Source organism: Balaenoptera ricei, chromosome 16 (genome assembly GCF_028023285.1).
Source record: "Balaenoptera ricei isolate mBalRic1 chromosome 16, mBalRic1.hap2, whole genome shotgun sequence".
NCBI classification, from domain to species: domain Eukaryota; kingdom Metazoa; phylum Chordata; class Mammalia; order Artiodactyla; family Balaenopteridae; genus Balaenoptera; species Balaenoptera ricei.
Window position 1 is genome coordinate 47151039 of NC_082654.1, and position 70206 is coordinate 47221244.

The following is a 70206-nucleotide window of genomic DNA, read 5'->3' on the forward strand; positions in this document are numbered from 1 at the left end:
GTCATGTGACCACTTATAGCTTCAAAGGAAGCTGAGAAAGCCATGAAAAAGATTGTCAAGACTGACTTAGACACTAGCTTTCAACCTTTTTTGACTGTGGCCCACAGTGAGAAACACATTTTATATCACAGCCTAATACACATAAATGAAACATAGTGCAAACAAAAGTTTCATAAGACACAACTTATGTTTACTATGTGTGCTATACACTGATATTTTCTATTTTTTTTTAAATACTAGTCAAATCACCTACTAACTTAATTTCATGATACACTGTTGGATTGTAAGTACAGTATGAAAAATACAAGTTGTCTTGATCCTTCACCAGGGAGTGGCACATTGCTGCTCCAAACAAGTTGCTCACTCTTGCTCTCTCCCTCTCTGTCTCTCTCTCTTTCTCCCTCTCAACTTTTTTTTTTTTAAGTATTGTTGATTCACAATGTTGTGTTAGTTTCTGGTGTACAGCAAAGTGATTCAGTTATATATATATATATTATTTTTCATATTCTTTTCCATTAGGGTTTATCACAGGATATTGAATATAGTTCCCTGTGCTATACAATAGGACCTTGTTGTTTATCCATTCTATATATAATAGTTTACATCTGCTAATCCCAAACTCCCAGTCTATCCCTCCCCTATGCCCCCTTCCCCTTGGCAGCCACAAGTCTGTTCTCTATGTCTGTGAGTCTGTTTCTGTTTGGTAGATAAGTTCATTTGTGTCATATTTTAGATTTCACATGTTAGTAATATCATATGGTATTTGTCTTTCTCTTTCTGACTTACATCACTTAGTATGATAATCTCTAGGTCCATCCATGTAGCTACAAATGGCATTATTTCATTCTTCTTTAATGGCTGAGTAATATTCCATTGTATATATTTACCACATCTTCTTTATCCATTCATCTGTCCATGGACATTTAGGTTGTTTCCATGTCTTGGCTATTGTAAATAGTGTTGCCATGAACATTGGGTTCATGTATCTTTTTGAATTCTAGTTTTCTCCAAATTACTGGATCACATGGCAACTCTATTTTAAGTTTTTTGAGGAACCTCCATACTGTTCTCCATAGTGGCTGCAGCAACTTTCCTTTCTTTTCCTTTCTTTTCCTTCCTTTCTCTCTTTCTTTTTGCCAAAGAAGGGAATGGGTACTGGGTTGGCAACTAACCGTATACACAACACCCACCATAAGTGAGCTGTGGGTCAAATACAGTTCCATTGAATACTGAAGGAAAAGGTGATTCTCCTTCTGAAGGTACTTGACGATGGACACTCGTGGTCCATGTGAAATGCGGGTAGTAACACCCAGCTCCCCAGGAATGTTGAGGGAATTGTGTGGGATCCCTGCTGTAAAGCACCTAGCGGAGTGCCTGACACACAGTGGGAGTGCAGGACACATCAGGTTGCTCCCTCAAAGCCAATCATCACTCCAGGCTAGTCCTGGCCCTGATGATAACATCAGCTTGACCCACACTCTCAAGTGCTGGAGGGCGCCAGGGAAATTGTATCTTACCTGGGTGCTATGTTTACTTATCCTATTGGGCATGAATGAATGCTCAGAGGTTGAGGGCTATGTTGAATTTTACTTATTGTTAAAAAAAAAAGAAAAAAACTTTTTGAAGCACCCAATTTTTGTCCTCAGCTTTGAGGATCAGACCTTTGGGCTATGAAGGAGTGGAGGTCCCCAACCACTGGGATGCCCTGAGCTGGCAGAGGATGGGCCACTCTTCACAAATTCATGTAAAGGCAGAGCTGAAAGATCCCTACCTGGCCTGGTCATCTTTAGCTCCCTCATTTTTACAGGTAGGGAAACTGAGGCCAGAGCGATTGCAACATGGCAAGGTCATGCAGGAAGTAGATGGTAGAGACCAATCTCTTTACCCCAAATCCAGCAGCCCTAACAACAACGATTAGCCCAGCCTCTCTCAAGTGGGGTCCAGGGACTCAAAGACTCAAATCCCAGGCTGATTTTTGCCTATGTGGGCACCTGCATTTTTCTAAAAGGTCCGTATCTGATTCTAAAATGGCCATGTGACTCTAAAAAGATTAGGAACCACAGATTGAACGAAAGTAATATGATTCATGTTGGGGGAGGGAAGGGGAAGTCCCGAGGTCAGTACTGGGATGGTGATATAAAACAGAAATTGCAATTGTTTCCATCAACCCCTTCCCCTTCCCTGCCACCCCACACCCCAGAATCACTGAACTGTTCTGAGTTCCCCAAAAGGCCTGTGCTCTTCTGTCCCCTCTGCCTCTGCACAGGCAAATCCTCCTCCAGCAGGCGGTAACCGGCAGAGAAGTTTATCTCCTCTTAATCATCAGAGGATCTGATTTCTTTTTTTTTTTTTTACAAATGAGATTTTATTTTATTATTTATTTATTTCTTATTTATTTATTTATTTTTGGCTGCATTGGGTCTTTGTTGCTGTGCGTGGCCTTTCTCTAGTTGCGGCGAGCGGGGGCTACTCTTCGTCATGGTGTGCCGGCTTCTCATCGCAGTCGCTTCTCTTGTTGCCGCGCACGGGTTCTAGGGTGTGTGGGCTTCATAGCTGTAGCACGCGGGCTCAGTTGCTCCGCCGCATGTGGGATCTTCCCCGATCAGGGATCGAACCCGTGTCCCCCGCATTGGCAGGCAGATTCTTAACCACTGCGCCACCAGGGAAGTCCAGGGTCTGGCTTCTTAAATACAGTGGAGCTCTGAGAGGCCACAGCAAGCAAACAGCCGGACTGCACACAGGTGGTCCTTGAGCAAAAACTAACATCGCTCAGGTTCTACTGATAACCTCCTCTTTCGTGACAGGCACACTAGTAACTGCGGGGCCCGCACAGCGACCTTTGTTGGAAACCCAAGGGTGTCCTTTCCCCCAAGGTCCCTGGCCTTGGTCTGCATACCGGACCCTCCCGACCGAGTCGGGGCTGCTTCCTCCGCGAGTCTCCAGGTGCCCTCTGTGTAGTCCGGGGACTCCCCGCAAAGCAGACGCCCCAACCCTTCCCCGAGGCCCCTCAGACACCGCCTGGAGCGGACCCTCCCCGCGGTGCCCGGGGCTGGGCGGGCCGCACAAGGTGACGTGACGCCATTGGCCGGCGCGGGGCGAGGGGCGGGGAGGGGCGGGCCTGACGCTCCAAGCCCCGGAGCAGTAGGCGCTGCGGATGCGTCTCCGGCGACTGCGAGGGCAAGGCAGCAGCAGCGGCTTCTGGACAGCGCGATGAGTGGACGGTGAGTGATGCACGGGCGAGAGAGTTCGGGGCGTCCACGGAGCGCCGACCTCCGCCCACCGCCCGAGCCCAGGACCTTCCCCAGCCGGGGGCTCCGGAGTCTGGGCACTGGTGCCCTTGGCTGCCGCGTGCAAAGTCCCCTCCCTCTGCCAGCCTGGCGTATTGTGGGCCTCGGGCCCAAGGCTGAGAGTGAGCACTGCGCCAGGCACCTCCTCCAAGGAGAGGGCACTTTAGAAGCTAAAACCTGAGCACAGCAGGTGTGCGCGCGGCAGCAGGCTACATCTTTGCCCACCTTGTCTCTCATCTTGGCCAATATCCTAGAAGCATTGATCTTAGAATTGGGGGGAGAGGCTCGAAGTGCCTCTGGCACAATTCTCAGATTTCATGGATGGAAGACCATGAACACCAAGATAATAGCAGAAGCAGGGCCTCACAATTGCTATTTATAGAGGATTTGCCTTGTTCCCAGACCTGTGCTAAGAGCTTTAGCACAATATTTCAGATGAGAAAACTGAGGCTTTAAGAGTTATGGAATTGTCCAGTTTTACCCAGATGAGTCAGTGGTGGAGTCAGGATTTTAACCCAGGGCTTGTTGTGCCAGGTCTCATTCATTTCACCCACTGACTTCAGAGCTCACCCTGCCAGCCACTCTGCTCGCCCCCGTGCTCCTGACTGTGTCCTGCACTTCCCACTCCAGACAGATGCCTTTTTTTTTATTCATCTGGCACAGGCCTGGGGGAGTGAGGGCCTTCTCTCACACCAGGATCAGTGCCAGGCCAGTGCCAGTGTTTTCTTGAAACACTGAAAAGAGAGCTGTGAGTAATCCCACTTCACAGAGGAATTAAATAGGGTCACAACAGGTGAGGGCTGGGATTCTGGAATTTTAGCCCAAGCAGGTTGGACTCCAAAGCCATGTACTTGCACTTGCAGGAAGCATCCTCACTGGCTTCTCTCTAGTTTAACTGCTCACAGCACAATCAAGATTTGTTGCCAGAAGCCATGAGTAAATATTAACTACAACTAAAATGCCGATCTGCCTGCCCGCCTCCCGGCTCCCCTGAGTAATTCCTGAGCTGCTGCCATCAGAGTGGGAGGTGCTGGGGGGGGGCAGGGGGGGTACTGGGGAGGGAGAGGAGAGGAAGGGGAAGGGAGAGGAGAGAAGATGAATGCCTTAAACCTAGGTCAAAAAATTGCTGGCTAAGAAGTTGTAATGGGGTGTGTTTCAACACTGTCGGTACGTTTTCATTAGTTTTTGTCATTATTCCCTTTGTGTGTAGTGCCTGTGGTTCCAGGCTTTACAGGGAAAGTGAGATTGCGGCCACAGATTAAAGTGTCAGTGTGAAAGCCGGGAGGTGGGACCATATTTCCACCATGAGACTCCAGCAAGTGGCCTGGAGGTCGAGAACAGAGTGAAGTCCAGGGTCCCCCCGGGTGAGGGTCAGCTGGACAATGACCCATAACAACAGAACATGAACAGAACTCAGGCGTGTGTTATAGCTCAGGTCCTGTAAATGCAAAGGCTCAAAGGGGAGACTCTGATTACCAGAAAGCACTCTGGACTTGACCCTGGTTTTGAGAGTGAACTCAGCCAGTTGTTGTGGCTCACAGACACTCCTGCTGAGGACTGTCATCCTCTCTGAGTCCCAGGTTCCCATCTCCAGAGCCTCACTGTCTCTCTGGAGACCCTGACTCCCACTGTGACCTCTATTGGGAACTTCTGTTTATCATGGGTGAACCCCATACAGGCCCATCTTACCTGTTTCCTCATTCACCTTCACAGCAGTTAGTGATTCAGCTAATGAGGAACCTGAGGTTCAGAGAGGGAAAGGGACTTGCCTAAGGTCACACAGCTAAAGAATCTCAGAGCAGAGCTTTAAACCCAGATCCTTGCAAAGGCTGGTGGTTATTCTCTCACAGAGTGCACTGAAGAAAATATTTTCAAATTGTTTTAAAGTAAATCAAAATCAAATAGGAAGTGGCTGCACTTCCCGAAGCTTCTGCAGTTTTGTCACTCTTGTTAAAGGGGAACTTGCCGTTTGCTCAGTCTCCTTTTCTGGCTGTCTGACCTCCTTCCCCAGGATGCACTGCTTAGAGAGATTTGGAACCCCCTTCCCTTGCCTTGCCTGACCTTGGGGGGTGGAGTCGAGGGTGTCATACAGCCCCATAGCCAAAGAGCTAGGAAGAGACCTAAAGACACTCTGGTCCAGCTGCCAGGACAATCCTGGCTAAACTGAGGCCCGAGAGATGTCACAACACGTTGAAGTCACGTGCCAAGCTGATACCCCAGCGAAGCTCATACCCAGACTTCTCTCTAGTATGCCCCTTTGCCTCCTCTCCCTTGATGTGACACATTTCAGCAGAAGTTCTTAACCTGGGACCTGCAGATCCAGGAGCACATGAGCAGGGGCTTACTGATCCTCCTGCAATGGTGTGCAAATTCAGTGTGTGTATGTGTGCACACTCATGCACACACGGGCATTTTTCTGGAGATAGTGTGTTAAGCTTTCAAGAGACTCCAGAGGGCTCCATGACCCAGAATATTCTGAGCCAAACCGTGTCTCACAGGAAACCACCTCCAGCAGCTGCATGCAGCACACAGGTCTGGTGCAGTGGGTGGCACGGGCTGGGGGAATGGGAGGACGTGGGGGACGAGGAGGGGCAGCCATTTTGAGCACCCAGTGCAGCCCTGCAGCAGCTGGCACTTGGCACTCGGAGGGCCTGCACCTCTGGCTCCAGGCCATTGGGATATTAACCAGTGGTCATTCTGAGTACCTGTTTGGCCCAAAAAGCATAGCTGAGGGGATTCCTTTTTTCCTAGATCTCTTCTTCCATAGGCAAGAGCTAAGCTCAGTCTGGGGAGGGAGAATCCCACGGGGCCAGGGAATATGTATGTAAGGGGGAGCCGTAGGATTGGAAATGCTTTCTTGCCCCAGGGTGCCAGGCCTCGAAAGCAAGGGCAGAAGCCAGAGACCTGGCTGCAGGGGTCTGGGTGCAGCACCGCCTCTAGGTGGCGACTGTCAGAAAGCTGTGAGGAGGGCCAACCTGCCTGGGTGCAGAGGGCCGGGCTCTTCAGAGGAAGAGCAATGGTGTCAGGGAGCCTGGTGCTGGGATAGGCTCAGGGGGAGCGTTGGTGGAAGCCCAGGACCTCGGGGGTGGGGAGGATACAGTAAAGGTGAGCTGGGGCCAGGGGGTAGACCGAGGGGAAGGCGGCGAGTGGAGGTGCTGGGTGGCTCTGCAGCTGCCATTCCTGCTCTCCCTCGACTCCAACTGGACTGTGCACAACGTCCCTCTGGGCTTCCAGCCACCAGGGCTGGGGCAGGGACGGTGTGGCCAAGCCCAGGGGGTGAAGGCAGAGGAGAGAGGAAGGGCAAGGACAGCAGTGTGGAAGGGGATGGAAGCTGCAGCTGCTGCGTCCCTGCCCGCCATCCGCATCCCAACAGCTGGCTTTCTCGGCACAGATCCATTGCCAGGGGGTGGCCTGTGTCTGGCCAGACCCCCTCTCAGAGGCAGCTGGTACCAGCAGGCACTACAGCTTCTTCCCTGGCCAACCTCCTGCCATTTGCCGGTTAACAGGTGCTAGCTAGGGAGGGCCCGTTTAAAGGTTCATTGTTTTCTGCGCCACCTTCCTGCTGGCCCTGGCTGGCATTTGAAAGTTGCAGCCACGGGCTGCAGAGCAGGAGACTCAGGCTTCACAGGAATGCATGACAGTGTCACCAGCACCTGCCCTTTCCCTAGGGACCTCCTACCTCCTTCTGGTCTGAGCAGCCTGGGCTGAGAGGCTCCCAGCTGTGCCCCACATGCTCCGTCCTCTTTCTTTGACTCGCCATGTCACGGTCTTTACACATTTGATTTTAATCCTGCCTAAAGAAGGACTTCAGAGTCATAATTTTATAAGATGTTAGAACAGAGGTTACCAGGCACTCAGATTTCACAGACATCCTCGGAACATTTTAATTTGGATGCCGATACATTTTCCATTTTGCCAAGTTAGAACAACAACGACCATCTATCACTGCCACTGTTTTATGGAAGAGAGGGCATCGTAGGACTAAAAAGTAGGCAGCACATCGTCTTGAAATAAAAGGCTTTCGAATGCAGTGGATTTAGCTTCATGAAAACGCCACCGCGTTAGCTTTCTTTTTCTGCTTCTGCCGTTAGCCAGTAGGAAGTGGGCTGTAGTGATGGCCTGAGGAGCCGCAGAGCTGCCTTCTCCCATAATAACCAGCTCCATGACCCCAAAAGAGGAAAGATGGGCCGCAGCTTTAAAGGCTTCATTGTCCTTTGTCCCAAACCAAAGGCCAGGGACAATAGCGAGGGCAGGCAGCGGGCCCACTGTCCTCAGCAGCCCCTCCTCACGGCTGGCAGAGCAGCTGCTGAAGTGGAAAGCGAAAACAATCCACTGCCTGTTCACTGGGACAGGTAACCGTGGCTGGCTTGCTGCCCTGGGGCCCCTCCTCCGGGGGACAGGGAGCCCTGGCGCAGCCTGAGTCCTCGGGTTGGGGACAGAGCCTCCTCCAGCCAGGGGAGCAAGTGTGGAGGCCTGAGCTCTGTGCCCTGGGGCCTGGGGGAGGGGAGTGGGCTGAGACAAGGAAGACTGGACTTCCCAGAGCCACAGGGCTTGGCCTGCCCAGCTGCACCTGTCACTTTGTGCTTTGCAGCCTGCGCCTGGGTGGGGGGCCAGCCCGTCCTCTCCCTGACTCCTGCTTCAACCAAAGCAGCCCCACGTTAATCCATTTGTGTGTTAAGCTTCTCCTAGAGCTTTATTTAAAGATAAGATTGTCCTTTTTTAAAAGGTAGAAAAACACTCCACTGAAGATTCATTAAGTCCTTTCCAATGCATGAGGACAGTGAGTGTTTAAGGGGCGGTTTCAGGAACACGCTCCAAATGGAGAGAAATCTCAGTTGGCTTTCTTCCTGGGGTGTGTGTGCCCGCTGTCCCTCAAAGCTCTCTCATTCAGGTTATCCCTAGGATGCCTCTTAGGTACACATGCAGCTCACTTGAGAACCGGACAAGACACTGGGAGGATCAAAATCAATGAAAACCGCCTCAACCTCCAGTCGGGTAAAGGAGGCACAAATGCAGTGTTGGCATTTGGAGAGGAATTCTGAGCGTGACCCCAGAGCTGAGGTCTGGAACACAAGGAGATGGAGGTGTTGCTGAGTTGGGGTGGGGGGATGGGACACGTGAGAACCAGAGACCACGAGACTGGCTTCGGGCCACACACATGATGGATGTCAGAGGACACAGCAGTATGTGGTTCTCTCAAAGAAGAGATTGTTTTTCTATAGAGCAAAGTTTCCCCCCCTGTAAGACTCAGGCCCCGCCCGGCAATTTGAAAGAGCCCTCGTTCGTTGCCTCCCCCCAGCCTTGCTCACTTATCTCCTTTCCTCACCTGGGATGGTGTACCCCATTCTCTGTCCCTGCCACATAAGCTGTTTACCCTACGAGCCACCTTCTCCTTTCGCTTTGCTCTCTGCAATCCAGGACCCTTCTGCACTTTCCTCCTGATTCCCTCTGAGCTGTCTCCCCCAGCTGATGTCACCCAACTCCAGCTGGAGACACTCGGCCCGTTGGTCGTGTCCTTTAAATAAGCAGGCTCTTGAGGGTAAAGCATTCCAGAAGGCCATTGCGGGGAGCATCTCCTGTGTTACTCAGCACAGTATTATCCAGAGCCCTAGGCAAAGCCGCGGATGGGGCGCCCCGCCACGCACCTCACCTTCAACCAGAGCAGCCCCTTTAATCTGATTTGCGTAACTGTTGCATTTGAACAAAGAGTTCTACAGTTGAGAAAATTTCTAACTCATTGGAGATCAATATTCTCATTGTACAGATGGGAAAATCAAGGCCCAGAGAGGAAAAAGCATGCAACTGAAGCTACACGGGTCTTTAGCAGCTCCCAGCCCAAAGCACTTTAAGAAGCATCTTCTATTAATAACTAATCACTGCTTGATATAGAGAATTCCACTTGTAAGTGTCCCTACTAAATAGAGCAAAATGGGCATATTCCCCACATGCTTTGGGAGAAAGACAGTGTTATAAATGGAGTCATGTCATGCGCCAGCAGTTACACACACACACACACAAACACACACACACACACACACACATATACATACATATATATATTCATTTTAACATTATTATTTACTGAATTAGTCAGAATAGCCTAGGTTATGCTGCAGTAACAAATCCCTGAAACACAGCAGAGGTTTATTTCTCTTTCCCAGTCCATATTCGTTGTGGATTGGCAGAGGCGTCCGGTCCGCAGAAGCACTTTGGGTCCCAGGCTGACCATCAAGAAGCTGTACTTACTGGGACATGTGGCTTTCTGGGTCACCACGACAGGGAACAGGAGAGCCGCAGGGTCATGCACTGGCTCAGATGCACTGGCCTGGGAGTGACAACAACACTTCTGTTTGCAGAGCTAGTCACGTGGCCCCATAGCTGTGGGGGGCTGGGGGACGGGAGCTATCCCGTGGTCATTCCAGGGGCAGTAATTGTCTCTACCCCAGTCACCCAACTTTAAACAATAAAATGTAGCCCATAAAAATCCAGATTTCTGGCTTCTCGTGAAACACCAGAAGATCTACCCCTCTGGAAGGGGAATGTGTCCCCAAGTCCCCTGATCAGTGTCCCTCAGCTGAGTCACTTCCCTGGCCCCTGGAGACTTTTGCATGATTTGTTCCAGCTGTGTATGCACAACTCTGGAAAGTTGACTTTGGGGGACCCCATGAGGCTTTCTGTATTCGTCCAATAATTTAACAGCCATTTGCGGACGTCCTGCAGCATCCCAGGCTTGCACTCCGTGCTGGAAACAAGTGGTGAGACAGAAAAGCAACATCCCAGGCACACCACCCTCCTCATCTCCTGGAAGAGTCAAAACAAGAGTCCGGCCCTGCAGGGGAGAGCCGGGAGCAGGAGCTAGGCCAGAGAGAAGCAGCTGCTGCTGCTGGAGGAGGGTCTGCTCCGGCGCGGGCTTCCTGGCGAGCTACGGTTAGGCTACAGGACGAGGACGGCGCTGGGTTCTGAGCAGAGAATGGCTGTAAAAGCCCAAACGGGAGCAAAAGCATAGAACCCATTAGGGGAACCGTGAGCAGCTCCGGAAGGCTGGAGCTCAGACAGAGCAGGCAGTGGCGAGGAGTGGAAGAGAAGCTGGCTACAGAGCAAGGCGAGAGAAAAAACCATCTCTTGTTATTTCTGGGTAAATCCAGCCCTTCCCATTATGCGCTTGCTTAAAGCAAGACAGTTGTGTCATGGACCCACAGAAACAGTGTTGACTGAGAAACCCAGCCTTGCCCGGAGCTGAAGCCAGCTTCTGCATCAGAAGCATTTGAGGAAGGATCCAGAGAGCGAGCCTGGCAGATCACTTTTTCCACAGGGTATCTGAGGTGCTGAGGAACCGAAACCCTATTTTGAAATAGGCCAAGAAGAAGGCAGCTGGAGGTCCCCAGCTCCAGGCCCCCACGGTGCCAATGCCCTGTGCCCTACAGAGGTAGGGTTGGCTGCTGGCCACAGCTGGGGGCCTGCCCTTTCTGCAGGCCACAGTTTGCCTCACTGTAGACTCAGGCAGAGGGGAGGAATTTAGGGGATGATTCTGATGTCACTGGGAAGCCCACCTCTCTCAAACCATTCAGCTTCTCTGTCCCAGCCGTGTGTCCCCTGCCTCCAGAATCAAATGCTCATTCAGGGCTCATGTGGCCACAAGAAGGCTGGCACATCTTGTTTGTGGGTGGATCAAGCCAGCAGGGAAGAGTGTGTGCTGGGCTAGTCAGAGTCAGCGCCCCTCTGCAGCGACGGGCTCTGCTCTGAGGTCACCGATACCACAGCAGTTGGACCTGACCTTGACCACCTCCCGCCCACCCCCAGTAGCACTGGCACACACACAGCTCAGGAAGACGTGATTGAGCCAGGTTTGTGTGAACAGATGTTGGAGTTTTTTGTGAAGGAGCCAAGCAAGCTCCATGGTGTGAAAGACACACTGTGTGCCCTGTCAGTGCCACCTCCCAGGGTAACTAAACCCCTCTGATTCCTAGCTGCAACTTGGGAGAAGGGGGTTGGAGGCAGGGTCAAGGTTAGAGTATGCATGTGTGTGTGAAGCTGTGGCTCAGTGCCCGACACGTAGGGGGCCTTGATAAGAGAGTGCTCGGCCAGAATAATGCAGAGACAGAGAGAAGTAAGAATCGGTACGGAGGGTGCCAACAGGATAGAGAAAGCCCTAGTGGATTTACCCTCCGTGAAAGAAACCCAGGAGGGCTTGGGAAGCTCCACAAACTTTTCCAGGTTGTGAATGAGAAGAGACAGAGACAGTTTCATGGGTGAGTCCACGAACAATCCTATAGGATAGAGGTTACTCCATTGTACAGATGAGAAAATGAAGGGTCCGGGGGTTTAAGTTACTGTCCGATATCAGTATAGAGAAGGGGCTAAGAGACCAGCATCTGGAGTCTAGATGCTTGTGTTCGGTGACTTTGCCATTTACTCACTGGGAATCTTGGGCCAAGTACTTAACTTCTGTCCCTGTTTTCTCATCTGTGAAATGGGAATAGGATGATACTTACCTCATAATGGTGTTGTAAGGAATAAATAAGATAATTCATAGAATATGCTCAACAGTCTCCAGCATGTAGTGAACATGGTACCGATTAGCCCATCACTAGGAGAGCTGGTCCAGGTGTGCTGACTCCAAAGGCAGTGATGGGGGAACCGCCTCAGGCTCCGTGGAAACGGAGGTGAAAGGCCAGGGGTGACTTAGAGGTTTGAGGGAGCAATCAAGGTAGGAACCATCATTCAGGGTGTCCATCAAGAAAAAAAAGGGTATAATCTGAAATATTGAGGAGATTGATCTGACTCCTAGGGATCATGAAGAGGTTTCGGGAAGGGGGCTGATAGGGCAGTTCTGACCTTGCCCTGCCAGGGCTGACACTTGTGGGTGTGGGGTCCCATGAAGTCCTCTAGGTCTGGCCCTGTACCTGGGGGCAGGGGTAGGGTGGGAGTGAAGTAGGGGTCGGGGCGTGGGGACGTGAGAGGGTGGGGAGGTGGGAGGTGAGGCAGAAGCTCCGGCCTCTGCACCAAGGCTCCGGCGCCACACTGGCCATCACTCCTCCCAGCTTAGGTGTCTGTGGGCCCTCCTTTGTCTACCAGCAGGTAACTTCCGAGTCTGCAGACAACAGCAAAAGATGAAGGAAGATTGTCCGCCCAGTTCTCACGTGCCCATCAGCGACAGCAAGTCCATTCTGAAGTAAGCCATTGTGAGCAAAGAGGGGTCTCCATGCCTGCCTTCCCCCCGTGGCCACTCCCCTGCCATGGCAGCCTGTGGGTGGAGGAATTCTGGGTGCTTTTTGTAGACACGATGATGTGCCTGCCCCAGGGACAGTGATGAGAGCACTTCTCTTTGAAACCTTTCTCTCTGGAGATCAAGGATCAAGGCATGAGTTTGACCCCCGCCTCCTTGGGCAGACAAAAGCAGGAAAGTGTGACAGTGCCTGCTGTGAATCTGCAGAGATGGCATTTAATTTATATAAAAACTAGAGCAATACTAACATCTTATTGCATTAAACAGTTCAGGGAAAAAAAAACCCTCAAAACTAGTTTTGAGTTTTTATTGAAAAAGTATATTTTTCTCAGCTTATTTTTATTTATTTTATTTTGTTTATGATGAGACTTCTGGTCTCATCATAAAAAAACTGTTTGGGATACTTTTCTAAGTTCATTGCTGAACTAAAGAAAAGTGTATTTTTTCATTTTATCTTGCTTTTCAAGTCCTGAGTCCAAGTATTTTCTAAATTTGTGCAGCTCCTATCTGCCATCCTGAAGACAAACCAAGCCTCCTTGAAATGGACTAGCTTTTGCTGAGGACCTGCCCCCTGGGGTCCTCCTACTAAAGACCCTGAGAAAACAGACAGTACTCCCATACCATTATTTTCCTTATTTAGATCTGATAATAAGAACAATGTAACAATATTAAATATCATTTTGAAAAAAGTCATAATAACAACCATACATGATTAATTAAATATGTTATACATGTATGTATCCTAACAGTTTTATATTCAGCGTTTGCACACTTATAAGCACAGTGAACATGCAGTATTGAATCCTGCATTGTTAATGCCATTAAGTTGTAAATGGGTTCCCTTGTCAGTTGCCATCACCCCACATCACCCAGGGCTGCACAACAGAGCACCAGAGCGTGTTTTTCTCATCCAGGCCCTGGGTTGCTCGAGTGTGGGTGAAAGCATTACCTGAGAGGTTCAAGAGCATCTCTGTCCAGTAGGGGAGCCACCAGCTGCATGTGGCTGCTGAGCACGGGACCTGTGGCTGGAGAGATGTAGTGAATATAAAAGATGCTCCAGCTAGCGAACATTTCTTACAAAATAAAATAATGAGCCAGAATCTCATTAATAATTTTTACATAGATTTCACGTTGACATGATAATATTTTAGATACACTGGATTCAATAAAATGTGTTATTAAAACTAATTTCCCCTGTTTTATTTTTCTTGGTAATATAGCTACTAGAAGATCTAAAATGATGTGTGTAGCTTGCATTGCACGTCTGTTGGACTGCACTGCCCTGCAGAGCCCAGCTTGGGTATAGGGAACTGTCCTCATTTTCTCTCTGCCACACCTCAGCCAAGGCACAAGCTGTGGCTTTCCCTTTATTCTGGGGAGACAGCATTTGGACAGAGTAGCCATCCTAGGGCCTTCAGGATCTTACTCTCAGGGCTGTCACCTTCATCCCTTGATCACACGTCCAGGAAGTCAGGATGGGGAAGAGGCATCCTGGTGGTACCTTCATAGCAGCCACCCCAGACCCTTTAAGAAGGGTAAGAAGTAATATGGGAAGAAAAAGCAAGCCTTTAAAATGCCAATTATCCAAGCCCAAGTGACTTATTCTGAGAAGGTGACTCAGAAGTGAGGCACAGGGAGATTGTCAGGAACTCTTATATATAATAGTGACATTGTGCAAATACCCTAGAAGTACAACAACGTGACCTGGGCCCCTCTGTGAGTTTTGCTTCCTTCACAGCCACACCCTGGGCTTTCCAGGAGCACTGATCTGCGAAACTCCCTAGAAGACTAAAGGGTGTGTGTCTGATGGCAAAGTCTAGTCTCTCAATGGATTATATGTTGTTGGCAAAACGTGTACATTATGCCCATTTTACAAATGAGGAAACTGAGCCCAGCGAAGCCAAATGCTTTATCCAAGGCCCCACCACATTCCAAGAGCATATGTGTGTCTTTACCTTTTTAGGTCGGAGCTCTTAAGCCTGCTGAAAACCTACAACTGCTACCATGAGGGCAGAAGCTTTCAGCTGAGACACAGAGAGGTAAGGCCCATTTCATTTCTTTTTCATAGGGTCACTATTTATCCTGGCTTGCCAAAAATAGTCCTGCTTTATACCTGTTAATCAAGGGTAATTCTTAAGACCCTTTCCTTCACTCTTAGTGTCCAGTTTAGATAGTAAATTGTAAGGTCACCCATCCCCTGAGTTGGGGACCGGGTTATCTCCTTTGAGATCCCTGCAAGGGGTACTGAGGGTCGGACCATCCCCGTGAGAATGCAGAGCCTATGGAAATCCCCTTGTGGGCCTTCTCCTTCCACCTGGGACTCTTGTCTTCGTGAAGGCCGGGACATTGGAGTCTGAAATCTTTGAGACCGCACGGTCCAGTCCTTCCCCTGCTCATCCCACAGCACAGATGAGGAATTCAGCACAAGGCCCTGGCTTGCCCAAGTTCACGGGGCAACACAGGAGTGAAAGCAGAGTCTCTGTGCTTGTCAACCAAGAGGAAAGCCTTGCGATAGAGGAGAGCTCCCCAGAAGATGCTTACAGGGCCAGGAAGGTCTGCACATGAGAGGCAGGGTGGGCGTGGGGAGTGGAGGACATGGGAGAGCACGGGTCAGATCAAACCCAGGGCAGCTGTGCAGGGATGTGGGCTTGGTACACCCAGACCCTTCCTGATTTTTCAAAGGAAGCTAGATATCTGGAATTTCATGTGGAATTCCCAAACCTCGAAGCACTGTGTGGCCTAAACAAAACAAGCCAAATACAAGCACGTGGGCACCAGCTGGACTCCAGGGAGTGGCCACCAGGGCCCAGGCTCGGGGCCTCTGCTCACCGGGCAGATCAAGTGAAGGCCTGGTCTTGCCACCCACCATCCAGAACTTCCAGATCTTTCACATGGGAACCCTGGTGGGGATATCGGGGCATTTGAAAAGCCAAAATGGGGTGTCTTATCGTGATCGTGATTAGGCTTTATTTTGGGAGGTTTCCACGGTTGAGATCGGGTTGACTCTTGGATTTTCTCTAGCCCATCAGCGTCTGGCAAGGGCCAGTGGCCTCTGAGTTCCCCTTCTGTTGTTGAACATGGGAACGGACAGTTCAAGCCCTGGCAACCCACAGAGACCTCATGCAGGTGGAAGCCACTCGGCTCACGAATCACGCTTCCATTAGTTCTTCAAACAACCACACATCCCCTTCTGTAATTACTAGAACAGAGGGTGAGCCCCAAGGTTCAGGCAGCTCTGGGCAGCAGGGGGATCGCCAGTCAGTGGCAGGGAGGTGACCTCCATCAGCCAGGCCAGGCCAGTGTCACACAGTTCAGGAGCCTGGACGGGAGGGAGGCTGCTGGCTCCTGGCTCAGGCAGTGCTAGGCTGCCTGGGACAACCTGGAATGACACAGACCTCACACTCTGCCTCCCCTTGATCCACCCACCCTGCGTGGGGGCTTGGGACCAGCCCTGACAACTTGCTCCCCACCCCTCAGAATTTCTGCATGCTTCTTTGCTCGCGCTCCTCTGCAAAGCAGCCTCTGACACCTGTCTCAGCAGCCCGCCCTGGCCCAGCTCCTTACTGCTGCCCGCAGGGCTCTGATCCTAGCATCCTGCTATCTCTGCTTTCGCTGTCTCTTACTTGAGTGATAAGCCCCTAGACCTGGGCCAAGTGCGCTCCTAGTCCTGCATCCCCTCAGCTAGGCATGGTGCGGTACCTGTGCATAGGTGTTAGATAACTAGCCAGCAGATGCAGGCCTGGAGCAAGTTGGGATGAGTCCTGAGCCCCAGCGTGCTGGGCAGTTTTGATCTGTGCTGCTGAGTGAGGAGTTGGGCTCACTTCGGTTCTTGTGCTGAAGGCATGGGGTGGGGTCTTCTGACTGGACCCTGTTCCTCAGCTCTGGGCCATCCAGGGATTGCTCTAAGATCATGATGGTTCTCAACATGTGGTCCCCACACCAGCAGCTTCCGCATCACCGGGGAACTGGTTAGAACTGCAAATTCTTATCACCCTCCTTCCCGCAGGCCTGCTGAATCAGAAACTCTTCACCCTCCCAGCTGTGTTTTGACAAGTCCTCCAGGGGATTCTGATGAAGGCCAAGTCTGAGAACAGCTAGTCTAAGAGCTTGACCTTGGCACTTGGGATTCCCCAAAACAATCCCCTCTGTAGGAACAGCTGAGTGGGGAGAGGAACTGGGAAGCCCCAAACCTGTTTGTGTGATGGGACAGTCCACATGGAGGAGTATAGGACCCTGCGGTGGGGAAGAGGTGCTCCTGCTGGCCCCAAAGGCAGGAACTTAACATCCCACAGGCAGGGATTTTCATATTCCTAACCCTAAAGAAGGTGTGAGGGTCTGACCTGACCTCATTGGAGCCGGAAAGTACCTTTCAGGAACCTTCTGCAGCTTTAACAGCCAAGGTGTGCCGGCCTGAGGGAGTGTGTGTCTTTGGGAGGTGACCGCCACCATAGAGACAGGCTACCGGCTTGGGAGTCGGGAGTTCTAATGCTGAAATGCGTGACTGGTTCCTGGGGCACCACGTCTCTGGGTGACTCACCCACCACCCAGCGTCCGGGGCTCTGCGGTTCCTCAGGTTGCTGACCTGGGACCTTCTGGGCCTCAGAGACTCATAGCTCCTAGAACTTGCTGCCGGGCCACCTGAGACTTGGCTCTCCCGGCACTGCAGACTCTGAGGGCAGGGCAGACAAGAGGAGCTTTGCCTCTATTGTATTTATTGTAGTACAAGAGCTTTGTGAGGGAGGAGTGACCATTTTCCAAACAAAGAAACTGAGACTCTTAGAGTCTCTGGCCCAATATGACCCTGAAGGAAGTCAAAGATTCTGGCGTGGCTCCAAGGCCTGAGCAGAGAAGTGTATAATACAGCGATACCATCGCCAGCATTAAGCTCTGGAGGTCTGTGGAGGTCTTGATTGAGTATGACTCACCACGCCTCAGGGACTCGGAAAGCGGTTCGTCACCCCTGATCCCCAAGCTCGATCCCCAAGCTAAGCGTGGGGAGCTCAGCATCGGGTATGCCCTCCCAGCACCGCAAGGGGCTCTGCAAGAGACCCCCCACCCAACTTGTTGTCTCTGGGCCTGCCCCGGAGCAACCTCAGGCTGGCTGCTACAGTTTGGGGCACTTTCTTGTCCACTGTCTCATCTGGGGCCCACAGAACTCGGAGAGATGAAATGTGTCACTGGCAGGGGCCACACCCTGGGGCAGGCATTTCCCTGTGAACTTTCCCCCAGCTTCTACAGAACTAGGAACAAACGATTCCAGCTCAGGAGGCCGAAGCGCTAGCTTCCTTCATTGTAAACCTTGCCTTTGGGATCATTGTGCTTGTTTTACAATGAAAAGTGTGATCAACTGGGAGCAATTGTGCCTTTTGAAGATAGCAAAGCATTTTAACCAGGCTGGTTGGTGCTTCTAGAGAATAATGGACCACCCCGGAAATGCCAGTGGGCAAATATGTCACTGCTGACTGTGTGAGCTAGAGGCAGTAGGGCCCTGGTGTCCTGGTGTGTGGTGTGGCCGCTGCCAAAGCCAGCCTCCCACCCAGCCCCGCGCTCAGCTCTGAGTAGGCTCAAAGCGCCCCCTGGTGGCTTGAGCGCACACTACACCCAGTGTAGGACCTCAGCCCCTGGCCCGCTGCATGAGTGCAAGAAAGGGAAGGACCTTCCCTCAGTCAGGGGTCCCCTTCCCTCTTATAATGATTCCCCTTCTTCTAAGGCCTGAAGGCAGGAATGACAGGGTTGACAGACAGACCACCGGTTCCTGGTGAGTGCTAGGCCCGTGGGGGTTCCTGAGTGCTTTCCAGTCTGTCCCTCCAGGTGGGAGGGGCATTTGTGTTCCTTCCCTGTCTCAGTGGTGGGTGGGAGGAGAATGAGACTGCTCCACAGGGCCCCACCACAAGGACTTTCTGTTCGGCTGTTCTGTCTTCAGGAGCTTGGGACACTGCCAGAAGCCCTTTCCCCCAGCCCTTTATTCATCTTTTTTTTTTTTTTTTTGGCAACTTCTGAAGGTGCCATTAGCTCCTTTTACGTCGGGGGTATTAGCAGAGGAGCCCAGAGCCCAGGAATCTCCTTGGCCCTATCTGATCTCTGCAAATGCAGCAGTGTGATTTCTGAGCTTGGGGGGATTAGCCAGCGTCATCCTAGTTTCACACCGCTTTGCTATGAGGCTGGCCCAGTAAGCCTGACCCATCCAGTCACCAGCCAGGCACTCGCTCAGCAGGTCCGCCCTCCTCACCACCTCCTTAGGACGTTCTGGCCAAAGCCTGCCCCACACATATTTGCTGGAGAAAGTCAGGGACCCAAAGGTTGGAGTCAACCAGAGACACAGCGGTTGTGACAGTTGGAAAATTTGTATACAGTGCTTATAACTCCATCTCCAAGTTCATTTGTACCGTTTCCCCAACCACTGTAGGGTATGAAGGACAGGCGTTGCTGTCCCCATTTTACAGATCAGGAAACTAAGTGAACTGCTTGTCTGAAACTTTTTCTTTTAAATTCATGGTTTACATTTTGCCTCCCCACAAAACACACATAAAAGAGGACAGATAAATATTGTAAATGTCCAAAGCAATTTTTAAAATATTTTAAAATCAGAAAGAAAGAAAGGAAAAAGGGGGGAAGGGAGGGATGGAGGGAGGGAGGGAGAGAGAGAAAAGGAAGGCAAAGTAGTTTGCTAGTCCACAGGGCAAGGAGGTGGAGGAAACTGAACCTGGACATGAGCTTGCCCGTGGCCCCAGCTCCATCCTCCTCCTCTCCTCTGTCCCTCCCACGCTGACCAGGGCAGCCAGCTCTGACTTGGCCCAAGAGAACAGGGCAATGGGTCTTAAGCCTGTCTCTTTTGAGTTCTCTGATGCCTCACCTGTCTCCCTGAGGAAAGCAATCTGCCCCCTCCCCTATCCCTCACCCTCACCTCCTTGCTTGCCAGATGCCTCTGGGAACTGGGATTTGCCAGGATGTAGGGACCCAGGGCTGTGGGGGAACCATGGACATGTGGGGTGAGGCCCTGGTCCCTGAACTTGCCCAACAGCAGGGCACCTGGACAACACCCTGCACTTTGCCCCACGGATAAGTGGCCCCTGGGTGGAGGCAGGTAAGGGTGGGGATGGGTGGGCACAGGGCCACCTGGTCCAGTCGTTTGGTGCCCTGCAGGCTGAGCTGGTGCAGGTTCTGTCTTGGCCGTCAGCGTGGGGGAAACGCTGCCCACGACACAACAGGACCTGTGAGGTGGAGCCACGGAGGTACCCGCGGGTGGCCCAGTGACAAGTCCCCCGAAACACAGCAGGTGCATTTGCTGAGACCCCCTGTTTGCTCATGGGCCTCTTGGGGGGAGCAGGGGTGTGGGGAGCCAAGGGGCTGACTTGTGAGTGCCCAGGGCCTGGCTCTGAAACCACCGGGGCTGCGGCCTTTGCTTCTCCTCTCCCCCCACCTACTCATTTCCCCACCTGTGAGGCAACCACGTAAACGACAGCTACTCCATGTGTGGGCTTGTGACACGCGCGCCAGGGTGTGTGCGCGTTTTAGCCCATTTACTCATCAGCACAACCTAGGAGGCAGGTCCCATTAATTACCCCCATTTTACTGGTGAGAAAACCAAGGAAGAGATGTTAAAATAACTTGCCCGAGGTGATCAGCCAGTTAGGAGCAGTGCAAACAGGATGCGTATCGATTGCCACAGCATGTGAGATAGGCTCTTATTCGGAGCAGGGGTCTCACTATGAGTTGCCAAAGCAGGGAGCCTGTACAGAGAGGCACTTCCCTCCCAGAGACCTGCCAGGGGCGGTGCCCACCCGGGGTGGGGGGAGGGAGAGGGTGGAGAGGCGACGCAGACCTGTATGTTATTTGCAGAAGTCTTTATTGGGGAGGAGTCAGAGTTCATGGATCACGGGGAGGTGCAAATAGAGAGTTCTAAGGACGCTGCTGGGACGGGGGCTTGTTGGGGAAACTGCATCCTGGCCAGGTAGCCCAGAAGCCTGGGAGCACTGGTGCCAGTCCCTCTGCAGTCTCAGCAGAGAGTGCCCCGGAGCCCTGACATCACTCAGCCTCCCTCTGGGGGCCCCCCGGGCCTTGCCACTGTCCGTCTGTCTGCATGAAGCCCAGGGGTCAGCAGAGGATCCAGTCCTCCTTGGCATGTCCCTCCCACTTGGCCGATTTTCCTGAGACTCCCCAAAGAGCCAGTCCAGGGGGTCCACAGTGCTGGCCCCGGGCAGTGTGGGCTGCTGGCCACTGAAGCGGGTGGTGATGTCCTGTAGGGACCCAGGGGTGCAGCTCTTCTCACGGGAACGGGCTGGCCGGTGGGGTCTCCTGGGTCGGACCCTGGCTGCAGCCTCATCCGGCACTGAGGTGGGCTGCGCCAGCTGACAGATGGACTTCACGTAGTCATCCAGGCTAGGGGAGGCGGGGGGGTCCTCTCCAGACCCACCGGGCAGCATCTCCTCCAAGGTCTCCCGAATTGTGGGCAGGTGGGCCACGGAAAGCAAAAGCCGGGACCTCATGGCTGCCGGCCACAAGGAAGCAGCAACCTGTTGGTTGACAGAGGACTGGGGTGAGGGACTAGTGTGCCATCCTGACACCCTTCCTGTGTCCCCTCCCCACCTGAGGCTGCCTGGGTGAATCACATGCCTGAGAGCAGTTTAAAGTCTGCAGATCCAAGACCAGGCTCGAACTCCTGGGCTCTTCGTGCTAACATTACTTAAGATCCTATCATTACTGTTGTTCAAGAACCCGTACAAATCAGAGAACCCAGCCTCACGGACTGGAGTCAGAGGAAACCTGGGTTTAAAACCAAACTTAGCAGTTCCTGACACGGAGTCCTTTGGCACAGTCACCTCTCCAAGCTTCCACTTACTCATCCATAAAATGGGGTTAAAAATACACCTCTCAGGGGCATTGGGAAAAACTTGTGGAATGACACCTCGTGGGAAATTCCATTATGAATATAAAGCCCTCCGCAGCTGTTGTTACAGCAGTTAGCTGCGTCCTGGTCTCTAACCCGCAGTGAGGCTGTGCCCGTCCCAGGCTGAGAACTGCTTCAAAGATACCCAACGCCTTTTTGCTTTACCGCAGACCAGAGGGCAGTTGCTCTCTCTTACCTGTAGCTGAGGAGGTCTGGGGGTAGCAGGGGAGCTGGATGAGCAAGGAAGTCCACAGAAAGCCCCCAGGAAGCTCAGGGCAGAGGGATCGGGGTCCAGCAGTTGGAGCCCTGTGTCCGGCGTCAGATTGCTGGGAGGAGGGCGACGAGGAAGATGTGCTACGGCCTCTGTACAATGTGCCACTGTCCAGAGTGGAATCCTCCCTGAGCTGTCTGGCGAACCTCGGGGCCTGGCAGCTGCTTTTATACCTTTCCACCAGCAATCAATTACTGTTACACGGGCCAAAAATAGCAGTTCTCAGGAAGGCTCTCAGAGGAAAACAGCTTGGCGGGCGGGGCCTGGCCCAGCTGCCAGCTTGGAGCAAGCGTTTGCGCCTGTGGGGCATTCTGGGAATGTTTACTCTGCAGGGCAGGGGTGGGGTGGCCACTGGGAGAGGCAGGGGGCTCCACTGGGCTCCCACAAGCAGCCCTAGGGTCTGCCACCTCCGCCTAGAAGTGTTCCCCACTACACCTTACACTAGTACCCTGCAACCCCAGGACACTCTGGCCCGGTGCTAGCTCTTGCAGAGCCCTGGGCCTGCACTTGTGAGGGACCCTGCCAGACACAGCGACGCAGGGCTCAGCCTGGAGGCGGCTAAGGCCAGGCTCCCTGGGCCTGCTGGGAGTTGGGATGTGCCCACCTTCTTCTGGGACCAGGGGCAGCCTGCAGGGTCCTGGTCTTGCTGCTTCCCAGATGTGGTGCTTACAAATGATAATTGGTTTATTTCTTTGTTCCCCAGGTATCTAATTAGTACTCCTGTGCACCAGTGACTGTTCTAGGTACAGAGAACGTAAGCAGTGAACAAATCATTGCGTCCTAGAGCTTAGCTGTTAGTGAGGGAAAGAATTAAGTACTCAGTGGATGGGTGCTGTGATGTTGGGTACTGATTACAGCTGCAAAGAAAAGGCCAGCTGCACTGTGGTCGAGGGGTCAGGAGGGTCCTCTCTTAAGAGGGGACATTGAGCAGAGAGCTGAACAAATGAGGGTCGTGTGTTCCCAGTGGAGGAGCAGCATGTGCAAAGCCACTGTGACAAGAGCCTGCTGGGCAGGGGACAGCCAGGGGCCCATATGACTGGCCCAGGTGGGGAGAAGTCACTGGGTTTGGCATGGACACTGGGTTTCCCTCCGAAGGCGATGGACAGACACTGCAGGATTTGAACAAGGGTGCAAGAGTCTGGCTTCTGCTTTGAAGGATTGACTTTGCCACTGTGCGTGGGCTAAAGGGCAGCTAACAGGGAGACCGAGGAGCATCTGGCCAGTGTTGGGAGGCCTCTGCTAGTGTCCAGGGGTGAGTGTGTCAGCACAGGAGGCAGCTGAGGGAGAGGCAGGTGACCCTGGGAAAGCTCTTGTAGAGAGCCAGCACCATACCCTTCTCAGACCTCACGTCATCCACCTAGCCGTGGGCCCACCTGGAAGGTACCTGTCTTGTTCCCACAGGCAGGGGATGGAAAGCAAGTCACTGAGACAGAAGCTCAGGCCGGAAGTCTGATTGTTGGACAGACCCTAGATGCCGAGGCAAGCGGGAGGAGCTGGCAGTCCCAAGTTCATGCATTCTGGCTAGAGTATTTCTCGTGGGCCAAGGCATGGGGCCAACCCGTGATCAGGATGTCAGTTAAACATAGCAATTCCCACCTCGATGGCTCTTCCATCTGGATGCTTCTGTAGAGCCTTTGTCTGTTTCTCTGGCTCTCTTTGAATTCATTAGCAATTAGCAAATAAGCCAATAGGCTGAACTGAGGAGGGAAGTGTTGACTGGGATAGAATTAGAAGGCCCAGGTTGATTTCCCAACCTGTAGAAAGTCCAGGCCCCGGGACCTGTGTTCTCGTCCTGTTACTTCCCCACCTGCGTGGTGAGGGCTGCCCTGGAGGTCCCTCTTCTCTACTTTGGGCTTCTCTGATTTGATCAGAGAAAGCTGCAGGCTGACAGGGTCTCCCCTCCATTCTGATGGGTCCAGGCTGGGGGGCAGTAGAGCAGTGGTAGGGGGCTCAGATTGGGTACACCCATGCCGCTTGTGCAGGGACACCAGGCCTGAGTCACATCAGGCCAGCTGGTCCCCAGCATAGCTTAACCCTGATCTCAGAGGCAGCAGCTCTGCCTCAGCCCCTCGCTTCCCCAGAGCAAGTCCCCCTGCCTCCTTCTTCATGGCAAGGTCCCCAGAGCCTTCATACAGCAACTTTGGAGGTCTGGCCTCAGTATGTCCAGCCTTGCTGCCCCTGCCCCAGCGGTGCCCCCAGGGCATCAAAGGGTCTGGGGCTGTGTCTGCTTCATCTCCTCCACCCAGAGTCCATCGTGGGGCTGGTGTCCATGAATAAACATGTCCACGAATGAACACACCGAGATGTGTTCCTGGTGGGGCAGAGGCTCTCTCCAGCGACCCGTCAACATCTGACAGAGGCATCTGAAGCTAAGTCTGAAAACAAAGACCTGAACCCCACTTTGGGTTTTCTTACTATCCCCACAGGACCTTTAACTCCAGTGGATCAATCTAGTCTTTCCTTTACAGTTACATATCTGTTACATATTACATACATACAGTTACATATCTTTAGTTACATATCTGTGCCTGTGTAGCATCAGTGGTTATCAAAACTAGCTCTGGGTTTTTTTGTTGTTGTTGTTTGTTTTCTTTTTTAGCAAATAGTGCAAGGCCATTCCAGAAAGCTATGTGTATTTTTGATAAACTTGAACAGAGGAGAAATATTTTCTCTGTGTATGGCAGGGTGTTTTAAACTATCACTAACTAACCATGAAATCGGCACTGCAGGACACCTCTGTGAGCACTGCCAGGGCTATGACATTTCCCACAAGGTCCCTCTTCTCACAGGGCTTTTGATGTCAGCAAGGAGAAAGAAATGGCATTTGTGAATCTAAAATGGTGCTTGAGATGGCTTTGGGAGAATGACGATTTAAGTTCATTGCCAAAAGACCAGTATCAAAGCAGATTAGGAGCACATAGCTGGGAAGACCTAGACTCTGTGGAAGCGCGAAGCTGAGAAGGTTTCTGGCAGGTGCTCTGAGGGTGCAGACAAAGCAGCCTGGCCAGGCACACGTGCGGGAGTGATGAGGCTGGACACAGGGAGCCTGGAGGTGGTAGCGCTTATACAGGAGCCGGAACTAGGTCAGAGGAACAGAATCAAGGCCTTGAGGGGAGCACGTGGGAGCTGGCTGAGGCTGCCTCTGGAGGACTCTGTCGATTAGGACCTCAGGGTTGGTGGCAGGGGAGTGGCCATGCCATCTGCAGACCTTGGGAAATGAAGGCTGGTCGGGGACGCGGGCTGGGAGCTGTTGTAGATATTCCGAGCGTGTGTGCCAGTGGTGGGACGTGGGACTGTCCATATCCCAGGTGGTGAGGAAAGCAAGACTGGCCCTCAGGAAAGAAGGCAGCTTGGAAATCTGGGGGTGGGTTCAGGCCACTAATGGGAACAGTGTGGGGACTGTCCTAGTCCACCTCTGCTCTCGTGGGCATGGGATCCAGTGCCCTCGGCACATGCCCAGGAGGGCCAGCTGACCGTGGGTCCCCTGCCCAGGTGCAGCAGTGGGTGGAGAGGTGCCCTGTGTTGCACTGGTGTCTGCACAGCCGCGCTTCCCTGGAACGTGTTTCCTTGCCGCTCTGTGGACGTGCCTGCCAGACAGCGGCCGCGTTCCTGTGGGACACCTGACTCAGCCGCCCTGTCCCAGACCCTGCACCCGGGCGGTGGAAGGGCACGCCTCAGGCTTCCTCTCGGCCCTGGGCCGCGTGCCTTGGAGCACATAGAAGTTCGTGGGCCTTCCCCCAAAGGAGGACAGGACGCCAGGGAGGAGAGGGCGTGTCTGGGGAGGCCTGAGTGCACGGTGAGTCCCGTGGGCAGGGGCTGAGTCCTGAGCGGGGGTGGGGAGGGTGGGCAGTGACCCCTGAGTGCGGCTGCTCTGGGGGAAGAGGCTGACCCGTGTGGATCCCCACAGGAAGAAGGGGCTCTGATCATCGAGGGGCTCCTCAACATCTCCTGGGGACTGAGGCGGCCCATCCGGCTCCAGATACAGGATGACAGGGAGCGCATGCACCTCTCCTCTGCCTCCTGGGCACCAGGATGCCCGTGAGTACCAGGCCGGGTGGGGCTGGGCCAGGTGGTCTCCGTGACACCTGTTCAACCCAAAAGTATCGTTTGGGGTGTCGGGGGCGGGGGAAGTTGATCTCAGCCTAGCCCCATTCCCATTTGGGGCAGGAGCATGGCAGGATAACCCAAACTCATCCCTGTCACCCCGTGACGGCCTCAGCCCATGACCTCACCTGCCAACCTGCAGCCTCACCCCCAGATGGTCCTTCTCCATGACAACCAAGTCACCTCCCTCTTGGAGAACGTTCCAGGCTCCCCTCACCTCTGGCTGTACTTCTCAAACTTTCCTTGCCTGTAAGAGAGAGAGGGCTCTAGGTGGGGGGCTTCCGACACCCTCTGCAAGCTAAGCATCTCAGCATCTCCTGTTCTATGTTAAAAACGCACACAATTGTAGCCTCCTACTGCTCTGCTTTTATTTCAATATCAGAATTTATTTTTATAAATTTATCAGAATTTAATATCAGAGTTATTTAAATATCAGAAGAATGTTTTGATCAGGATGAAATGGTTTTCTACCTGCCTTATCGTTTTAATGGACGTTTGCCTCTTCCCACCCCGCCCCGTAGACAGGCAGTTTGCTGCTGCGTTTTGCTTGCTTCTGCATGTAATAAATCCTTCTAAGAGTCAGAAATTCAAAACATTTTCCCCTTCAGAAATTTAAAGTTGCTTCTCTGAGAGCCCTTAACACACTGATGCCCCTGGGGCGTCCCCAGGTATCCCTGGTCACTCATAGCAAATTTTGAGCTGCACAGACTTAGAGCTTCGAGTTTGGATGGGCTCCTTAGAGAGGAGGGTAGAAGTGGTCCCACGAGCAGTCTCGGACAAGGGCCCTCAGAGGCCTCTCAGCATTGGGCGGGACGCTCTGTCTGCTCCTTGCAGGCTCCTGCTCACCGTGTGGCTACTTCCCATCACGCCCATTCCTTCTCCAGCCCAGCACCAGCTGCCCTGGCTTGGAGACCACGCTGCTCAGAGGCCTGGAGGTTGGCCCCCTCGAGGTTGCTGCTGCCCGACCCCCGCAGGCCTGAGGGCAGCCCAGAGAGCCCCCTCGGCACGTGGCCGCAGATGCCAGCTGCCTCAGCCCGGCACCCAGCAGCGCCTGGGCACTGTGTATGTCCCTGTGTCCAGGCAACGGCGCCCAGCACAGGACACCGGGTCTTCAGGACAGACTCCGTCTCCTTCCAGCAGACACTGGGGCGATCCTTTGCTTTTCTTTTAATCTCTTACGTTGACTTAACATGAAATCCTGGCCTCAGCTCTGCCTGCCCTGATTCTTGCCTGTGTCCTGTCCACAAAGGCAGCCAGCCTCTTCTCTTTGACCTGAGCTACTTTTCTCTGCCTGCAGCCCTCTGAGCACCACGATTGTCTCTTTTCAGAAAGGAGCCACCTCTTCAGGATGGCAGAGTCACTGCCCAGGAACCAAGTGCTCAGGCCGGACCCAGGGAGGAGAGTTCCAGAGACAGCTCAGGTCAGTGGGGCCTCGAGCTGCCCAGGACCCTGTCCTGCTCATCTGGGGTGGGAAGGAAGGGAGGGGTTAGCTCATGACCACCGTCTCTGAATATCAGCTTTGTGGAGTAGCAAAGAATGGCTTGTTACCCTTCAGGAGCAGCCCCTGCTAGATCCCTCCTCAACCCGGGAGAGGCTTTCTTATCGACTCCTCACCTAGGGAAAAGGAATCAGAGGCTTGCAGAGGTGATGTAGTTTGCTTGAGTCCCTGCAACGTGCACCCTTATAGAAAGGAGAGAACACCAGCAGAGGGTGCGGCTCCCCCCTGGCCTTGCAGGCATCTGGGACCTCTTCCCCACACGCCGGGATCCGTACCTGTGTGTCTGTCCTCTCTGCGCCCTCCCCTTGCACTCAGTGAAGGGCTTGTCCCAGAGGACAGGGCTGGGGCTGTCAAAGTCCTGCTCTGGATCCCTGGAGACGGAGGCCCAGAGGCTTATGGCCATGCGGCACGGTGACACAGGTTATCCTGTCTGGGGGTCACCTTTCCCGTCTGTAAAGTGGGCATCACCCAGGCTGGACCCCAGCCTCCGTCACAGGGACAGTGGTCACATCGCCGTCTGCTGTAGCCCAGTGCAACAGGGAGCCACGCTCCACACTCGGGACCACCACGGGAGCGGTTCTGTCACCACCGCCCTCACCCCAGCCTGACCCCCTCATCCACTTCTCACCACAGAGCCCATGGAGGAGGACGAGGAGACCCCACAGCTTATGAGGACCAAGAGCGATGCAGCCTGTGTGATCCAGAGGCGGCCCGGGTGCCGCGCCCCCGGTGAGGCCCAGAGGATCCGGCGACATCGGTTCTCTATCAACGGGCACTTTTACAACCACAAGGTGATGTCCCAGCCTGGCCTCTCTCCCGGGCCCTGAGGCTGAGGCCACAGGGAACAGCCCCAAGCACGGGTGTAACCACTGGGCCTTCTGTAGGCCGGCCTCCGTGGTGGTCATGCCAGAATTCACCTTCACCATGGCCCTGTGTGCAGATGTGGTCATGCCCCTGTCCTGATGGAGAAACGGGCTCAGGAGGAGAACTATCTTGCCCAAAGCCACATCAAAATATCACTCCACTTCATGGCCCCAAAGCCTGTATTTTTTCCATCACACACTCACTGTCAATTCATTCTCAAAAGTTGCATGGATATTTGGAAAGTGATGCCAAATTCACTTTTAATAAGGCAATTTTCTATGAGGTTTCCACCCAAGCTCAGTTGATATGGGAACGTCATGTCCCCTACTGTCATTTTCACTTGGTAGATTAAGGCACCTAGGTTGAGGTGTGCCCAGGAGCACGTGTGTCTGTGTCCCAGAGAACCCACACTGCTCCTGATTCCCAGCACTTAGCCTTTTGTCCAAGTATGTATTGTACTGACCTCAGGAAAAAGAGCTCCTTCCCCAGATGACATCATTCCGTAAACAAACCAAACTGTAAAAGGAGAAGTTGATTGTTACTATAAATGGCACGAGTGGCAGTTTGGGTGAGGCCCTAGATGGGGAGTGTCCTGGTAACACAGCCACATCCTGCAGCACTGGGAAATTGGAAGCCAAGGTTTTTAGGTTAAGCAGCTGCCTTCTTGATAGGTGATGACTCATGGGAGGGGGAGGGGAGCCTGGGCAAAGGGAGGTCTCAGGGTCAGATCTGAAGAACAGTCCCCCAGGTGAGGTCTGCTGGGAGCCATTCAAGCCACTCTTGGGGTGCCCTGCACTTTGGGATGAAGAATTCAGCAAGGCAGGCTGAAAGGACCCTGCTTCACCATCAGGACCTCCCTCCACTCCCTGCTAGGTTTGCAGTGAGTGTTAATGAGGGACAATAGGTTATCTTTACTAAATCCAGGAAAACCCACGACTATTTGAGAGTAGTTTCCTGAGAGAGGGAGGGGGAGGCAGGGCTGAAGTTAAACAGAGATTAAGAATGTCTAGATTAGCCAAAGAACCCACCATCTGACTTGGGTATTCTTTAAATCTTGTTCCAAAGAGGTTTTGTCCTTAAAGTGTCAAGTACCATTTGCTAATATTTGAATATATATTGATATGCTATTTTAAGGGATTACTCAAAAATTTAGAAAGACTATTTGTATGGGTTTAGGCTCTTTCTAGTTCTACATTCCTAAAAAGGAGCTTTTTGCTCCATGACTCGAGGTACCAAATAGCGGGGTTTATCTTCAGTACATTCACCTCTACTCTAAGGGAGTCATCTCTAAGAGGTGTGTTGGGCACATTAAATCTTACGTTAGTCATTGCAAATGTCACAGGGACACGGAGATGTCTGAGCACTCTGTAGCCTTTGAAATGAACAAATGAACAGTGCGGGCTTTCATCACAGCCTTTCATGTCCATTGGAGCCATCCTGCCAAGAAGGGCTTCTTAGCCAGCCAGCCCAACACTCGATACACTACCCATTCAGGCCCCAGTAAGGGCAGATTTTCCCCCAGTCACAGATTTACCTGTGCCGAAATGTAGACCCATTCTTCCAGGCAAATTGAGTACCTTCCAGGACAGGAACTAGTGTCTTAGGCATGTTGGACAGTTGATTCACATCTCCTGGATGAGTAAGGGGCTCCCTCTTTTTCGCCCTGCCCTACGTGCATTCAGAATCTGTCCCTAGAAATCAGGCAACAAAGTACTTGAGTCACAGGCAACAATTAAAAAAAAAAAAAAATTCCTAGAATTAACTTCCTGGGGTTGTTATTCCAGGTTTTATTTCTTAGAACTGTGCACTATTGCTTCACTCAATTATTTTCCAAAAGTGTTCTTATTCACAGTAATGTTGGCTTGATTTCCAGACTGGGTAAAACTTAGTACTTGTTTTCACTGCTTTGCCCTGGCCTGTTAGATTCAAATGTGTTCTGTGAAGGGAAAACCATTGTGGTTAGAGATGGGAAAACAGCCACGGTACCCTCGTTCCTACTTGGAGTTGGTTGGTATCTTCTTGAGAAAAGACTTCAGGCAGAAGAAACACTAACAATGTCTTATTGACATGACCTTTCTTCTCCTAGAAATAGCCTGACTTCTGTATTCCATATTTCTTAGAAACTGAAAACCTAGGCTGGCTTTCTGTATCACCCAGAGGCATTCTACATTTCAGCTGTGCAGAAGGCAGGTCCAAGTCTGAGTCTGGCTCTGGTACTCGGGGACCAGCTGCGGACACTGAACAAGTCCCTCACACACCCCGAGACCCTACTGGGAAAAGCAGAGCTAGGGCCATACAGGAGGAATGTGTGAATTGGAATTTGGAAAGCAAGGAGGAGGTTACCCACACGGAAGTCGGACACGCAGGGAGGCCCCTGTGGCACAGTGGTGAAGCATGGGGTTTGGGGCAGCTCTGCCCTTTCTAGATGGGTGATGCTGACAAGCCACTTAACCTGTCCAAGCTTCCATGTCTTTCCTAAGAAAAGGGGACTAGTGACAGGTACTTCTAAGGGCTGTTGTGAGAATTAAATCAAAGATTATATATAAAGTGTTTAGCAGGTTTACTACCTAGCTAGTGATCATTGAGGACTTAATAGCCTCAGGCAATGCCCTGGTTGACTTTCATGGATGGTGTCTCATAAACAAAGGCAAGATACCTATGAGAATGTCACGGGCCCCCATAACTGTGCAGAAGCCATGTGGCTAGAGCACAGGGTACTTGGGAGGGAACCATGTATCACATGTGCATAACATGAGAGGAGCCACGGATGGCACTGTCTAGGCTGTGGGACATGCTGTAAGACAGTACTTCTCAAAGTGTACCCTACAGATAGCATCACGGGACATTTTCCTCAAATGCAGATTTTGATCCAGGAGTCTGGACTGGGGGGGCCTGAGACTGTATGCTGACACAGCTGGTCCAGAACACACTTTGAGTTGCAGAATTTCTGAAAGGTTGTTCCGCTGGCCAACAGTGTGGGTAATGGATTGGAAGGGCGGAGACTGGAAGGGGAGAGTTGAGAAGCTGATGCAGTATGAACAGAGGGCCTCACCTCAGGCACCGCTGGGAGAATGGAGAGGAGTGGACAGATTTGAGAACGTTCAGCCTTAGGATGAGCAGACACTTAGTGATTTGATCGACAGAAAGAGTGAAGGAGAGACTGGTTCCCCCAACCCCTTGTGAGTTACTTCTACGGCCCTGGTTCCTGGAATCCAGAGAGCTGAACCTTAAAGCTTTGTAGGCATCTTTCTTAGAGGCCTCTGTAAGATGTGGGTTGTTACAGCTTCCCTGCGCGTGCCCAGATGTGGGCACAGCTTGTGTGTGGATCTTTGTAGATGGATAGACGCAGGTGTTCCTGAAGCCCAGGTTTGCCTGCTGCTGAAGCCTGCTCAGCACCATCTGGCCGACAGTATGCCCAGACCCTGCGTGATGTCAGCCCCGTGTCCCCTCTGGACTTGCCCTGAACTGCCTCCCCCTTCCCGTACAGACCTCCGTGTTTACTCCCGCCTATGGGTCCATGACCAACGTGAGAGTCAACAGCACCATGACCACCCTGCAGGTGCTCACCCTGCTGCTGAACAAGTTCCGAGTAAGTCTGCCCACAGACGGCCCTGCCCCAGTTGCTGGTGGTTTGCTGTCTCGTTGCGGGAGGGGGCTGGGGAAAGCCATGGCTCCTGGCTAGAAGGATGACCCAGGTTTCCTCAGCTGAGCTGGCATCTCTGGGAATTTAAGCAGAGAGAGGGGAGGGTGCCTGGGGATTTGTGTGTGTGGCACTGAGGATGTGGTTACCACCAGGGGTCCCTTTCTGTCTCTCCTGTCTGGAAGAGCTGTGGTCTGACTTCCTGTTACTACCTGTGCAGGTGGAAAATGGTCCCAGTGAGTTTGCACTCTACATCGTTCACGAGTCTGGGGGTAAGTGTCTGCCTTTGCTTCCCGATCATAAAAACAAAAGTCCCTGTCCATTTGGCAAGCTCACCAGCTGTGCTCCTTCTCCGAGGGCTGGGCTGGCTTGTGCAGCGGGCACGGGGCAGGTGCCCTCCTGGCCTTGGGACATGCTATGCCCCCACCACGAGCACCCCTCCCGGGCCCAAATCCAGGCACACTGTCATCCCTTTCAGAATCCCACCAAAACCACATGGTAAGCCGCTCTCTCCAGTAGGTTCAGCAGGGAGCGGGGAGGAATGCGCATCTGTGTCTTCAAGATGGATCAGAAGCCCCTCGCCCACTGAGAACTGCTGTTGCAGAACTTGTACTGCATGGCCCTATGTCCAGTGCTGCACAGCCCAGGTCTGATAACTGAGCAGGCCTGGCCTCCCCAAGTCCACTTCCCCATCCCCCGCTCCTTCAGCCACTGTCCCTCTCTGAGCTGGGCCTTCACCAAAGGACATGATCACACATCATCAGGGCAATGTCCATCACACAACACCTGGCAGTGTTGCCAGGCCCCCTGGACATCTGTCTTCCATTACGTTCCTATCCTGGAACAAAGAGACGCAGAGATGCCATGAATTTTGTCCACCACCTTCTTTTTCAGAGAGGACAAAATTAAAAGACTCTGAGTACCCGCTGATTTCCAGAATCCTGCACGGGCCCTGTGAGAAGATCGCCAGGATATTCCTGATGGAAGCTGACTTGGGCGAGGAAGTCCCCCACGATGTGAGTGAGGGCTGAGGCTCGGGGATGCCTGCTCCTGAGTTAGGGGCTGGGGGACAGCATGGCGGACTCCCAAGGGCTCTTAAGGTGACCTTGGGCAGAGCCCTCTTGGGCGATGCTTCCAGGGCCCCACGCCGTTCTGGAGGGCCGGTACAGGATTGCTTTCAGCCCTTCTTCTTCCTGTCAGCCACCGCCAGATGCGTCAGCTGGCTCAGGGGAGATAAGAAGTTGGGTCTTAGAAAACCATGGCCTGGCCTTTCCCCCTCAGACAGATAAAATCTTTTCCTTCATTGGAGCGTGTTTTGTTGTCATTGCATTAAAGACCCACAACAAGGGCTCCTTAACTAGGGCCTAACTAGGGCTTATGGAAGGGACCCTATGGAGGTCTGTGTCTCAGGACAGCCTGAGTCCTGGCTGGGCAATGGGCACATTTCCAAACTCCCTGCCCAGAAAAGGCCTATAGGGTGTGGACCCCAAGGAGAAGGCCCAGTGACCCTGTATCCCTTGAGCCATTCACAGACGAGTGTAGTTTCACTCCATTGTTAAAAACAATGGCATTCCCACCGTCTCCACCCCACCCCCAGAGAACACCCAGTGTGACTCCACTCACTATTGAATGCTCTTCCTAAAATTCAGCTTAATCTTTCCTCCCAGGGATCATAGTTGCCTTTGAGGTAAGAATGGGCTACATCCTCCCATCCTGGTACACACAGAGCAGTGTTGGGGGTGGGAGGAAAACAGGACAGCCTCTTCCTTGGATTTAAGACCTTGCTGAATCGGCCGCTATGGAAGCCACGAGGAAAAGAAAACACACTTTTGGCTTCTAATTTAAAACACGTTAAAATGTTCTTGGATTTTCTAGGTCGCTCAGTACATTAAGTTTGAAATGCCGGTGCTGGACAGTTTTGTTGAAAAATTAAAAGAAGAGGAGGAAAGAGAAATAATCAAACTGACCATGAAGTAAGCAGCACTTAAAGAGCCAGTCGTGGGTACTGAACGTCAGGGCAAGTCTGCAGGGCCGAGCACGCAGGCCCGGGGCTGGGAGACCTCTGTCCTCCAGGTGCGCCAGGTGTCCTCACGCAGCTCGGGGACACCTGCTAACCCTGGCTCGCCAGCACCGCCCTCTGGCCCCTTGCTCGACAGTGACACCAAGCTGGGGTGACAGCCTGCCAAAATAGGGGGATGCAGCCCAGACCACTCATCTAGCCTTGGCAATCTCACCAGCACAGGACAGGCACAAGCTGCTGAAAAGTGCCCAGGAGAGTCAGGCAGGAGCACGGGTGGGCCCTGGACCAGGGTTGTGTGTTCTGCTGGTGACATTGCTCTGGAGGAGCAACCGAGAGGGGGCCTCCTTGTGCACCTTCAGCCTCGTCTGGGCCCTTCACGCTAGCCGGAATTCTAGGCCTGCCCCAAAGCAGCAGTTATTGGAACTGCCTGCACCAGCTGATGTTTGCAGGTGCAGGGGACCAGTTCAATGGAAAGGTGAGCAGGTGTTACCTGCTGGCCCCTGGGGAAGCTACATCAGGGCCCGGCTGTGTGAGGTCAGCCAGGTTGCACATCCCAGTGATCTGTCTCTCCCTCTGCAGGGGAAGCTCAGTCCCAGAGTCCCTCTTAGGAAGGGAAGGAGAGAGGCTGCTGTGAGGGCCCGCGGTCAGGGGACTGGTTCCGATTCTGGCATCTGGCTGAGTGATTCTTAGAAAGGCTTCTATGTGTGCAGTCAGGGCCCATTCAGGCAGTCAGCAGAGACCTCGATCAGAGGAAACAGTCTACATGCAGTCAGCAGTGTCACCGTGGCTAGAAGGGACTTGAGGGTCACCTGGTCAGCCTGTTCAATGTACAGAGAGGAAACAGTGGCCTGAGATAAGGAAGGAGGCAGCATCACGTGACTGCAGAGCCGGGGCTTGAACGCAGGCTTCCTGATCCCTACTTTGCCGCCCTGTATACTCCAGCACACTCCTGTCTGTACTGGAGAATCTTTTTTTTTTTTTTTTTTTTAACATCTTTATTGGAGTATAATTGCTTTACAGTGGTGTGTTAGTTTCTGCTTTATAACAAAGTGAATCAGCTATACATATACATATATCCCCATATCCTGTACTGGAGAATCTTTGGAATAGAAAGATCATTCTGCTTTGAAGCTTGACAGGGTCTGCAGCCCTGTTTGACTACTCCTCGAAGCCAGTGGTCTTGTGGGATGTGGGCCTGGCTTTTCCCTCTCCTGACAGAGGAGAGATAGTGGCCACTAATCAGCCGGTCAGGAGCCGTGGGTCTCCGGGCCCAGCATCTATGTGCTCCCTTGCTCCCCGCCTCCCTGTCCCCTCCAGTATCAGTGAGTCCTCTTGGCTGTGTCTCCCTCCAGGTTCCAAGCCCTGCGTCTGACGATGCTACAGCGCCTGGAGCAGCTGGTGGAGGCCAAGTAGCCCACCAGCACCTGCCTCCTCCGAAGCCCCCAGCAGCCAGCGCACTCTGAGCACTGGCGGCCGGGCCCTGATTGTCACACAGATTGGTCACACTGGCTGAGGAATCCGGCACCCGTGTTTCCACCTGTCCACCTGCCCAGGTAGCATGAATCCCACGTCCCTGGCTCTTGGCTCCAAGCTGAGCACTCACAGTGCCCAGACCTAAGCCTGAGGAGCCAGGAACTTGCTGGGTGGGGTCTGCGTGTGAGACTGGCCTGGGCCGTGAGCAGCCCTGAAGCTGTGACGTGGGCCACTTATGTAGCTGGACAGCATGGCCAGTCCTGTTCACGCCACACCTCTCCTGCTCAGGAGAGCAGAATATGACCTTGTTTCCAGGGCGTGGGCTCCGTCTGCTCTCCCAGTGTCCAGCCCAGAACCACAAGCCCTTATCCTCGTCAAACACGTGAACCACTAGACCCCCGGCTGCCCTTGTCTCATGCTGCCGCTCAGAAACTCCGCTGGGTAAAGCAAGGGCTGCCAGCGGGTATGGGATGTGCGATGCTCCCAGCCAGCACTTCACCATGGCGTCCCTGGCCCTCAAGCCTCTGATGTCACTCCATGAGCCTCACATAGCCCCGTGCCCCGGCAGCAGAGGTCAGACTGGGAGTAAGACCACCAGCAGCCCACCTTCTCTCTGCAGCACTCACTCTGAGCTTCCTCAGCAAGACCTGAAGGGATTCTTATAAGGAGCTCGCTGCAAGAAACATGTCAATTTGATCACATTGAGGAGGTGACCCGCGTGGCATTGAAAGGACGCTGCCAGGGTGCGTGCGAGTCCGGGAGCTGTCCAGGGACTGCTGGCAGTGGCTTGGGAAGGCCGCGCTCTGCCCCGTTGCTGCTCTCCTCGGACACCTGTGTGCCTCCTGCCCTCTCTGGGTGTACATTCCTCCCCTCTCAATACTTCCCATCAAAGGGCCACCAAGGGAAAAATGTCTGTTTGAGGAGAAAGGGCTTTGAATTCCCTGGGGCCAGATACAGAACAATTTGGGTTTGTCAGCTGATGGAAAACTTCTGGAATGAACAAGAAGGCATTTGCAAAAATTATGTAACAGTTTACATTGGTCATGTGAGGTGTTTGTCCAAAACAGAGCAAACTGGAGACCACATTCTCCCACTGGGGCCCATGGATAGTGGATTTAAAGGGAAAAACTATAAAGTCTCCCAAATATAGAAATTCAATATTAGGGAGATTCCCTCGGTGCCTTGTGCAGCTCCCATAAAGAACAGAGCCTGGGAGCAGCCGTGCCAATAGAACCCACTGTTCAGGGTGAACTTCACAACAGGATTGCCCCAGCCTGGCGCCATCTGCACAGAGGCAGGCGCAGAGATGCCCAGGGGAGGTCCGCTGTAGTTTCTGCTGTCTCTGCTTGCCTTTGGCAGCACAGTTTCCTGGGTACTCAATAAAGGTGTGCTGTATTGAACTGAAGGAGTTAGGTCCAAGCTTCTTTTTTTTGCTTGTGTGTGTCCACCCTGACCCTCTGCTCTAACCTCTGACACTCCTGTCCCACAGTACGCGTGGCCAAGTTTGGCAGAAGAGCCAAAGCTGAGCCACAGCCCACGGCTCATGACACTGGCATGACTCCTTCCTTTCCGGGCACATTCTTGGGCCTGGTGTGGGGCCTGAGGACAGAGGCAGCTGCAGGGCACAGAGGAGTCATTGGTGGGGGTCTGTGGACAGCCTGGACAACATGCAAAAGGGTCACCCCGAATCGCAGAGTCCCAGCATCAGAAGGACCTCGGGATCTTGCAGGGCTGGGGGCGGGGCACAGTGACGGGGTCTAGGGGAGGGCAGAGAACGACTCAAACAGGGCTCCTCAGTAAAACAGTGAAATAGCTCCCAGACCCTATTTATAAGCTCAGGTCAAGGACAACTGTTGTCCATTGTTCAGCAGTAATTGAGGGACCGCCTTGTGCCAGACCTGTGCTCAGCCCTAGAAGGACAAAGACAGAGCCATGCTGTGCCCTGTGTTCAGGGGTCTCAGACAAGACCTGGGAGAAGCAGGCCACACACCCTGGATGGTCAGGGGACCGGCAGGGCAGAGAGATGGTGAAGGTCCCTGGAAGGAGGCCCAAGGCTGAGCCCGACTTGCCTAAGAGAGTGTGTGTGACATTCTAGCCTGAAGAGGCCTGCCAGCCCTGGAGCAGACAAGGCTTGGCACATGGGAAGCCGTCAGATGAAGAAACCCTCTGTAAACATCCCCAGTTTTGCTTTTGGGGTTTTTTGTTTTGTTTTGTTTTCTTTCAGTTGTTACAATGTTACTTCATTTAAGGCCTGTCTTGATACGTGTCACTTGTGAAATAGAATTACCAAAACTAACTTCTGAATAACATAGCTAAGAAATCACTAACAAGTTGTACAAAAAAAGGGAAAATGTACAGACATACCTCAGAGATGTTGCAGGGTTGGTTCCAGGCCACTGCAATAAAGCAAATACCACAATAAAGTGAGTCACACAAATTGGTTTCCCAGTGCATATAAAAGTTACGTTTATGCCCTACTATAGTCTATTAAGTGTACAATAGCATTATGTCTAAAAAAACAATGTACGTACCTTAATTTTAAAATACTTTATTGCTAAAAAACGCTAACAATCATCTGAGCCAAGTCGTAATCTTTTTGCAAGAGTAACATCAAAGATTATTGATCATAGATCACCATAACAAATATAATAATAATGAAAGGCTTGCAAATTGTGATGTCAACTGAAAAAAACACACACAACCTAAAATTTGTGAGTTATGTTTTATTTGGGGACCTTACTGAGAACTATATCCCATGACACAGCCTGTCAGACAGCTCTGAGGAACTGTTCCAAAGAGGTAAGGGAGGAATCAAGATATGCAGGAGTTTTTGCTTAAAAAAAAAAAAAAAAGCCAAACATGTAGTTGAACACCGAAAGATGACTGCTGATCACAAAAAGCAGAAGTCTCACGTTAATGATTTTAGTGCCTTTTGGTGTATGGGAAGATGCAAGAGTCTGGGTTCATTAAAATTATTCCTTAGATATGCATCTTAACTATCTAGGGCCAGTATCCTGTTTTTCTCCATCCTAAATTGCCCTCAGGGTGCACCCCTTGGAGTGACTGCAGTGGCTGATGTCTTGATAGCACCATCATTTCTTGTTTACTTAAATGGCTGGCTACATTTTTTTTGTCCACAGTGAGAATTACCAAAATGTGACACAGAGACACAAAGTGAGCAAAGGTTATTGGGAAAATGGCACCAATAGATTTATTCAATGCAGGGTTGCCACAAACCTTCAATTAAAAAAAAAAAAAATGCAATACCTGTGAAGCACTATAAAGCAAAGCACAATAAAACAAGGTATGCCTGTGCACTTCTGCAATCATCTGAGGGATTACAAAACTTTTTATCAACACTACTTGCTTTTCAGAGGCAATTTGAAAAGCTGCTAATTCAGCTCACCCTGACACCACAATTTCAGACTTTCGCTGTTTGGCTCTGCAGTTTCCTGATGGTTTGTATGGGAGTTCCATGTGCCTCTCTCCACAGAGCTTAGATTATTTGTCATATGTTGCTTAACTCACTGGTATCGCAGGTAGTAAATGTATCCAAAGAAAAAGTGAAGATTCCTGTGATGAGCGTCCTCTCTTAAAACAGGACGGTCTTCCCAGGTCAGGCCTCCGGAACCAGGGAAAATAATAAACACAGGATAAAATCAACATGATTGCAAAAGAAGATCTGAACTCAGGAAAAACAGGGTGATTTGCCCAGAGCAAATTACCAGAAGGAATCAAAAAACAGCTTGTTTTTCCCATGGTGATAACCATATGCTACCTGTTTTCCAGAAAATGGATTAAAGACCTTCCCACTGTTAAAATAAAGCCGTTCGTTCACCCAGGATACATCTGGCCCCTTAATCCTAGGGAAACAAAGCACGAGGCTTATCCTGTCTGATCAGGTGATCTGCGGAGAAGCTGGCAATACACAATGTGCCCATGTGGGCAGGATACAGGTGCCCTGCAGCTGCAAAGCAGCAGTGGGATATTTTTGTCAGGTGCCCTGCTGGGCAGCAGCCTCCCTGCCCCTCAGTCCCTCAGCCATGATCGGGCAGGAAAGGCAGTCAGACTCAAGCCTTTCCAAATGTAAAAACAGCAAGTGCACGTGCTGTATTTAGCCCCCATGATCTGTGATTGTCTGGGAGAAAGCCAGCTGCTGACCTGCCCTTGGACTTCCAGCATTCGGGTGGGGCTCTGCTCCCTCCTGGCTGGACTTTTAACAGAGATGTTTTCTGCAAACTCAGGAATGGGAATTCCCAGAGTTTCCTTTCCCAGAGAACCCAAAGGAAACAAAAAGCAAAGTCTCAGGCTTGGTGGACAGAACCCTTGTTCAGGGGCCCTTCATGGGAGATAGACCGCTCCTTACTGCACTTGGCCCTTGGGCCACACATGTGACCGGCTTCTTTTGCACTGTTGCCAAATGCAGACCCAAGGCAGCAGTGCTCCCTGTTGAGACAGTACTTTTTGGTGTGTGTCTCTGTCTGTCTGCAAGGGAGTGGGGTGCAAGGGACAAAGCCATAGTAAAAGGAAGCTGTCTTGCCAAGACTGTTCTCAGCCCAGAAGCCTCTTCTTCCTAGAATGAGCCCTTCAAATACAACTGGGCTCAGGGACACACTGGACCCCACTGTGAGCCATTTCCCAGAGGAGCCCCAGCCATTAAGGGATCTGGCCTCTCTTGACCCAGTTCTCCCAGAAAGATGTGCTATTATGAGAACACAGCCTATCTTTGCTACCCTGACTGTACCTCCCTCCTTTTCCCTCCCCCCTTTCGGCTTTCTGTTTTGTAAATATCAAGTGTGACCAATTTCAATAATTTAATTTGTTTAAAAATAACCTGGAATTCTATTTGAGAGGTACTGCTAGGTAGAGGTTAAGAGCATAGGCTCTGGACCCAAACTGTCTGCCACCTGTGGCCTTAGGCAAGTTACTTGCCTCCATTTTCTCATCTGTAATATGAGGATTATAACAATTCCTATCTCTTGAGATTGTGAAAGGTATATTAGCTTTGCTGTAGTAACAAATAACAACAAAAATAGTGGCTACAACAAGAGTGTTTACTTCTCTGGCCTGTTACATGTGACTGCAGGTGGCTCCAAGTGGGCTTACGTGGCTCTGCTCCACATGCCTTTCATCCTGGGCTGAAGGCTGAAGGAGCAGCCCCTACGTGGGACATATTATTCTTGAGGCAGAGGGGAAGAACAGAGTGGTGGCAGAAACACAGTGACCCAAAGCTTCTTCTGGGATGGGCTATACTTTGTGTCCACACACATGCAGTTAGCCAATGCTACTCACATGTAAAGTCAACATCAGTGGGATGGGCTATCGTTAACCAGAAGACAATGAAAGTCACACAGGATTAAGCAGGGACGTTAAATCCAAGAAGGGTAGAGCAAATGCTCAAGAGCAGACATACCACAGGAATATTGAATGAGGCACTGCCACTGCTTCAAACAGTGCCTAGAACATAATAAGCACTCACTAAGTGTTGGCTATTATTACACTAACGAATAAACTGAGGGCATAAAACCCTGCCTGTTTTCTCTCCCTCTCTTTTTTCCTTTTACCTTTTATTCTTCCTCCCTTCCCCACCCCATAACCTTTTCTATCTCTTGCCCCTCTCCATCCTTACCTCCTACTCTGTCCACGCTTGGCCACCCATAGCCCTGTATTTCCTGACTTTTGTCTCTCTCCTTTTTAAATTTCATCTTTCTTTACCCAATTCCCTACTTCTCTAACCTACTCATCTCTGGGCCTCTGTAGCTGGCCCATTTGTTTTTAGGTACAGGCAAAAGGGATAATCCACCTTTACGTGGGACATGAAGTTAGTTTTAACTAGTAACTCTCTTACTAATAAAATTTTTTGAATACATTTTTATTATTTTAATGTACATAGAGCAAACAGTTCCATCAGGTCATTTTTGTTCTTGAAACTTTTCCTAAACTATCTTTGACCATTGTCCCCTACGCCTACCCCCTCCGGCCACCAGCATCAACCACTTATAACAATTTAATAATAAAATAACAATGCCTCATATTTCTTATGTGTTAGGCATTGTGCTAAGTGCCTTACATCATCTTATTTAATCTTTACAACAGTCCAGCTATCATCTAGATAACTGAGCTGACATTCCCCGTCCAGGCCTTAGTCAGTTTCACGCTTTGCCATCTGCAGAGCAGAAAGCTCCAGCTTGATATCTGAACCTCTGATCTAGTCTGGCCTGTGCCATCAACTCGCTGTGTACTTCAGGCAAGTTTCCCTCTCAGCCCTATTTTACTGCTCTTTAAGATGGATACGAGGATCCCTGCTTTGCAAGGCTATAAAGATGAATGACCAGAGAATAGATGTAAAAGCACTTTGTAAAGAAGCATCTTATAAATTCATTCATTCAACAAATACTTGCTGAGTGCCTGCTACCTTCTGAGCACTGTTCTTAGCACTACAGAGATAACAAAGAACAAGAGACAGATCATGACAGCTTTGTGTGCCACTGTGAGGCCATGAGCTTTTGCTCTAATAACATGGGAAGCCTTTGGAGGATTATGAACAAAATGAATGACATGATCTGACTTGGGTTTTAAGAAGATCACTCTGGGGCTGTGAGTAGACATAGGGAGACCAGTGAGGAAGCCAATGCAATAATCCAGACAGGAGATAACAGCAGCTTGGTGGAGCTTATAGCAGTGGAGGTGTTGATAGTGGCTCAATTCTGGATATATTTTGAAGATCGAGCCAACAGAATTATAGATGGCTTGGATTTGGGTTTGGGGTGAAAAAAGAAACAACAATGACATCAAGATTTTTGACCTGAGCAATTGGAAAGTTGGAATTGCCAACTGTCGGGATGAAGACTGATGAAGGAACAGGTTAGGTGAATATCAGAAGTTCATCTGGGGGTATGTTAGGTTCGGGATGTCCATCACACATGCAAATGGCACTGAGTTATATAAGTAAGTTATAAGTTATAACTGGATATATAAGTCTAGAGTTCAGTAATATTTGCACCCCAAGGTTGGACTGGAGTTACCGGTTAGGAAGTCTTCAGCACCTACAGATGGTATCTGAAGCCATTAGACTGAAGGAGTTCTGCAGGCAAACGAGGGCCCGGAGAGAAGAGAGGAGATCGGGTGACCCAGCACAGGTTAGGTTGGCAGAGGAGGAGGTTGGCTGTAAGAAATGAGAACCAGGAGAGATCATTACTAAAGAGAAACAAGGGGGTGTGTTGAAAATCACGAGACTTTGGAGCCAAAAAGACCCATTCCAATCCTTGGCCATCTACTTATACAGTGTCTAAACTCGAGCAAACTTCTACTCGAAGCCTTGGTTTCCTTACCTGTAAAATGAGTATGATCGTTCCCATTTTGTAAGGGCTTTTTGGTATAATCAAATAAGGTGACTCATGAAAAATATCAGGAACAGTTTAGGCTCTCCAAAAGTACCTCTATATAATTAATAAGTAAACAATATTTGTAGAAAGAATGAAGTCTCGGGGTGGGACAGGCTGGTGTTGCGTTTCAAAAGCCGCGACACACAGGCTGCTGCTCGTCGGCCCTGTGGGTGGCTCCGAGCCATCTCAAAGGGAGAAGACGACAGGTCTTGTGGTCCTGGGGGCCACAGGACGCCTTCCAGGGGTAGGAGAGGAAAATAAAACGACAGGAAGAAACGAAAAGTCGCTTTTTTCCGCTGGGCCCGTGAGCATAGAGGGTCACTCCGCCAGGATCCTAGAGCGACCGCGCGGCGGAGGCGAACGGCTCGGCCTGCACTTCCGGCGGCGCGAAGGGAGCGGGGCGAGCGAGCGGGCGAGGGCGGCGGCGGGCTGGCGCGGTGAGTGGGCCGGGGCCTCAGGAGCGCGAGCTGGCCGCAGTGGGGCGGTGCCGACCGGGCAACGGGTTGCCGGGCGCGGCTTCGGGCCTCAACTCCCGGCTGCCGCGAGGGCTCTGCGCTGGCTGGCGCCGGGGGCGGAGGGAGTGGGGCGGGCCCGGCCTGCGAGGAGTGGTAGCCGGAGGCCTCGGGAGAGCGGAGGCTTTAACGGAAGCCCGGGCGAGTTGAGGCCAGAGGAGGACAGGCCCGGGATCGTGAGCCGCATTCCTCACGCCCTCCATCAGGCGCGTGTCAGGATAAAACAGATTGAACCAAGCGCTTGGGTAGCACAGGGCCGTTCTGAGCGACTTACAGACTCATTTAAACTTCTAACACCATGATAATGTAGTGGCTTTATTGTCATCCCCATTTTATGGACGAGAAAGCAGGTACATTCCAGTGAGGCGTATTCGCATGGCCAACAGCTCCATTCACTCACGTTTCCCTTAATACCCGCACTTGCTGTGAAATGAGGCTGAGCACCAATCGGAGCGCTGGACTTGGCGTTGGAAGTTGGGGCTGCAGTCAGTTCTGCCACTAAGAATACAGGCTCTGGGGTCAGGCTGCTAGGGGGTGGGAACCTGGCCGAAGTATACCTGCCTTTCCTTAGAAGTGGAAGTAAAATGAAGATAATCCCATAAACCTGCTCTGAGAATTAAATAAGATAGCACAGTGACTGGCACCCAGGCTGCCTGTTGGTATATTTCCTCATCTGTAGTGTTCTAGGTGGTTGAGATAGTCTCTGAGTTTCCTACTAGAACTGACTTCTATAGTGTTGAAAAATAAATGTGGGGTTTTTTTCAGTGCATAATTACCATTATAGCTATTTTTGAACACCAACATCACGTACCTGACATACCTCCTTGTAATAGATGTTCCATAAATATTTACTAAAGTTAAGAAATGAGTAGTGCTCTCTCTGTAATTTTGTGTTGTATGCAGTTTGCTCTTCCTGATACTTAACTTAATTGCAGCAGATATACTTAAATACACGAAGTCTCAGCACTATCAGGCCTGGAGTCTCAATTATACAATAAGATGATGGAAAGGCAAGAACAATGATGTAATTTTTGTTTGCAGTTATTTGCTTTGTAAGCTTGTGTGCAGATACCCAGGGTAATTATTCCCATTTTAAAGTCTACTTGCTGACAATAAGATGTGGAAATTAGTTCCAATAATTGTATTACCTTTGCAGTCCTAGGTTTTCCCACATTGTCACCTATTTGGACTTTGTGCTTCTTTGTTTGTGGCCATTATTTTAAGTAACCTTATAAGTAATTAAATGAAGTTAATTTATTTGAAATTATGAATTTTTGTAGCATTTAGGTATTTTTAAAATTCCATCCTGTTTTTACATGTAAACTTACTTTCTTCTCCTCCTCTTCTTGTGTTTTACCTACCACCTTTTATTCTGTTTCATTACACTATCAAGTAAAAGTTCTTTTGAAATTTTTCTTTCTCAAAAAAAAAAATTCCTCGTTTCAAGTTTTCAAAGAATTGTCCTCTTTCTTGGATCATTGGAATCTAGAGGAAATAATTATGAAATATCTCTTCATTGACATTTTCCTCATCCAGTATTTATTGAATAGATTCACAGAAATTTTCCACTCCTTATAGAGTAGTTCTTACATTCAAAACAACTTATGCTACAAAGTTAGAACTCAGTTGCTCTCTAAAGCTGTGAAAGTAGAATGGCTAAACAAGCAAGGATAAACAGAAATATTTAACAAAGTAGTATGATTTGTCATTTCTTTCTAATTTGGACACCTTAATGAGTCACCCATGAGTATAAGTTTAACATGGGAGTAAATATTAAAATATAATGATAATCTGTTACCCAAATTTTGATTGTCTTTTGGAGTTCTTTTATTCCCATTAAGATGTTACATTGTCTCCACTTTTTAATCTCATTTGTTATTGTCCAACAAAAATTTAGATTTCATATTATCACTTTTTTTTTTTTTTTTTGTCCTGTCCCAACAGACAAAAACTCCAAAGGTAAATTTGGTTATATTCATTAAGTTTGGACTCTGGAATTATTAGAATTATTTTGCAAGTATTTTTTTGCCAGAATTGTCTTTGTTTTCATATATATTGAATACATTTTAAAAAAATTTTTATTGGAGTATAGTTGCTTTACAATGTTGTGTTAGTTTCTACCGTACAGCAAATACATATATACATATGTATATATACATATATAGCAAATATATATATATATACATATATCCCCTCTTTTTTGGATTTCCTTCCCATTTAGATCACCACAGAGCACTGAGTAGAGTTCCTTGTTCTATACAGTAGTTTCTCATTAGTTATGTATTTTATACATAGTATCAGTAGTGTATATATGTCAATCCCGATCTCCCAGTTCATCCCACCCAACCCCCTTTCCCCCTTGTATTCATGTTTGTTCTCTCTCTATGTCTGTGTCTCTGTTTCTGCTTTGTAAATAAGATCGTCTATACCAATTTTTTCAGATTCCATATATATGCCTTAATATACGATATTTAATTTAAAAATGGATGCAGTTTTGATGGGCTGAAGAGGTATTAAAGTTGAATAATTAACAAATCATCTATAATTTGTTTTTTATTTTTTTCTTCTACACATAGAAAATTCTGAGCTGTGTAGCTCTAGGAAGTGAAACATTCATTCAGAAGAAGAGTGTAGACTCTTAAGAATACATTTGGCTCTTCACCATGCGGTTAGGAAAACCTAAGGGAGGTATATCTCGGAGCTCAAGCCAAGGAAAAGTCTATGAGAACCAGCGCAAAACAGGCCGGCAGCGGCAGAGATGGGGAATGACTGTTCGCTTTGAATCAAGCTTGAGTAGACTGAGAAGAAGCTTGGATGAGAAGCCTTATAAATGTGTCGAATGTGAAAAGAGTTTCAGTCAGAGCTCAACTCTTTTTCAACACCAGAAGATCCATACTGGAAAGAAATCCCATAAATGTGCTGATTGTGGAAAAAGTTTCTTTCAGAGTTCTAATCTCATTCAGCATCGACGGATCCATACTGGGGAAAAGCCCTACAAATGTGATGAGTGTGGAGAAAGGTTTAAACAGAGCTCAAATCTCATTCAGCACCAGAGAATTCATACTGGAGAAAAACCCTATCAGTGTGATGAATGTGGCCGATGTTTCAGCCAGAGTTCCCACCTCATTCAACATCAGAGAACCCACACAGGGGAGAAACCCTACCAGTGCAGTGAATGTGGCAAATGCTTCAGCCAGAGCTCTCATCTTAGGCAGCACATGAAGGTGCACAAAGAAGAGAAGCCTTGTAAAACCCGGGGCAAAAATATTAGGGCAAAAACTCACTTAGTATCATCTTGGAAAGCTGGTAAAGGAAGGAAGTCAGTGGCTGGTCTCCGCTAAGTAAAGGGCACTGCATCCGCCCTCTTTTAAAAAATAAAAAGCATTTCTTTTAGAACTGGAGATATTTTTTAATAGTGCACTTAAATACTGTATCCTTTCCTAGCATGGAGACATTGGGAGTTTAATGACATTGGGCTGAGAGAAATTACATTGAGTCCAGCCTTCCTTATTTTTTATGTAACCTGGAGTACAAAGAATTGAAAATGTGTTTTGAGAGAATATAAGCTCCTTGATCTCGTTCGAAATTGCTTCTTGAATCATTTTGACAGAACAGTCGTGTTTTGATGACACGTGTAGAAGTGTAGTTCCAATGACTACGCAGTTTCAGGAATTTCTGTGGAAGGAATACTTAAAAGGGAGAAGAAATTAATTCCATTAGTTTTGGAGTTCTGTAGTAGATGAGATTTTATGTTTGTAAAGTTTTGTAGTGTATTAGCCATTGGTTTGTAAGTATGACTCAAGATTCAACATATTAAAATGAATTCATGTTCACAAATGTTTAATCCACGAGGTGCATCACTCTATGTTAGCTTTCCTTTGTTTCTTTCCTGCTGCTTATGGATAATTAGTAATTAAAGGAGTAGAATTTTCCTGTTTTTCACTAAATTCTTAGTAAGTGATACTCTAGAAGCCAAAGAGAGAACTGAATTAGACCGCAGGTCTCCTATTCCTGCTAATACTATCCTTTGTGATGGTGTTACGCCGTGTCACCTTGTTTTCCAGAAATTAGAATGGATTTATGTTAGTCCATCCCCATGGCTTTGACTTCTGGCATTCTCTTGTGCTCTGACAAACTGAGCTAGCCTTTTAGATCTATGTGAATAAATAATTAAACCAAAATTATTTTTCCAAAACCATCTCAACTTGCAAATTAAAAATCTACAATTTACTTGCCTCCCTGCCTTCCCCTTTGAGAGCTTTATGGAACCCTGATTATCTTAAATGTTTGCCTATAGCAAAGTGAGGTTTTTAAAAAGTCAAGTGTTGGTGCATTGTAGCTCCTTTGAAATCTAAGTTTAACTTTTTCTGAGTTATATGAATTATTTACAAAACTAAACAAACAAATTTCTTATCTTTCATCAGAACAATGCTGAGTATGAAACATTTTGATTAGCCTTCAGCTTAGGTTTTAATTTCTATTGAATGCTAACATTCTTCTGATTTTTTTTTTGTATCTTTCAAATCATAACAGTTTCTGCTGTACTCATAATGACAGTTATCCATAAAAAAATTTTTTTAATGGAGTATTTTGGATACTACTACCTTCTGTTTATTTTTCTCTTGGGAAATTGTTTTGATGTTGTAGGCAACATCTAAAATCACACCCTTTGGAAGAATCACTTATTTTTCCTGTCCTTGATTGTCTCAAACTTGAACTTTGCCTCCCTCATGGCCTTGTATTTGAGTGCAGAGTCATAGAAGATGGCTTTGTTGACAGAAGTTTCATCCAATAGGATATCCACAAAGTGTTTTGTCAGTACAGGCATGCCTTGGAGTACCACAATAAAGCAAATATCATGATGAAGTGAGTCACTTGAATTTTCTGATTTCCCAGTACATATAGAGGTTATGTTTAACTGTACTGTAGTCCATTAACTGCAATAGCATTATGTCTAAAGAACAATGTAATACCTTAATTAAAAATACTTTATTGCTAAAAAACGCTAACCATCATCTGAGCTTTCAGTGAGTCATAGCAGTAACGTCAAAGATCACTGATCACAGATCATGTAACAAATATAACAATAATGAAAATGTTTGAAATATTGCAAGAATTGCCAAAATATGGCACAGAAAAATGAAGTGAACAAGTGCTGTTGGCAAAATGGCACCAATACACTCGTTTGATGCAGGGTTGACACAAACCTTCAATTTGTTTTAAAAAAAAAAAAGCAGTAAAGCAAAGCACAATAAAACAAGGTATGCCTTATGAAGTGATCACAGTTATCTTTTACAAAAGACATTGTTTAGATTTTACTGATCGACTTATTATGTCTTCAGAGGCAGAGAAGCTATTGAATCAAATCTGAAATTGTCAGTGGCAAAAGTATTACTCCCACAAATTTGAAGGTGAGTTCAATTTTATTTTGACTGAGTCAATACTCCTGAGAGAAAGGGATACCTATAAAGGGCAAGAACCATCTAATAAGTTCCTAAGGGAAATGTAAGTATTTTTATGATTTTTTTTGGCAGGTAGTAGGAGTACATCTTCAAAATAGAAATGCATAGCCACAAACAGTATTTATTCCCCATGTTAGGGAAGTAAAGTGCTGTCATTCTGTTGAGAAAATAAATATTTGTTGAATACTGGCCATGTGTAAAAGACTGGTAGAAAAGGTAATTTTTTTTTAAGGTAATACTAAAAATACAGGTCATGAATATACAGTATGACTGCCATTCAAATTGGGAGAATTTACATCTGGTACAGGGAAGAAGGAAGGGATCTTGAAAGGGATGACATTTACATTAGGTTAGGGAATAGAAACCCAAAAGTCTGTAGAGGCCAGGTAGCTAATGTAAATGAAGTGAGAAGAGCTGAGTGCTGTAAACTGAAGTGCATATGCCCATCTAAAAGGATAACGCTGACTCAGTTTTAGCCAGTTAATGCCATGCAGAGATTCTGGACCAGATATGCCAGGTCTTTTGCCACACCTGAACTGTGTTTTGAAGGCTCTGTGTGTGACTGTGTCTGTGTTGGAGGAGGGGGTGGCAGAGGGAGAGAGCCTGGTATGGTGAGAGGCAGAGGTACATGATGGAGCGGAAGCTGCATAGCACAGAAGAATCTGCTCAGAGAACAGCAAGTGGCTGCTTTAGCGACAGTCCAGTTTCATCTAAGAGTTGTGAGAGATAAGGCTGGAATGGGCCTCCAGGAGAGCCTTAAATATCGACCTTAAGAGTGAAATGGTTTAATAAGATGGGATGCATGAAGGTTTTTGGAGCACAGGTTAGAAGCTAATGGATGATCCAATGAGAAATAATAGCCAGCCAGAAGAAAAATCTCCCAGAAGAGACCCACCTGGCTCACTGGACCTACAGGCTTCACTTCCTGCCTTGGGGCACAAGTTACCTTTCATTCCCTGCCCCACACTTAATGACATCAACTCCAAATTGCTCTGTACCTTTGCTTATTCTGCTTTGACTAGTATCTATTCTGAGAGGCCTCCAGAAAGTAGGCTTTGAACCTTCCTTAGATGTTCTTCCTTTAACTGAATTGTAATGATCCATGTTTCAATCTCTTTCTCATTCTCCCTCTCACCTACTAGACAGTGAACTCCTGGCTTATAGTAGTCATTCAACTGAAAGTTTTAATGAAGAAAGGCCAAGAAGGAAGTACAGAAAGAAGGTTAGAGAAAGAGGTAAAAAGTTAGTTCTGGAAAGTTTCCAGGTTGGCTGTCAGCTTCCATGGCAACCTAGCTAGAGTCCCACCTAGAACTTCACTTTCCCTGTCTGCCATCCCTCTCCCTCTTCTTCAGTCTTCTCTATTCTTTGGAAAGTCCTTGCTCATTGCATAATTCATTCTTCAGCCTTGCACATAGCACACACTTATATTTGTTGAATGAATTAATTAAATAGGTAGTGAAAGGACAAATGTATAAAATACCATCAAACTCTAAGCAATCAGATTCTCATGGTCTGAAGGAACCCGGGAAGGCCACTTACCTCATCCTCCTCTAAATTGGATGATTATTTTGTAATGACCAGATTCTTCTGTTATGTTCTTTGAAGTATAAAATACACATAGAATCTATATGGTTTTAGAAAACTAATGTCATTTTCAACTTTTAAGTCACCCAAAACTGTGTTTTTCCCCTTAAAACCATATCTGGAACATTTTTAGGACTTGGTAGACTTTAAAACAGACTTTTTTATATATATCAGTTTTGTGACCAGGCAATTCCAGATCCTCCAAAAGTCAGTGAAGTTTTTGGGAAGAGATGTGAAGTTGGTAATTTGGAGAGACTCTTTTCTATATGATTTGAAAGGTAGACACTTGGGTCACAGAGACCACTTGGTGTCCCTGAGAGTCAAGAGTACTCTTGTAATAGTCCAAGTTGAAAGAAATGTTTAAAGCAGGGCTATGGAGTAGGGAGTGCAGGGAGGAGAGAAGTAAGAGATACTGTGGTAACAGTGGACAGGCCTGGAGACACATCAGACTTGAGGTGCAAGCAAGAGAGGAAACAAGATGATGGAGGTTTCCAGCCTAGGTGACTAGGAGGTTTGGGGGAGAAGATGATTAATTTGCTTTAGGAAGTGCTGATCTTGAGATGCTTGGAGTATCTGGGTGAAAAATATAATGGGAGATTGAATATCTGTGTCTGAAGTGTAGAAGATATTGAAGAAGGACCTCAATATTTGTGCCACTCTTTGCCAGATGCTTTATATACGTTAGATGTATACTAGTCTGCTTGGGCTGCCATAACAAGATATCTGACTTAGTGGCTTAAACAGCAGATGTTTATTTTCTCACAGTTCTGGAGACCAGAAGCCCATGTTCAAGGTTCCAACAGAGATGGTTTCCAGTGAGGAATATCTTCCTACTTTCCAGACATCTGCCTTCTCACTGTGTCCTCACTTGGCCTTTCCTCACTCCATGCACTGGAGCAGAGAGAGAGATTTCATTCTCTAGTGTCTCTTAAAAGGATACCAGTCTAGTCCTATTAGATTAGGACCCCACCCTTATGACCTCATTTAATCTGAATTCCATCCTTAAAGGCCCTATCTACCAATACAGTCACACTGGGGGTTAGGGCTTTCCCATATGACTTTGGGGAGGAAACAATTCAGACCCCAATAGATATTTCCTATTATAAACAGAGAATTCCAGTAATTTACTCAAGGTTAAACAGGAACAAAAGATCCATGTCCTTTTGAATGTCTCTATTTAAAATCTTGTTACCACATCCTAGACCATGTGAGATGAATCCACTTTTATGGCTATCAGAAACAAAAGTAACAACCCCATCCTCTTTGACCTCAGAGAGAGAGGAGACTTGGAGAACTGGGACAATAAGAATGAGTGTTGACTCTACACACAGCCTTCAGCTCTCCTGACTCCCTGGTTGAGTCTACCTTGGTTGCATAGATTCCCTTAAGTCTGGATTTATTTGTACCTTAAGAACCAAAGGATCATGAGGAGACAGGGAAACACAGAGCAGATGAAGAAGCAAGGTAAAAACCCACCAGACCAAACAAATGAAGAGGAAATAGGCAGTCTACCAGAAAAAGAATTCAGAGTAATGATAGTAAAGATGATCCAAAATCTTGGAAATAGAATGGAGAAAATACAAGAAACATTTAACAGGGACCTAGAAGAACTGAAGAGCAAACAAACAATGATGAAAAACATAATAAATGAAATTAAAAATTCTCTAGAAGGAATCAATAGCAGAATAACTGAGGTAGAAGAACGGATAAGTGACCTGGATAAAATAGTGGAAATAACTACTGCAGAGCAGAATAAAGAAAAAAGAATGAAAAGAATTGAGGACAGTCTCAGAGACCTCTGGGACAACATTAAATGCACCAACATTCAAATTATAGGGGTCCCAGAAGAAGAAGAGAAAAAGAAAGGGACTAGGACTTACCTGGTGGCACAGTGGTTAAGAATCCGCCTGCCAACGCAGGGAACACGGGTTCGAGCCCTGGTCCGGGAAGATCCCACATGCCGTGGAGCAACTAAGCCCATGCACCACAACTACTGAGCCTGTGCTCTACAGCCCGTGAGCCACAACTACTGAGCCTGAGTGCCACAACTACTGAAGCCCGTGTGCCTAGAGCCCGTGCTCCACAACAAGAGAAGCCACTGCAATGAGAAGCCCGTGTGCAATGAAGAGTAGCCCCCACTCGCCGCAACTAGAGAAAAACCCACTCACAGCAACTAAAACCCAATGCAGCCAAAAATAAATAAAAATAAATTTTTAAAATTAAAAAATAATAGAAAGGGACTGAGAAAATATTTGAAGAGATTATAGTTGAAAAATTCCCTAATATGGGAAAGGAAATAGCTAATCAAGTCCAGGAAGCGCAGGGAGTCCCATACAGGATAAATCCAAGGAATAACATGCCAAGACACATATTAATCAAACTATAACAAATTAAATACAAAGGAAAAATATTAAAAGCAGCAAGGGAAAAACAACAAATAATATACAAGGGAATCCCCATAAGGTAAACAGCTGATCTTTCAGCAGAAACTCTGAAAGCCAGAAGGGAGTGACAGGACATATTTAAAGTGATAAATGGGAAAAACCTACAAACAAGATTACTCTACCCAGCAAGGAACTCACTCAGATTCGACGGAGAAATTAAAACCTTTACAGACAAGCAAAAGCTAAGAGAATTCAGCACCACCAAACGAGCTTTACAACAAATGCTAAAGGAACGTCTCTAGGCAGGAAAAACAAGAGAAGGAAAAGACCCACAATAACAAACACAAAACAATTAAGAAAATGGTAATAGAAACATACATATTGATAACTACCTTAAATGTAAATGGATTAAATGCTCCAACCAAAAGACATAGACTGGCTGAATGGATACAAAAACAAGACCCATATATATGCTGTCTACAAGTGAACCACTTCAGACCTAGGGACACATACAGACTGAAAGTGAGGGGATGGAAAAAGATATTCCATGCAAATGGAAATCAAAAGAAAGCTGGCGTAGCAATTCTCATATAAGACAAAATAGACTTTAAAATAAAGACTATTACAAGAGACAAAGAAGGACACTACATAATGATCAAGGGATCAATCCAAGAAGAAGATATAACAATTGTAAATATTTATGCACCCAACATAGGAGCACCCCAATACATAAGGCAAATGCTAACAGCCATAAAAGGGGAAATCGACAGTAACACAATCATAGTAGCGGACATTAACACCCCACTTTCACCAATGGACATATCATCCAAAATGAAAATAAATAAGGAAACACCGGCTTTACATGATACATTAAACAAAGTGGACTTATTTACAGGACATTCCATCCAAAAACAACAGAATACACTTTCTTCTCAAGTGCTCACAGAATGTTATCCAGGATAGATCATATCTTGGGTCACAATTCAAGCCTTGGTAAATTTAAGAAAATTGAAATCATATCAAGTATCTTTTCTGACCACAACACTATGAGACTAGATATCAGTTACAGGAAAAAATCTGTAAGAAATACAAACACATGGAGGCTAAACAATACACTACTACTTACTACACTACTACACTACTTAATAACCAAGAGATCACTGAAGAAATCAAAGAGGAAATCAAAAATACCTAGAAACAAATGACAAAACATGATGACCCAAAACCTATGGGTTGCAGCACAAGCAGTTCTAAGAGGGAAGTTTATAGCAACGCAATCCCACCTCAAGAAACAAAAAACATCTCAAATAAACAACCTAATCTTACACCTAAAGCAATCAGAGAAAGAAAAACAAAAAAAACCCCAAAGTTAGCAGAAGGAAAGAAATCATAAAGATCAGAGCAGAAATAAATGAAAAAGAAATGAAGGAAACAATAGCAAAGATCAATAAAACTAAAAGGTGGTTCTTTGAGAAGATAAACAAAATTGATAAACCATTAGCCAGACTCATCAAGAAAAAAAGGGAGACGGCTCAACAGAATTAGAAATGAAAAAGGAGAAGTAACCACTGACACTGCAGAAATACAAAGGATCATGAGAGATTACTACAAGCAACTATATGCCAATAAAATGGACAACCTGGAAGAAATGGACAAATAGTTAGAAAAGCACAACCTTCCGAGACTGAACCAGGAAGAAATAGAAAATATAAACAGACCAATCACGAGCACTGAAATTGAGACTGTGATGAAAAATCTTCCAACAAACAAATGCCCAGGACCAGATGGCTTCACAGGAGAATTCTATCAAACATTTAGAGAAGAGCTAACACCTATCCTTCTTAAACTCTTCCAAAATAGAGCAGAGGGAGGAACACTCCCAAACTCATTCTACGAAGCCACCATCACCCTGATACCAAAACCAGCCAAAGATGTCACAAGAAAGAAAATTACAAGCCAATATCACTGATGAACATAGATGCAAAAATCCTCAACAAAATACTAGCAAACAGAATCCAACAGCACATTAAAAGGATCATACACCATGATCAAGTGGGGTTTATCCCAGGAATGCAAGGATTCTTCAGTATACACAAATCAATCAATGTGATACACCATATTAACAAATTGAAGGAGAAAAACCATATGATCATCTCAATAGATGCAGAAAAAGCTTTTGACAAAATTCAACACCCATTTATGATAAAAAACTCTCCAGAAAGTAGACATAGAGGGAACTTACCTCAACATAATAAAGGCCATATATGACAAACCCACAGCCAACATTGTCCTCAATGGTGAAAAACTGAAAGCATTTCCTCTAAGATCAGGAACAAGATAAGGTAGCCCACTCTCACCACTATTATTCAACATAGTTTTGGAAGTTTTAGCCACAGCAATCAGAGAAGAAAAAGAAATAAAAGGAATCCAAATCAGAAAAGAAGAAGTAAAGCTGTCACTGTTTGCAGATGACATGATACTATACATAGAGAATCCTAAAGATGCTACCAGAAAACTACTAGAGCTAATCAATGAATTTGGTAAAGTAGCAGGATACAAAATTAATGCACAGAAATCTCTTACATTCCTATACACTAATGATGAAAAATCTGAAAGTGAAATTAAGAAAACACTCCCATTTACCATTGCAACAATAAGAATAAAATACCTAGGAATAAACCTACCTAAGGAGACAAAAGACCTGTATGCAGAAAATTATAAGACACTGATGAAAGAAATTAAAGATGATACAAATAGATGGAGAGATATACCACATTCTTGGATTGGAAGAATCAACATTGTGAAAATGACTCTACTACCCAAAGCAATCTACAGATTCAATGCAATCCCGATCAAACTACCACTGGCATTTTTCACAGAACTAGAACAAAAAATTTCACAATTTGTATGGAAACACAAAAGACCCCGAATAGCCAAAACAATCTTGAGAACGAAAAATGGAGCTGGAGGAATCAGGCTCCCTGACTTCAGACTATACTACAAAGCTACGGTAATCAAGACAGTATGGTACTGGCACAGAAACAGAAATATAGATCAATGGAACAGGATAGAAAGCCCAGAGACAAACCCACGCACATATGGTCACCTTATCTTTGATAAAGGAGGCAAGCATATACAATGGAGAAAAGACAGCCTCTTCAATAAGTGGTGCTGGGAAAACTGGACAGGTACATGTAAAAGTATGAAATTAGAACACTCCCTAACACCATACACAAAAATAAACTCAAAATGGATTAAAGACCTAAATGTAAGGCCAGACACTATCAAACTCTTGGAGGAAAACATAGGCAGAACACCCTATGACATAAATCACAGCAAGATCCTTTTTGACCCAGCTCCTAGAGAAATGGAAATAAAAGCAAAAATAAACAAATGGAACCTAATGAAACTTAAAAGCTTTTGCACAGCAAAGGAAACCATAAACAAGACCAAAAGACAACCCTCAGAATGGGAGAAAATATTTGCAAATGAAGCAACTGACAAAGGATTAATCTACAAAATTTACAAGCAGCTCATGCAGCTCAATAACAAAAAAACAAACAACACAGTCCAGAAATGGGCAGAAGACCTAAATAGACATTTCTCCAAAGAAGATATACAGATTGCCAACAAACACATGAAAGAATGCTCAACATCATTAATCATTAGAGAAATGCAAATCAAAACTACAGTGAGATATCATCTCACACCAGTCAGAATGGCCATCATCAAAAAATCTAGAAACAATAAATGCTGGAGAGGGTGTGGAGAAAAGGGAACACTCTTGCACTGTTGGTGGGAATGTAAATTGATACAGCCACTATGGAGAACAGTATGGAGGTTCCTTAAAAAACTAAAAATAGAACTACCATATGACACAGCAATCCCACTACTGGGCATATACCCTGAGAAAACCATAATTCAAAAAGAGTCATGTACCACAATGTTCATTGCAGCTCTATTTATAATAGCCAGGACATGGAAGCAACCTAAGTGTCCATCAACAGATGAATGGATAAAGAAGATGTGGCACATATATACAATGGAATATTACTCAGCCATAAAAAGAAACGAAATTGAGTTATTTGTAGTGAGGTGGATGGACCTAGAGTCTGTCATACAGAGTGAAGTAAGTCAGAAAGAGAAAAACAAATACCGTATACTAACACATATATATGGAATCTAAGAAAAAAAAATGGTCATGAAGAACCTAGGGGCAAGATGGGAATAAAGACACAGACCTACTAGAGAATGGACTTGAGGATATGGGGAGGGGGAAGGGTAAGCTGTGACAAAGTGAGAGAGTGGCATGGACATATATACACTACCAAACGTAAAGTAGATAGCTAGTGGGAAGCAGCTGCATAGCACAGGGAGATCAGCTCGGTGCTTTGTGACCACCTAGAGGGGTGGGATAGGGAGGGTGGGAGGGAGGGAGACGCAAGAGGGAAAAGATATGGGAACATATGTATATGTATAACTGATTCACTTTGTTATAAAGCAGAAACTAACACACCATTGTAAAGCAATTATACTCCAATAAAGATGTTAAAAAATTAAAAAAAGAATCATTGAATCACATGACAAGTGAATTACATGCTCTATTTTATTTCATTCTCACCAGTACGTGAACAGGTAGATCTTATCTTCTTTTTACACAGAGTGAAAATAAAGTTCACAAAGGTTAACTAACTTTCCAAAGATAACCGATTTCTCAGGGATTAGAACTCAGTATTGGGCTAGTATTGAAGTCATGTCCTTCTGATTGAATAACCAACTAACTGGACTACTTTGCTGTCTATGTAGCCACCTTCTTGGGTAGATAAGTATCTTGATCTTGTGCTCCTCTAAAGCCTTTGTGCTCGCTGTGATGTCTTTATTGTAGGTTAAGACCCACAGATGATGCTGCTGTGGAAAGAGATGTTGATGGAAATGAGGGATGAGACAACTGTCCAAGAATTCACCTTGGAGGGGTTTCCTACTGACCAGTACCTGGGAAAGGTCCTCTTCCTGGTGCACGTGCTGGCATACCTGGCATCCATTGCAGGCAATGAGCTCATAGTCACCATCACTTGTTTTGACTCCCGGCTCCAGACGCCTATGTACTTTTTCCTCAGCATTTTCTCCTTCTTTCAGTGTTGTTTCACAAGTGCTGTTATTCGTAAATTGTTGGTCATCTTTCTTTTAGGCAAACAATTTCTTTTGCTGCCTGTCTCACACAAGCCTTTGTGTTAGTATTTCTGGGAGCAGCAGGTTTCGTCCTCATAGTAGTGATATCTCTGGACCGATACTTGGCCATTTGCAAGCCTCTGCATTACCCGATCTTCACAAACCTGAAGATTTGTTTCCTCCTGTTCACAGCCTGCTGTGCTTTGGGCTTCACTCTCATTTCTGGTTTGGTGGTAAATGTGTCCCACTTATCCTTCTGTGGCCCCCATGTCATCCCTCACTTCTTCTGTGACCTCGGCCCCCTGATCCATCTCTCCTGTTCTGACACCAGATCAGTTGAAATGTTGATCTTCGACCTTGCTTTGTTTGTCATTTTGACATCCCTTATTATAACCATCATTGCATACAGCAACATAAAGTAGTCACAATCATGGGACTCCCGTCAGCCAAGGAGTGACAGAAAGCTTTCTCCACCTGCTCCTCTCACCTCATTGTTCTCTCTCTGATGTACGTCAGCTGTGTCTTTATATATGTGAAACCAAAGCAGGTGAACAGGCTGGATTCCAGTAAGGAGGCTGGCCCTGTGAACACGGTGGTGACCCTGATGCTGAACCCTGTCATCTACACTCTACGGAACAAGCAGGTCCACCAGGCTCTGAGAAAGATAATGTGCAGAATGAAAATATCAAGATAAAAAAATCAAATGGTCTTGGAGTGGATAGCTTCAGAAATGGTCTTGGAGTGGATAGCTTCAGAAAACCATTTGTCTTCATTTCAGACAATGTAGTAGTCCACATAGTTGTAGTGGAAAGTCTGTGGCAGACCTCACTTGATCTCTGTTTGCTCATCCCCAGCAATGAAAGATCTCTGTTTACACCTTGGTGAACATAAATATCTTCTCCCTAAATATTCCACATACTGATGACATTTGATTTTAATTGCGAAATCCCTTACTAAATTTTCATTCTTCCCTCTGATTTAAACCACGTCTTAAAATTTCTGAAATTTAGTGATTTATGCTCTTTATTTTACTGCCATTTGGCCATAAACATTATTCAACAGAATTAGCAACTATTTACCAAAAGGCATTTGTATAATTAAAATGATAGAATGTTGTGGTTATGAAGGAAATGATGGAAATAGTACCAGTGCTCAGGTCTATATGTCCTTCATGCCTACCTCAAAGAAATAATGGTTATAGAACCCTTCATATTGGGATATATATGGTTTGCATCAGATGTGCTCTTAATTGTTGTTTTTGGATAGCTTAGCTACACATGTATGAATCACTTCCATGCTGAAAGAAATAGAACTGTTTTAGCTTTCATACCATCCTCTAAGGAGAGGGAATAACCACAGCATCCCACAGCTGACCAATGCTCCCGTTTTCTAAATAATTTATTCCAGCTCCAAGCCCTCAGTTGCATAATGCATACTTATGATTCGTTCTTATCCTAAAACTGTTACTATAGAATGTGTGTGTTCATCAGTGAAAAGGAGCACTTATTCCACATTTGTATGATTTCTTCCAAAGACTCAAGGCAATGGAATCTAAGTTATTTGCTTATCGATCTAATTTATATTACTAATGAAAATAATTTAAACATTTTTTTATGGTAGACTTGTGTTGTCAACTACAAGGTTGTGTTCCGATTGCTAACCTATTTTAAAACCTACAAGGTTATCTTCCGACTGATAACCTATTTTAAAACCAACATTTCCGGTATTTCAATCCTCATCCATTGTGTGCTTTTAGCTCTTATTTCCAGGATAGAAATGTGTCTCTTTCATCTTCAGAGGAAATACCTCTAGAAGAGTAACACCATTTTTCTTTTCTTTTGTTTGCTTTTTAACCCAAACTCTGAGATTAGACAATCACAAGTAAATTTTATGAAGTATGTTCTACACCATGATTGAATCATACTTGGCCTTGAAGGTCATATTACAAAGTTCAGATTTCATCTTACTGACAATGAAGAAGTATTAAACATGCTCTAAAAAAAATCACAGCTGTGTTCTGATTAGTTACATATTATAATTCATAGCTGTGGATGTTGTATGAAAAAGAAATTGGAAAAACCAAGATCAAACTAGGAGAGTGGATACAGAGACTGTTGCAGAAATCGGGAGAACGAGAATGACGGCTTAGGGAAGTGGCAGTGAAAGTGGAATACAAAGGGACCAGTAGTAAACTCTGAAACATTTTGCATTGGAAGCCCTAAGTTCCAAGCTTGGTGCTGCCTTCAACTAACTGGTCAACTTCCCAAAATACTTGTCACCTTATGCCACCGCAATAAGAAGCCCGCGCACCACAATGAAGAGTACCCCTCGCTCACAGCAACTAGAGAAAGCCTGAGAGCAGCAGCAAAGACCCAACTCAGCCAAAACTAACTAACTAACTAACTAACTAACTAACTAACTAACTAACTAAATAAATAAATAAATAAATAAATTCATTTATTTAAAAAGAAAATATACATCAACCCAAAAGTCTCCTACCACCTCACTGTGAAGATTCTATTTTATCTCCTTGTTGGCTTTGTAGCTATTATTCTTTGATTATCATTTCAGTGATTGCTTTAGGGTTTATACATATATCTTTAACTTATCATTGTCTATAGTCAAGTGATATTTTACCACTTCACATGTAATATAAGAAACTTGTAATAGTATACTTCCATTTCTACCCCCCGGCCTTTATGTTATTGCTAACATACATTTTCCTTGTACATATGTTATAAACCTCACAGTTCATTGTTACAATTTTTGTTGAAAGAGTCAATTATCTCTCAAAGAAACTTAAATAATTTTTAGAATATCTTATATACCTACCCATGTAGTTACTATTTCTGGTGATTTTCATTTCTTTTTCTAGATCCACATTTCCATCTGGTATAATTTCCTTCTCTTAGAAAGACTAACTTAACCAATTATTATTCTGCAGATTTGCTGGTGACCATCTTTTGTATGACTTCATTTTCAAAAGATAATTTCATAGGTATAGAATTCTAGGTTGGCATATTTTTATTCACAGTCCTTTAAAAGTATTGTGCCATTGTGATCTCATTTACTTATTTCCAAAGAGAAATCTATGTTATCTTCATCTTTGTTCCCTGTATACAACTGTCTTTTCTCATCTGGCTGTTTTTAAGATTTTCTCTTTTACAATGGTTTTGAGCAATTTGATTATTATGTGCCTCAGTGTAGGTTTTTTCATGTCTCTAGTGCTTGGGTTTTGCTGAGATTTTTGGGTCTGTTTTCACGGAATTTGGAAAATTTTGGCAATTTCTTTATAACTTTTTTGTCATCCCTCTTTCACACATACACTTCTCCTTCAGAAATCTGACTATATGCATGCTGGATTGCTTGAAGTTATCCCATACTTCACTGGTGCTGTTTTCAATTTAAATGAATTACTTTTGTGTGTGTTTTATTTTTTAAATTTTCTATAATTATATCTTCAAATTTGCTACTCTGTTGTCCGCAATGTCCAATATGCTAATCATTCCATCCAATAAAGTTTTCATCTGAGACATGTTTTGACTCAAAGAAGGCACACTTTGCTTTTAAAAGCCCCCTTATTGAGGTATGATTGACACACAAAAAGCTGTGCATACGGGACTTCCCTGGTGGCACAGTGGTTAAGAATCTGCCTGCCAGTGCAGGGGACATGGGTTGGAGCCCTGGTCCGGGAAGATCCCACATGCCGCAGAGCAACTAAGTCCATGTGCCACAACTACTGAGCCTGCGCTCTAGAGCCTGCAAGTCACAACTACTGAAGCCTGCTCTCCACAGCTACTGAAGCCTGCATGCCTAGAGCCCATGCTCCGCAGCAAGAGAAGCCACCACAATGAGAAGCCCGCACAACCACAACAAAGAGTAGCCCCCACTCGCCGCAACTAAAGAAAGCCCATGCGCAGCAATGAAGACCCAAAGCAGCCAAAAATAAATTTTTTAAAAAAAGCTGTGCATACTTAATGTATACAATTGATGAGACTGGAGATAAGTATGCACGCATGAAACCATCATCACAATCAAGGCCGTAAATCCATACATCACCTCCAAAAGTTTCTTCCAACTCCTTTATTTTTGTTTTCTTTTGTGGTTAAGAACATTTAATATAAGATCTGCCCTCTTATCAAAATTTTAACTACACAATACAATATCATAGCAATAGGCCCTATGTTGTACAGTAGATCTCCACAACTTATTCATCTTGCAGTACTGAAATTTGTATATTTTGACACCTCCCCCTTTCTGGCTCCCCTCAGTGCCTCTTAACCATTATTCTACTCTCTGTCCTGTGAGTTTGGATATCTTTTTTTTTTTATAAATGATACCTCTATGCATATATATATATTTTAAAGATTTATTTATTATTTATTTATTTTATTTATTTTTGGCTGCGTCAGCTCTTAGTTGCAGCACGTGGGATCTTCATTGAGGCATGCGGGATCTTTCGTTACGGCACGTGGTCTCTTTGTTGCGGTGCGCAGCCTTCTCTCTGGTTGCGGTGTGCGGGTTTTCTCTTCTCTAGTTGTGGTGCGCAGGCTCCAGAGCGCATGGGCTCTGTAGTTTTGCGGCATGAGGACTCTAGTTGAGGCACACGAGCTCAGTAGTTGTGGCGCATGGGCTTAGTTGCCCCGCAGCATGTGGGACCTTAGTTCCCCGACCAGGGATTGAACCCGCGTCCCCTGCATTGCAAGGCAGGTTCTTTACCACTGAACCACCAGGGAAGTCCCCAAGGTTGGATATTTTAGATTCCTCATAAAAAATGAGATCATGTAGTATTTGTCTTTCTGGGTCTAGCTTGTTTTACTTAGTACAGTGTCCTCTAGGTCCACCCATGTTGTCACATATTTCAGGGTTTCCTTCTTTTTTAAGGTTCAATAATATTCTATTGATGTATATACCACATGTTTTTATCCATTCATCCATCGATGGACACTTAAATTGTTTCTATATCTTGGCTGTTATGAATAATGTTGCAAAGAACCTGGAAGTGTAAATATCTGTTCAATATCTGGATTTCAGTTTCGTGAATACATACCCAGAAGTGGGATTTTTGGATCATATGGTAGTTCTATTTTTAATTTTTAAACAAACTTCCATACTATTTTCCACACCGGCTGCACCAGTTTACATCCCCATCAAAAGTGTACAACGGTTCTCTTTTCTCCACATCTTCACCAACACTTCTTGTCCTTTGATTTTTTGATAATAGATATCCTAACAGGTGTGAGATGATATCTCATTGTGGTTTTGATTTGCATTTCCCTGATGATTAATGATGTTGAGCAGGTATGAGTGGCTCAGGTATTCTGTCCCTGTTAATTAAGTGGCGGACAGCATTGCACCAATTCAGTAGTTCTGACAAAAGTTAGTAGAATCTAAATCTTGTGTCCTCTGTTGAGGCTAGTGTGACATTTTCCAAAAACTTTCAAAAAGATTGCTCTTCCAGGCCCATTGGTCAGGTTAGGCAGGAGCTACAGCAGGCTGGCCGCTTATCAACGAAGTCCCTTGTCACAACCATGGACAGTACCATGACAAGCTATAATATACTCTGACGGTTAGGAGCTTATGCTGTGAATTCTTGGAGCTTCCTTTCAAATCTTATCTCCACCACCCCCTCATTGTGTGACTTGGCCATGTTACCTAGCCTCTTACAGCATTGCTGGAAAACTAGAGACAAATTGTCGCAGTACTTAGTCCCAGACCTGACATACAGAAACTCTCATATTAGCTGGCTGCAGTTGTCATAGTGGCAGAAATGGCATAGCAGCAACCATGAATCTTGCAAATGTGAGACAGGCCATCTCCAGTTGGCTGTAGTTCAGTGGTTCTCATCCAGAAACAATTTTGTTCCCTCCCCCCTCACCTGCCAAGGAGATTTGGCAACATCTGAAGACATTCTTGGTTGTCTTAAACTGGCGTTGTCTTACTGGCATCTAGTTGGTAGAGGCCAGGGATGCTGCTAAATATCCTACAATGCACAGGACAACCCTCACAACAATGATCCAGCCCAAATGTCAATAGTGTTGAGGGAGACAAACCTGAAGAAAAATGAAACAAGTCTAAAACACAACCATAAAACTACCATATTGTCTTGGGCCAAAGGACAGGAATGTGGCTAAGACTGACGCTCATGAAGCAGCCTCCACAGAGAGGGAGCTAGATGCACCACAGGGAAATATCTTACCTCCATGAGCCAGACACTTCACTGTGTGGTTGCTGGTGCTGGTAGACCAGTCTGATTCCTACCACTTGCAGGAGGTCTGCTTGTGTCAGGGAAGCCAAAATGGTAAGGGCTCATGGTTGGGGAATCATTCGAAGGAAGGATGTGCTTTCTTTAACTGATACTTATTATCAAAGACAAAAAGCAGAGAAATAGAAATGAAAGTCCTATCAGTTCCTCTCTATGGCTCTTCAAAGAATTGATAATGTGAAGTCATAGAAAAGTGCTGCCTGCTGAATGCACGCACGGTCATGAGTCTGTCTGCATCAAATCACGAGGACTAATTTTAAAAGATAACATTATGGGAAAGCAAGAGTTGCTTCTCTGTCTCAGCTAAGGGAGGCACATTGGTGCCAGTTCCCACAAAAAAAAACAAAGTCTCAGTTTCCAGGTCAGTTTAAGGAAAAGAATGCATTTGTTCTGAGAAGGCAAACTCCAAGCAAGGCAACACTCAGCAGGGAGGGATGCTCTACCTGGATCAAAAGGGCTACAGAGAGAGGACCAGCTGCTTAGATAGAGTACAGATGGATAAGCTGAACAGAGCCCAAGACAGGGGACTCAACTGAACAGGAAAGAGAAGAAATGATCTGAAAAAAATGGACCTGATTGAATTTGAAGAGCAGGAAAAAGAAAAAGAACACTGGGTCTGAAAGAAGATGGGCTTTGGGAGCTGGGAGAGAATCTAGGACTAAGGAAAGGTTGATGATCCATCTCTGTCAGGGAACTCCCTTTTTTGGCCTTTCCTGAGTAGGGATGGTGTCACTCAGGAGCCTGAGGCTTCCTGAGATTAACGGGATCTACTTTAAATCAGGGGCCACTGAATGATCTCTCATTTACCCATCCCAGTTGATTCTCCTCACTAGGTCATTTTTGCAGTCAAATCCACAGCGGTCCCAGTGGCCTCTTTCTGTGTGGTCACATGCAATTTAGCCCCCACTTACCCTTTCCAGTTAACCACTGCAAACATCACTCTGAGCCAGGCAGGGGTGAGGAGTTGTGACATCTCAGCTTCCTTGGCTGCTCCTGTCCTCAGTGATCACTCAGCAATAGCAACATCTTAAACCTGCATAGCACTTGATATCATTGTCTTTAGTTCTCTCATTCAGTCTTGGCTGCATCTTTAGGTTGATTTATTGTCCTCATTATACTTAGAAAGAAACTAGAGCTCAAATGGATTGAGTGCTCTGAAAGAGCCTGAATATGAACCCATATCTTCTTCCCCCCAGCTCAGGGCTCTTTCCACATTACACACATCTCTGTGCATCCACAGCACCATTAAACCACACCCTGTAATGCAGCCCCCTTCATGCCTTTTCTTTTTATATTCACCAGCATGGGTACTAGGGTCTTCTTAATTGGGTTATCAGTTTTCTAAGGATACAAATCAAGTCTCATATTTCTTTTTTTTTTTTTTTTTGAAAATCAACTCCCTACCACTGTGGTTCTGTTGTCATTCCTGAGTTTGTGGCACATGGTTAGTACTTTTTTTTTTTTTTTTTTTTAATTTTATAGCTACTTTTATTTATTTATTTATTTATGGCTGTGTTGGGTCTTCAGTTCGTGCGAGGGCTTTCTCTAGTTGCGGCAAGCGGGGGCCACTCTTCATCGCGGTGCGGGGACCGCTCTTCATCGCGGTGCGCGGGCCTTTCACTATCGCGGCCCCTCCCGTTGCGGGGCACAGGCTCCAGATGCGCAGGCTCAGTAGTTGTGGCTCACGGGCCCAGCTGCTCCGTGGCATGTGGGATCTTCCCAGACCAGGGCTCGAACCCGTGTCCCCTGCATTAGCAGGCAGATTCTCAACCACTGCGCCACCAGGGAAGCCCAAGTCTCATATTTCTGCTTTGTCAAATGAGTAATGCTCTGTTAAACACTCGATACTTGTCTAAGTATTTTATTTTTTAATCCATTACAAAATATAGAAAATATAAAATTATAAGAAACCAAGATGAATAACACAACATATGTTCTTCATGGCATGTTGAAAACCTATTAGTGATCAGGGACTTCTCTGGTGGTCCAGTGGTTAAGAATCCACCTTCCCGATTGGGATTGACATGTATACACTGATGTGTATAAAACTGATGACTGATAAGAACCTGCAGTACAAACAAACAAACAAAAAAACAAACAAAAAAACAACTAATACTAAAAAAAAAAAAAAAAAAAAAAGGAATGAAATACTGACACACACTACAGCATGGCTGAACCTTGAAAGCATGGTCTCACTGAAAGAAGCCAGACACGACAGGCCACATATTGAATGATTCCATTTCTATGAAATGACCCAAAGAGGTAAATCCATGGAGACAGAAAGCAGAGCAGTGGTGACCAGGGACTGGGGTGACAAGAATGAGGAATGACTGCTTATGGGGGGGTGGGATTATCTCTTGTGTTGATGAAAATGTTCTAAAATTAGTTCTGGTGTAGGTTGCACAAGTCTTTGAATATACTAAAACCATTGAATTGTGTACTTTAAAAAAAAAAGAAAAGCCAAAAAAAGAATTCGCCTTCCAATGCAGGGGATGTGGGTTCCATCCCTGGTCGGGGAACTAAGATCCCACATGCCATGGGGTAACTAAGCTCATGCGCCACAACTAGAGAGAAGCCTGCTCGCCAAAACAAAGAGCCTGAGTGATGCAACAAAAGATTCCATGTGCCACAACTAAGACCCGACACAGCTAAAAATAAATAAATAAATAAATACTTTCAAAAAAGAAAGAAAATCTATTAGTGATCATACAGAGTCATTAGCGGTAGTTTTCAAAGCCCTATTCATTGCATAGTCTCTGAGACCACTGAGGGCTTCAACATGTTGTTTTGTGTGTCAGAATCCCATTAGAAGAGATTAGATTTGGTTTCTACCAACTTATGTGCCAATGCCACAGTCAGCCTATGGTTCATGAAATTCTTGAATTTCATGCCCCAAATCATTCTGCTTCTGATGAATGACAATGAGAATACTGGATGAAGAACCATCCAGTTAAAAGGGATGAACAACTCATCCCTTTTAAATCAATATCAAATTGTACTCTCAGCTTCCATCTACAATAGCAAACAATATGTTTTTCTTCAATCCCAGAGATTCAGTTATACACTCACAACTTGCTTCTATCATTTTTAATCGGTCATAATAAAGAGAATCAATTTTTTAGTCCAGTAAAACATGGAGGATTTGTCCACCCAGTTGTATTCTGAAACAATGGGAGGGTAGCATTGCCTTCTTGCAATGCTGTGTAACTTTTAGAGCTAAATCATCGCAGTTGATTTGAGAACAAAGTAAAGGAAGAGTGAGAAATCGCAGGCATTTTTCTAAATACATAGCCCAGGTTTTAAAGTTGAAATTTCCACATTCAAAACAAAGTAGTGATTGCATATGTCATACTCATCAAACTGTACGCATTAAATATGTGCAGTTTTTATATATCAATTATACCTCAATAAAGCTGCTAAAACAAAGTGATGATCCTATATATTTCACCTTGAAAGTTACTGAGAAGAAAAGGGCAAAACAGAAACAACAGTTTTCATTAGAATCAGAAACTATTTTTGAAGTCTAATTGGCTCCAGAGGAAACACTTGGGGTAAGATAGTAGGAGTAGAAGATTTCTTTGGGGCCAGTGGTCACCTTTAAGAAATTCTTCAGATCTCCAGGTTGATACTGTCAGAATCAAGTTGAATTGTACCACATCTACCTGGTGTCTGAGAATTGTTTGGTGGTGTGGGAAACACTCCCACACATCAGAATTGGTGACCAGAATCCTAAGGCCCAAAAGGTAAGAATGAGGTAGCCATATGATGAGTGCGGCAGAGGAGCTTTTAAGAATGAGTGACTGGGGGGCAGAAGAGGAACCAAGATGGCAGAGTAGAAAGACGTGCTCTCACTCCCTCTTGTGAGAACACCAGAATCACAACTAGCTGCTGGACAATCATCGACAGGAAGACACTGGAACTCACCAAAAAAGATACCCCACATCCAAAGACAAAGGAGAAGCCACAATGAGATGGTAGGAGGGGCGCAATCGTAGTAAAATCAAAGCCCATAACTGCTGGGTGGGTGACTCACAGACTGGAGACCACTTATACCACAGAAGTCCACCCATTGGAGTGAAGGTTCTGAGCCCCATGTCAGGCTTCCCAACCTGGGGGTCCAGCAACAGGAGGAGGAATTCCTAGAGAATCAGACTTTGAAGCCTAGTGGGATTTGATTGCAGGACTTCGACAGGACTGGGGGAAACAGAGACTCCACTCTTGGAGGGCACACACAAAGTAGTGTGTGCATCGGGACCCAGGGGAAGGAGCAGTGACCCCGGGGGAGACTGAACCAGACCTGCCTGCTAGTGTTGGAGGGTCTCCTGCAGAGGAGGGGGGTGGCTGTGGCTCACTGTGGGGACAAGGACACTGGCAGCAGAAATTCTGGGAAGTACTCCTTGGTGTGAGCCCTCCCAGAGTCTGCCATTAGCCCCACCAAAGAGCCCAGGGAGGCTCAAGTGTTGGGTTGCCTCAGGCCAAACAACCAACAGGGAGGGAACCCAGCCACACCCATCAGTAGTCAAGCGGATTAAAGTTTTACTGAGCTCTGCCCACCAGAGCAACAGTCAGCTCTACCCACCACCAGTCCCTCCCATCAGGAAACTTGCACAAGCCTCTTAGATAGCCTCATCCACCAGAGGGAAGACAGCAGAAGCAAGAAGAAGTACAATCCTGCAGCCTGTGGAACAAAAACCACATTCACAGAAAGATAGACAAGATGAAAAGGCAGAGGGCTATGTACCAGATGAAGGAACAAGATAAAACCCCAGAAAAACAACTAAATGAAGTGGAGATAGGCACCCTTCCAGAAAAAGAATTCAGAATAATGATAGTGAAGATGATCCAGGACCTCGGAAAAAGAATGGAGGCAAAGATCGAGAAGATGCAAGGAATGCTTAACAAAGACCTAGAAGAATTAAAGAACAAACAGAGATGAACAATACAATAACTGAAGTGAAAACTACACTAGAAGGAATCAATAGCAGAATAACTGAGGCAGAAGAACGGATAAGTGACCTGGAAGACAGAATGGTGGAATTCACTGCTGCGGAACAGAATAAAGAAAAAAAGAATGAAAAGAAATGAAGACAGCCTAAGAGACCTGTGGGACAACATTAAACGCAACAACATTTGCCTTATAGGGGTTCCAGAAGGAGAAGACAGAGACAAAGGACCAGAGAAAATATTTGAAGAGATTATAGTGGAAAACTTCCCTAACACGGGAAAGGAAATAGCCACCCAAGTCCAGGAAGCGCAGCAAGTCCCATACAGGATAAACCCAAGGAGAAACACACCAAGACACATAGTAATCAAATTGGCAAAAATTAAAGACAAAGAAAAATTATTGAAAGCAGCAAGGGAAAAATGACAAATAACATACAAGGGAACTCCCATAGGTTAACAGCTGATTTCTCAGCAGAAACTCTACAAGCCAGAAGGGAGTGGCATGATATACTTAAAGCGATGAAAGGGAAGAACCTACAACCAAGATTACTCTACCCGGCAAGGATCTCATTCAGATTCGATGGAGAAATCAAAAGCTTTACAGACAAGCAAAAGCTAGGAGAATTCAGCACCACCAAACCAGCTCTACAACAAATGCTAAAGGAACTTCTGTAAGTGGAAACACAAGAGAAGAAAAGGACCTACAAAAACAAACCCAAAACAATTAAGAAAATGGTCATAGGAACCTACATATCAATAATTACCTTAAACGTGAATGGATTAAATGTAGCAACCAAAAGACACAGGCTTGCTGAATGGATACTAAAACAAGACCCATATATATGCTGTCTAAAAGAGACCCATTTCAGACCTAGGGACACATACAGACTAAAAGTGAAGGGATGGAAAATGATATTCCATTCAAATGGAAATCAAAAGAACACTGGAGTAGCTATATTCATATCGATAAAATAGACTTTAAAATAAAGAATGTTACAAGAGACAAGGAAGGACACTACATAATGATCAAGGGATCAATCCAAGAAGATATAACAATTATAAATATATATGCACCCAACATAGGAGCACCTCAATACATAAGGCAACTGCTAACAGCTATAAAAGAGGAAATCAACAGTAACACAATAATACTGGGGGACTTTAACACCTCACTTACACCAATGGACAGATCATCCAAAATGAAATAAATAAGGAAACAGAAGCTTTAAAT

At 46.9% G+C, this 70206-nt stretch overlaps 3 protein-coding genes across 4 annotated transcripts; 2 read left to right on the top strand and 1 right to left on the bottom strand.

Moving 5' to 3' along the window:
* Nucleotides 1-3126: 3126 nt before the first annotated feature.
* Nucleotides 3127-36675, top strand: RASSF4 (Ras association domain family member 4). Of its 2 annotated transcripts, none has more exons than XM_059900077.1 (11): nucleotides 3127-3221; nucleotides 12363-12459; nucleotides 14477-14552; nucleotides 25579-25709; nucleotides 27104-27195; nucleotides 27907-28064; nucleotides 31625-31726; nucleotides 31998-32049; nucleotides 32672-32793; nucleotides 33653-33750; nucleotides 35150-36675. In XM_059900077.1, the coding sequence occupies exons 2-11, from the start codon at nucleotides 12398-12400 to the stop codon at nucleotides 35208-35210; spliced, it is 954 nt and encodes a 317-aa protein (XP_059756060.1). In that variant the 5' UTR covers nucleotides 3127-3221; nucleotides 12363-12397; the 3' UTR covers nucleotides 35211-36675. The 2 variants fall into 2 exon arrangements, with proteins under 2 accessions (XP_059756060.1, XP_059756061.1); XM_059900078.1 differs by having other exon boundaries at nucleotides 12366-12459.
* DEPP1 (DEPP autophagy regulator 1) lies at nucleotides 20343-21846 on the bottom strand. The gene is made up of 2 exons (XM_059900079.1): nucleotides 21597-21846; nucleotides 20343-21026 (listed from the first exon to the last, which is right to left on the bottom strand). Exon 2 carries the CDS (start codon nucleotides 20997-20999, stop codon nucleotides 20373-20375), a length of 627 nt encoding a protein of 208 aa, XP_059756062.1. The 5' UTR covers nucleotides 21000-21026; nucleotides 21597-21846; the 3' UTR covers nucleotides 20343-20372.
* A 20824-nt stretch (nucleotides 36676-57499) lies between the features above and the next one.
* LOC132350346 (olfactory receptor 6C75-like) lies at nucleotides 57500-58537 on the top strand. Its single transcript, XM_059899482.1, is given in 3 exon segments — nucleotides 57500-57791; nucleotides 57794-58182; nucleotides 58185-58537. Coding segments are annotated over 3 exon segments (957 nt in total). The 3' UTR covers nucleotides 58461-58537.
* Nucleotides 58538-70206: the final 11669 nt, after the last annotated feature.

Coding starts and splice junctions, on each gene's coding strand:
- RASSF4 (XM_059900077.1), top strand. CDS start 12,398: ATGAAGGAAGATTGTCCGCCCAGTTCTCACGTGCCCATCAGCGACAGC. Junction 12,460..14,476: donor GACAGCAAGTCCATTCTGAA/GTAAGCCATTGT, acceptor TTACCTTTTTAG/GTCGGAGCTCTTAAGCCTGC. Junction 32,794..33,652: donor GCGAGGAAGTCCCCCACGAT/GTGAGTGAGGGC, acceptor TGGATTTTCTAG/GTCGCTCAGTACATTAAGTT.
- DEPP1 (XM_059900079.1), bottom strand. CDS start 20,999: ATGAGGTCCCGGCTTTTGCTTTCCGTGGCCCACCTGCCCACAATTCGG.